Source organism: Pollicipes pollicipes, unplaced genomic scaffold (genome assembly GCF_011947565.3).
Source record: "Pollicipes pollicipes isolate AB1234 unplaced genomic scaffold, Ppol_2.1 Scaffold_1600;HRSCAF=1878_pilon_pilon_pilon, whole genome shotgun sequence".
Taxonomy (NCBI): Eukaryota; Metazoa; Arthropoda; class Thecostraca; order Pollicipedomorpha; family Pollicipedidae; genus Pollicipes; species Pollicipes pollicipes.
The window spans coordinates 26,045,821-26,114,481 of NW_023595962.1; the positions used below are offsets into that span (position 1 = coordinate 26,045,821).

General features: G+C 57.2%; 3 protein-coding genes and 1 long non-coding RNA gene across 4 annotated transcripts; 2 read left to right on the plus strand and 2 right to left on the minus strand.

Moving 5' to 3' along the window:
• Positions 1 to 20,694: 20,694 nt before the first annotated feature.
• On the plus strand, positions 20,695 to 23,323 carry LOC119092158 (uncharacterized). The gene is made up of 4 exons (XM_037215137.1): positions 20,695 to 20,731; positions 21,028 to 21,200; positions 21,750 to 21,858; positions 22,496 to 23,323. Exons 1-4 carry the CDS (start codon positions 20,720 to 20,722, stop codon positions 22,658 to 22,660), a joined length of 459 nt encoding a protein of 152 aa, XP_037071032.1. The 5' UTR covers positions 20,695 to 20,719; the 3' UTR covers positions 22,661 to 23,323.
• Positions 23,324 to 24,303: 980 nt separating this feature from the next.
• Positions 24,304 to 25,823, minus strand: LOC119089354 (zinc finger protein 69-like). The gene is made up of 4 exons (XM_037212027.1): positions 25,804 to 25,823; positions 25,198 to 25,496; positions 24,728 to 24,950; positions 24,304 to 24,319 (listed from the first exon to the last, which is right to left on the minus strand). Exons 1-4 carry the CDS (start codon positions 25,821 to 25,823, stop codon positions 24,304 to 24,306), a joined length of 558 nt encoding a protein of 185 aa, XP_037067922.1.
• Positions 25,824 to 31,957: 6,134 nt separating this feature from the next.
• LOC119100329 (uncharacterized) lies at positions 31,958 to 33,261 on the plus strand. Its single transcript, XR_005094451.1, has 3 exons — positions 31,958 to 32,020; positions 32,599 to 32,738; positions 33,129 to 33,261. It is a non-coding gene; the product is annotated as an uncharacterized LOC119100329 (long non-coding RNA).
• Positions 33,262 to 35,118: 1,857 nt separating this feature from the next.
• On the minus strand, positions 35,119 to 39,278 carry LOC119089363 (phospholipid scramblase 2). Its single transcript, XM_037212037.1, has 5 exons — positions 39,230 to 39,278; positions 37,816 to 38,066; positions 37,369 to 37,506; positions 36,355 to 36,483; positions 35,119 to 35,679 (listed from the first exon to the last, which is right to left on the minus strand). The coding sequence occupies exons 1-5, from the start codon at positions 39,276 to 39,278 to the stop codon at positions 35,326 to 35,328; spliced, it is 921 nt and encodes a 306-aa protein (XP_037067932.1). The 3' UTR covers positions 35,119 to 35,325.
• Between the last annotated feature and the right edge of the window lie 29,383 nt (positions 39,279 to 68,661).

A 68,661-nucleotide genomic window follows, 5' to 3' on the forward strand; every position in this document is an offset into this window, starting at 1 on the left:
TAAAACACCAACCCCAACAGGAGGGTGGGCATAGACACGCTGAACGTTTGCCGTTGTTTCTCAGTCCGATTCCGGTGGTTTGGTTTCACCTGTTAGCGTTCTGGCTGCCCGTGATTCGTGTGTTGACGTGCTGGCAGTTCCCGTTCGACCTGTTGACGCCGGGATGTTTTCCGTTCCTCCTGTTGATGTCTCTGTGATCCCTGTTCCCTCCTTTGGCGTCGCGATGCGCCCTGTACCCAGTCTGCTGATATTCCGATGTTGCCAGTGCCGTGTCTGACCTCCCGTGCTCCCCGTGACTCCCCGTGACTCTCCGTGACTCCCCGTGACTCTCCGCGCTGACCTCCCCGTGTCCGCTGTTTCATCTGTTGCCGCCCCGTGCGGCAGAGGCGGCCTCAGCGCGTGCTGGGCTGCAGCTCCAGCGCCGGCCGGGTGCTGGAGCTGTGCCACCAGCCGGCCCGGCGGGCGGGGCCGGCCGGCGGGGGACCCGCCACCTCTGCCGCCGCCGCCGCCAGTGCCAGCCGGCAGCTGCCAACACCTGCCGACGCCGCTGCCCGGCGGACTGCGGACCGGGCGCTGCGCGCTGCGAGCTGAACTGGTGCCGAGCTGGGACGGAGCTGAGCTCGTGACGCGGTGCGGTGTGACGCGGCGGTGTCGTGGAGGGGAGTGGGGTTTGCCGAGAAGTTGCTCGGAGCGGGTCAGCGACATGTTCTCGCGTCAGGTGAGTGGGTTTGTCCGTGATGAATCACTAGTGATGCTTGTGCGGCAGCTCGGTGCCTGGGCTGTGTTGGATTCCACTGGTCTGGTAGCTTCTACCTCGCCGTTTAGAAGCGCTCGCTCTGGAAGAATGCGGAAGAGGTCAACGATCAAAGCCGCGAGTGGCCGGCTCCTGCGCGCGCCCTTCCTTTTGCATCACATGTATCATGCCCCCGAGTGAGCCACACCCAAGATAATATCGACCCTGCAAATACCTGCGCCCACTTTGCAAAAAGCAGCCGGCCAAAGCCGTCCATAAACCCCTCGGCTGATGTTATACATTCAGCCCTGCGCCCACTTCGCAAAAAGCAGCGGTTGAAGCCGTCCTTAAGCTCGCTGCCTGACGTTATCCATTCAGCCCCAAATCATGCGTGCGCTCGTGTCACAGAGCAGGCCCGAGCCCATCGCCCGTCAGTATGCGCAGACCGGAATAAACGGAGGCCTGGTGTCCTGCCCTGGGAACCACTGAGTCTTGCCCGTATTTTTAACTCAAAGGCAACGTGGTGTTGTGGTATCAGAACAGTCAACTAAGCCATTTATTACGCTTCTACAGCTTTCAACCCGGAACAGTTTACTTACTTGAGACTAATAGCTGCCAGAATAACGATTCACCAATGTTGAGTCTAGGTTGTGCAACCTTCGTGAAGACGGCCAGGTGTGTGCTCAGATCCAGGTATGCGCTCAGATCCAGGCATGCGCTCAGATCCAGGTATGGATCAGATCCAGGTATGCGCTCAGATCCAGGTATGGGATCAGATCCAGGTATGGGATCAGATCCAGGTATGCGCTCAGATCCAGGCATGCGCTCAGATCCAGGTATGGGATCAGATCCAGGTATGCGCTCAGATCCAGGCATGCGCTCAGATCCAGGTATGGATCAGATCCAGGTATGGGATCAGATCCAGGTATGCGCTCAGATCCAGGCATGCGCTCAGATCCAGGCATGCGCTCAGATCCAGGTATGGGATCAGATCCAGGTATGCGCTCAGATCCAGGCATGCGCTCAGATCCAGGTATGGGATCAGATCCAGGTATGCGCTCAGATCCAGGCATGTGCTCAGATCGTGATTGCTCATAGCGTTGGGTTTCCCCTATCAAGTCTGCAAAAGACTGAAGGCCTATGTAAGGCCTACATGCCTACAAATGCTGTGATGGTTTTCTGGGCGCGTCTAAAAAAGCAGTTGTGCTTCAAACGAACCAAATGCTTAAGTGGTTTATAGTTGACGTGGTAATGAACTCAATAAAGGTAAGAAAAGTACAACACCAGGTTGAATATAACCAGCACAGATGCTTGCTGTTTGGTCTATCAAGTAATCAAACGTTAATACAGTGGGGCGATTCCAACAGCTTACGCTGTGTCGATCGCCGGAGCCCCGCTGCATAGTGCATTTACATGCACTAAATTACCCGTTATTGTGGACCAGTGACAAAGAGCTGCCAAATGCCGTGGTGGAGTGAGGATCACGCAGAGCTCTGAGTCCGGTTAGACGCGGACTCGAGTCGAACCTCATAATGAAGTCCGCCTGGACTCGGACTCGAGTCCAAACTCATAACTTTTGGAACTGACCCGAAGGTATTGATGTTTTCCTCAGACGAAGCAAACTTTGATTGATTACCATATTAGAGCAGTTTTCTTGCCTCCAGCTCATATATTCGAAAAGAGTAATCTCATACCCCACTCATTCATTTTACAAATACTGAACCCGGATCCAAGCGCAAGCGCAGGTCTGTCAATGAAAGCTGGGGACATGCTGAGACGCAGACAGTCAGGAGAGGTCAGTTAGAGGTCAGAATAGGTCATTGACCTAAAATAACCTCGGTCAACGTTTAGTTTTAGGAACATATTGCCTAGCGTAATCTTTGTCGCTTGGTCAAATGCAAAACTCATAGCAGTCTTGTATGATTTTGGTCACCTTAACGTTCAAAATGGTAAGCAAGGTCACTGATCTTGAATGAGCATGTAACCTTTTGCTTAAAAACGGTTGTCTAGGCTGTGGGGGCACTTTGGAGACCAACCTGGAACTTGACTTTGTTTGACCTTTTTGGACTCAAAGGTTATAACTAGACACCTGATACTTTGACCTAAGTGAGTTCATGTACAGGTCAACACACCCTGTAATTTTGGCGGTCTCTAGCTTTCTTAGTACCGAGATCTCAGGGGGTCAATTGACACCCCCGCCCCCCTCCCCCACCCGAGCAAAGGGTATCTAGCCGGCCACCCGGGAGCGTGTTAACCTTTGCTACACGCGTATAACCCGGATCCGAATAAGCTTGATTGTTATTCAAGCTTAATCACTGTGATTCTGGATATCTTTTAAGTCATCAGCCAGTGCAATGTTGATTGCTATAACGCTGACTTAACAAGTTAAGAGAAATAGGGCAACGCCAGCTGATCCGTAATTTCGGCCAGGCTGGGCTAGGATTACAAATTTCAACGATTGATCCAATGCAAGTGTATCTCTGACGATACTCATTGACGTCAATGGAATGTGGAAATTGGGTGGCTCATAAGGATCCTATGCGATCCCATAAGGAATTAATGGATTCAGATTCAATTATTTCGGACTCCAGCCAAACACGGGCTCAATCTACTACGACTCGGCTTCCAGCTGATATTAATGCACCGTAAAATCAAGCCAACTCGAATTTTGACTCAAGACCGTAGGACTCGGAATCGGATACCTGTTGCGAACGGAAAATAAGCTCGGCCCTGGATCCAGGACCCAAGGACCTAAGCTTTGCCTTACTTACGGCGTAGGCTCCAGTACTCAGATCTGTGCCTGGGGGAGGGGAGCATGTGGGGGGGGGGGGACATGTAAGGCTGCGGTCATGTGAAGGGGTGCTTCCTCGCGGCCGTGTGATTTCTGCGGTCATCAGGTCATCAGGTCATCAGGTCATCAGGTCATCAGGTCATCTTCCATTCTTGTCCTGTCCTGTCCTGGCATGTCCTGAGAACCGTGGAGTCAGCCTCAGCTGTTAGGTATTGGCTGTCACGCCCAAGAAACGAGCGTTCGTTTATGACCAATGCACAGAACACACACATAGAAAATGTTCGAGCGGATAGGCCAAGACAACTTCCTCAGAGTCCACATACGCCGCAATGACTTGGCTGTTGAGATCAAAGGATTGACACCACGCGACCGTTTCCTGATGGCGTGCTCTCCTGTTGGTCGATACGAGAGATCGATAGAGTATGAAGTTGTATGTAACATCTGTGGGTGGCTTCGATCAGCACTGTCGCTCCTTCTCCTGGGCGCCGCTGATCTCTCACCCGAGCGCTGCTGATCTCTCTCTCCTGAGCGCTGCTGATCTCTCTCCTGGGCACTGCCGATCTCTCACCCGAGCGCTGCTGATCTCTCTCTCCTGAGCGCTGCTGATCTCTCTCCTGAGCGTTGCTGATCTCTCTCCTGAGCGCTGCTGATCTCTCTCCTGAGCGCTGCTGATCTCCCTCCTGAGCGCTGCAGATCTCTCTCCTGAGCGCTGCTGATCTCCCTCCTGAGCGCTGCAGATCTCTCTCCCGAGCGCTGCTGTTCTCCGTGCTTAGCGCTGCTGAGATCCCTGCTGGACATCCCTGATCTCTGCTTGGCGCCGGTCAAAGGCTAAGAGATTGTTTGGCGCTGACTAGAGATTGCTTGAGGCGAAGGCAGAAGTGATGCTGACATAGCGCCGGTCCAGTAGGTGCCCTGCTGTCGTTCAGTGCCGTGATTTTACTCGAGCACGTGTGTCAGCCGGCTTGCGATGGAGCTGTGTACTTCATTGGAAGTTCCTACCCTCAATGCTTGTTTCTCCGCCATCTTTAAAGTTAAGTTCGCTCCGCTCAGCCGATCACCTAGAGTCATGACCTGACAACAGCAAATGCCCGTCTGACGTCACCGGTTCAGCTCCTTTCCCACGCGCAGACGGCGTTCAGTCCCCCGGCGTGGCGTGAGGCATGCGGGGTCCATCAGCTCCGCAGCCCCACCGCTTGCGGTCTGCATCACTGGACCGCGTGTTTGTTCTTCGCTCAAGCGGTCACGAGGAAGAGTCCAGCTCTGCATCCGGACGGCAAACTGACGCGTAATGACAGCCTTTGCCGCAAGTAAATTTACGTAATGCTTGATAGTTATGACTATAAGTGAGCCATTACTGATTTATCGTGATTTAATGAGTCTCATTTGCATGATTTTCACTTATAAATGGATTATGACACCTAAATATATTCATGAGTGTCGGCAAGCCACCTCCGACGAGATAGCGGATGTTTCGTGCTAAAGGAACTAGCTTTGATGGTACTGCCTGCATCATGAACTGTGGCCGGAGTGGTTTGCACAACTCACACTGCTTCAACGGCTCACGTCCAGCCTACTCGACCCGAAGTCGCAGCAGCGAGCCGGTGAGACCGTTGGCAAAATCTCAGCAATGCAGCCGCGCCTTCGCTTCCGAGCGGTCTGACCTCCACTGGACCCTGCAAGCGCCGTTCTCACAAACCGCAGAGCTTAGCCAGGTGTCCCTGCAGCCCCGCACGGGCCAGCGGCCACGTGACGTCACGCCGCGCGGCATGCGCGACGTGACCTCCAGCGGCCGGCGGTGACGTCAGTGTGTGACGTCACACACCTGCGGCGGGGCGGGTGGCCCCCGGCGAGCGCTGATGGATGCCGGCGTCAGCCGTCACGGCTGGTGCGGCCCCGCCGCGACACGCCGGCCGCCCGGTATAAACAGCGGCCCACGCGGCCCGGCCCGGTCACGCGCTCACGTGGGACGCGCCGACAGCTGATCTGTCACCACCCCAGGCGGGGGAGGAGGGGGGTAGGAGGAAAGGAGGGAGGCAGAGAGGCAGAGAGGCAGGGAGGCAGGGAGGCAGGGAGGCAGAGGGGCAGGGAGGCAGAGAGGTAGGAGGGAGGAAAGAGGGAGGGAGGGATGGAGGTAGAAGGGCAAGGAGGCAGGGAGGAGAGAGGGAGGGAGGAGGGGGAAGAGGGAGGGACAGGGGAGGGAGGATGGAGGAGAGAGGATAAGGGTAGAAAGATGTGGGGTAAACGCTGAAGGAAGGGGGAATGACCGATATAGTTAGGATGGAAACCGGAGGGAGGGGCTGATAGCCGAATGCACTGGGCATGGATTCTGCATATTCTGAACACCAACACAAGCCAAACAAACAGTTGACCCAATAATGACCGCTGCTAGTCGGAAACTGCCAGTCGCTCTGCGACCATCGGAGGCAGGAGCGGACGACATTGGCATGCGCTCACCCTTCGCTAAGAACCAACCCCATGACGACATCGCCATAGCTCCAGCTGAGGGCCGTCCGAGCGTACCTGACGAGGGCGTAATGTGGCGACCCCGTCAGCACGCGGTCCGGGTGACCTCCAGCCAGCCTGCTCCCCGGCCGAGATGGCCCCGGGGCTCCAGCTAGGTCAGCGCCGGCGATCCACAGCACAGCCGTCTAAAGGTAGCCAGGATGTCGGTGCAGAGATGGCCGGACAGATCGCCGCGCGGCACACTGTCCCACACTGTCCCGCACTGTCCCGCACCGTCCCGCACTGTCCAGCACTGTCCCGCACTGCCCCACACTGTCCCGCACTGTCCCGCACTGCCCCACACTGTACCGCACGGTCCCGCACCCTCCCACACTGTCCCGCACTGTCCCGTTTCGTTCCGCACTGTCTCGTAGTGTCCTCAATGTCCTGCGCTGCCCTGCACTGCTTGTATGAGTCGTCAGCGGCTCGTGCTCGCCGCGAGCAGTCCGGACCGGGCGGTGCGTGGGATGGGGGCTGGGCCGGGCCGTGACTGAGGGCTGCGGTACTCTTGCCAAGCGGCAGGCGGCCTACGGCAGGCAGGGCCTGATGCAGACACAGATATATAGTAGATAGGCCACGCCAGCATGTCGGTCAGGAATGGCCGGACAGTGTCGCCTCTTCAGCCTGCGTCGGCATATGTGAGCACATCACCCTCGGCCGGCCCCACCCCTGCGCCGCGTGCACTACACTTGCGTAGTGCGTAGTAGATGCGATATGCACTGCGCTTCGTGCGCGGCGTTAGGCGTGGTGCACGTCGGGCTGGCGGTCTGCTGGCGCGCGCGGGACACAGCTCGAGCGCGTGAGCTGGCGGTGGGAGGGTCCGTCCCGCCCCGGCGCCGCGCCGTCCCCGCGAGCTGAGCTGACGACGCTGGCGGCCGGCGGCGGCCTCAGTCGTGACCGGCCGGCGCACCTGAGCAGCCCCCGGAGTGGCCAGCCGGCCCCGCCCGTCCGTCCTCCCTGACGCCTCTCCTGACCGGCCGCGCTGCCGCCTCTGATTGTATCAATTAGACGACGGCGGCCGCCGCCCGCCGCCCCGTGGACGGCCTCACGTAGCTGCGGGCCGTTCGGCAGGCGACGCCCTGTGCGGCGCCGGAGACGCCCCTGGCGACGGGCTCCGCTCTCATACCTCCCCCCCCCCCCCCCCACACACACATTACCACCACCAGACCGTGCTGGAGGAGAGGCTGGGAGGGATGGAGGGCAGGGGGAAGGGGCAGCGTCGCTCACAAGCCCAGGTCCGGAGCCAGGTCAGCACGTGCGGGGGAGGGGGTGTCATACCGGACGTGAGTGTCCGCCGGTCGGCGGGGCCTCTGCACCACCACACGTCCGCCTGGGCGTGCTGCGGTCGGCGGGGCCTCTGCACCACCACACGTCCGCCTGGGAGCGCCGCGGTCGGCGGGGCCTCTGCACCACCACACGTCCGCCTGGGAGCGCCGCGGTCGGCGGGGCCTCTGCACCACCACACGTCCGCCTGGGCGTGCTGCGGTCGGCGGGGCCTCTGCACCACCACACGTCCGCCTGGGAGCGCCGCGGTCGGCTGCGCTGTTAAGGCGTCGGTCCCCGACCGATGTCTCACTGGACTCCTCGATCATCAAACGTAGGGCTTGGGGCGCGACCTGCAGCGCCTGGACGGGACTTCCGGGGAGCGAGGCGTGCGCGAGACTCGTGGGCAGGCTGGCGAGTCGAGCGTATTGTCATGGTGGCTGCGCGCCCTGGCTGCACCCGTTCCACCGCTCGTGGACCATCCGCCGGATATTTGGTCTCAGTGGCAGTAGTCCGGTAGCGTTGGAACACGTCTCACGCGTCACGTGGCAGCGGCTCGGAACACTGCAGAAACACGTTTTCAGTTCTCGCCTCGTCGCAAGCTCGCTGCACAATTGTGGGGATGGCGCTTGTCCACAGAGCGACTGGCGATGGACCCAGAGAATGGCGCGATGCGAAGGTGTGCTTGCGAGCCTAAACAGCCGGTCATGACCGTAGCTAGACAGCCAACCATGACCGTAGCCAAACAGCCAGCCATGACCGTAGCTAAACAGCCAGCCATGACCGCCAATGAAGCGGCAGCGCTAACGGGCTGCCAAAGGCAACGTCCCTGTCCTGGCGCTCGCGCGAGGACTCCGACAGAACGCTTCAAGGTGTGCGGACGTGCGCGACTGCTGTCGAGGACGTGCGCGGCCGTTAGCGTGGACGTGCGCGACACGGTGCCAGCGTGCGCGGTCGCGACCAACCGTGCGCCTTGTCGTGCGAGGCCGCTATCGAGGCCTCCCTGCTGAGTATTCTGTATTAACGAATTGTGCATTAGCATACAATGACGCCCCCGAGCCATCAACGGTGCACCAGGGTGTGCAAAACACGCCGCCGTTAAAACGACGGGCGCGAAGGCTTGCCAGGGACAAAGAACGGCGCCTTCGTACACCCAACGTACCGAACGGTAAACAGCCAATTATAATTTGCTTGGGCTGCTTAGCAAGAGCAACTGAGTAATAGGCAACATAAAGGGTTGGTTATTCGCCGCAGGCTGTCTCGAACAAACAGAAAATCACATGACCTTTCATTAGTCTTGCGCTCGAAGCTGAGATTATGTTGCGTGAGAAGTACATGTGAAGCTGCCATAAAGCTCATTTGTGTTACTTGTGAACCAATTTTTTCATTTCAACTGTTAATCTTCCGACCCGAAGCCCACAAACCTGCAGCGGGGGACCGTTAAGGCCGCCGCTAGAGTCTACCAGCTTTTGATCAGCCGTACAGGTGCCCATAAGCAGGGCAGGCATAATCCGGGGCGCACGTAAGCAACCAACAGCTTCATGGCCCGACTCTGGAGCGCGGGCCTCTTCAGGGGCCTGACTGTGGAGCGCGGGGCCTCTTCAGGGCCTGTCTCTGGAGCGCGGGACCTCTTTATGGGCCTGATTCTGGAGCGCAGGACCTCTCCAGTGCCTGACTCTGGAGCGCGAGGGCCTCTTCAGCGCCTGTCTCTGGAGCGTGGGGTTCCTTCAGATCTTGTCTCTGGAGCGCGGGACCTCTTCAAGGCGTGTCCCTGGAGTGCGGGACTATTCAAAGCCTCCTTCAGAGCCAATCTCTGGAGCGAGGGACCTCTTGTCCTTCTTCAGGGTCTGTTTCAGGAGTGTGGGACCTCTTCAGGGTCTGTCTCTGGAGCGCGGGACCTCTTCAGGGCCTCCTTCAGTGTCTGTCTCAGGAGTGCGGGACCTCTTCAGGGTCTGTCTCAGGAGTGCGGGACCCCTTCAGGGTCTGTCTCTGGAGCGCGGGACCTCTTGAGGGCGTCCGTCAGGGCCTGACTGTGGAGCGCGGAGGCCTCTACAGGGCCTGTTTTTGGAGCGCGGGCTCCGGGTTTCACTTGTAGCCGCTGGAGAACTCATCCAGCCTCATTTCCATCCATCGCAGGTAGCAGCATGACAATGGGCACGGTATTTGTCGGCAACAATTAGTGGACAGCGGCTGCTACCGTGCGCAGGGAAAATTCTAGAATCGTTTTGGTACTTAGATGGAGAGAAAGTGCTAGCAGGACATTTGAACGTTTGATTTGGATTGTCTGATTTGGCTCGAAACGCAACAGAATGGAAAGCGAAAGGGAAACGAAAAGGAAATAAAAACAACGGAAATGTTAAATGAAGGTCACTGCGTTAGCACGTCAGCCGGTAGCAGTGCTTTCCCAGTTTTACGTTGGATGCGGAAAAATGGCAGTAATAATAATAGGGTCCTTATTAACCGGTCACCAAAGCTGAATTAAAAGTAACTAAGATGGCCACTTGTACCATATTGGATGAATCGCAACCAAATTGAGGACGTCACCACTGATTGGATTATTGTCATCAAATATGGATCTTTTCACCAATGGTTTAACGAGCTTGTTGACCATAATGCCTACTTAAGTCACCAAAACCAGACTGACTGGGGTTCCACCAAATGGGTGAAAGAAATCACCAATATATAGTATTAAATCAATCATTTGTATCAAAATCTAGTACATTCAACCCACCAGCAAAAAACGGCCATATTTTAAACCAAACTGGCATCAGCTTCAAAATGTTTTGGGACGCAGACGTCCTTATTAACCTTGGGGTTGCGTCGTGAGAGCAAGCCACTGACTAGCACTGAGTTTCATATATACCTACACATCCAGAGGCGTAGCCAGCTGGTGGGAGGGGGGAGGCCACAAGAGACATATCTTCTCGCTAGGCCCTGAGTGACTTTCGGGATCATCGGCACAAACTATCAAGGGCCCGAGTGGAGGGTCCGATGGGCTGGCCAGGGTGGGACCCCGGGGCAAGAACTGGCCTTCAAAGGTCAAAGAGACTCGTCGCGCCTTCGGGGGTTCTCGGACGACAAAGGTGTTTATGTAGGTCCGAGACTACCAACGCTGACCAGCTGACTCCGAGTCGGCTTGGACTCTGGGGTCCCAATTACGAAGCACGGACAAGGCCAGAGTCCGCAATTGTTACTGAAGGCCTCCTGCGCTGACCGGGGCCCCTGAAGCAAGGTGGCTTTCTGTATCAAGGCACAGAGTGATTTACAGGGATTATGTGCTGGCAACGGGCCCCTAGTCGACCAGAGGCACATTTTGCTGGAAAAGGGAAAGGGCCGGAATCAGAACGTCAGAGAGATACTGGCGTTGGTCGAGTTCCCTGTTGCCTGACATGGTATGGAAATACGAGAAATTTCAATGAGTTGGTCCACAATAAGACAATAGAAGGGTCTGGCCAGACACGAGATCTAGGACCAAAAAAGGCTCTTCGGGACTCCTTAATTTAATTAATTATGGTGACTGTTGCCTCGCCTATGTCCTTGCCCTTGCCCTTGACCTCGCCCTTGTCTTTGTTAAAGCCCTTCCACCCGTGGTCGGTGGTTATAGCCGTGATATTTGGTCGGATTACTAAAACAGATTTTAACTGGCACCACTGGCGACGACTCAGCCTTCAGGACATAAACTGGCCGTCTGGGCTTGCTACTTCAGTTGGTGATAAAGGTGTGTATTTTGGCGATGGAATTGGCCATTCTGGTTGTCCAGTTAATAATACACACAACCATAATGAAACACGTAACTGCAGTACATGGTAAACTGCGTGCAGTCAAATTGTACCCCGGTAAGGATTCTTGTGAGGCCGTGGTTCATGATATTACACTATATGTATGTATATGCATATATATATATATATATATATATATATATATATATATATATTTATATATATACATATATATATATATATATATATATATATATATATATATATATATATGTATATATGTATGTATATACAGCTACATAAATACAGAACATGGTTTACTGCCTACGGTCAAGAGCGCCCTGATAAGCTTTATGATGGGGCCGTGGCTCATAATATTTCCTTACGCGGTCCTGGCATGCGTGCCACGTCACTGCAGTACGGCGCAGCTCTGCGCAGCCTGGTCCTGCCGATGTAGCACGGCCACGGTCGAGCTATTGTGTGGCCGTTGGGAGTTGGCGGTCATTTGTCTCAGCTGCGCACCATGAAGGCCGAGCGGAGGCTGCAGAGGCGCAGCCAGAGGGACGCACAGGCGCTGGGGTCGATCCAGTCGCCGCTCGGTCCCTGATGTTACGCGCGTGTCACCGGGAGCACCAGGCGCTACAGCTTACCCGACTCCCTCAGCGCCTCACGCCGTATGTCCCTGCGCGGACAGCGCAGCTTATCCGACTCCCTCAGCGCCTCACGCCGTATGTCCCTGCGCGGACATCGCAGCTTTCGCTAGACGCTGCGGTAAGATGCACACCCGTGTGTCGCACGAGCTGACCTCGCGCTGTATTCGGCGCGACGAACATGGGTCTTGAGAATTCCACAAAGCTCTCGTGAAAGTCGTGAGGGGGCTGGCGCTCCGGCCAGAGGTCGTGGGCGGCGGTTATTCCGTGGCTGATCCATTCCGGCCGGAACGGTCAGGTATTCAGAGGCCGCCGCAGGATTTCTCCAATCATTGAAATCAGCTAGGTCGAGAAGCAGCGCATTCCCGTGGGCGGCGGGCATTGGTGAACCGAGGACAACGCTGCATGCCTAAGTGAATTTACCGTCGGATGCAAATGAATGTCACGGATCAATGAATACACACCATCGCCGAATACCGGCAGCTAGTAAATCACAGAAATGCATGAACACCAGATACATAGCGATCAGCGGAGAGCCACAAGCAGAGAACAGCAAGCCCCAGTGCCCGGCAGACTGAAAGGACGAGGATAGCCTACAGCGGTCTGGACCCTCTGTTAGTCCCACCATCCGACAGCGGTCTGGACCTTCCGTTAGCCCCACCTGCCTACAGCAGTCTAGACCTTCCGTTAGCCCCACCAGCCGACAGCCATCTGGACCTTCCGTTAGTCCCACCTGCCGACAGCCATCTGGACCTTCTGTTAACCCCACCTGACGCGGGAGGCAGATCGTTGCTGCGGCGGCTGATCTGCGGATGTGTTCGCGCGCGGCGATCCAAGCCAAACAAACGGCCTGCCGCCTGCCACCCAAACGGCCGGCGGGGCTTATTTACGGCGGCGTCTGATGCTCAGAGTCTCGCCAAGACTTCTGCGCTCGATTGATGCCAGATTGATGCCAGAGATACCAGGGATGCCAGGGATGCCGGACGGGGTGGAGGGAGAGATGAGAAGCCAGCGGAGTGGGGGGGGGGGGGGGAGAGGAGATCGGGGGACACGAGCACGTCTTTCGTAGAAGGGAAATGAATGTGAACCCGAGCACTTTTAACCTCGGAGCGAGTTAACACTCTGACAGAACCAACCGTTGGCCCGGAGAAATGCAGCGCGTGTCAGGCGCCTGGCTTGGTGCCTGGTTTGGCGCTTGACTTGATGCTTTGCCCGTCGTTTGGTTGATTAAATTTACACGACCAGCAAGTGTAAATTTACTCCACCGGGACATACAAATTCGATCTCCCTTTGCGACCGCGTGAGCTGGGGCACTAACCACTCGTTTGCTTGTGGACTTGCTGCTTGCATACGACCATGTGCTTTTTACGACACGAAAAAAGTTTGGCGTGGTCCTATGGCCATTGACGTGGCATGTCGTGACGTTAATGAACACGATGAATGATAGCCGCCAAAGCTGCCGAGCGGAGCCATCAAGGCTCCTTCGGGCCGCCGAAGTTGATCCATCGATAATTGCTCCATTGATAAATGATCGAGCGAACACGTGGCTGTCGGTGGTGCACGACTAATTAACTTGCCCATGCTTGTGAATTTAGTGAAGCGAAATCTTCAGTGGGGGTGACCTGCTCCTGAGCGGTTGGCATCGACGAACGGCACATCGGCGGAAATTGCCAACCGTATTATCCAGGGCGTTATGAACGTTATGAACGCGCTCGCTGGTTGAACCCTTGCGCAGGTAAGTCAAGATTGACTGATTAGTGCACTTGTCCTCCACCTTAGGGGGTTAGGGGTCGAATCCCGGTTACGTCATGGTCTCTTGGGGCTGATATAGCCACTGCGATCGATACCGAGCCGTCAAAAGATGCACGACGATGTCCAACGAGTTCGCCTCTTAAACAGAAAAAGACGAAGTCTGCTCTAAAGAGAAAGAGATGGGAGATGATATGTAAGATCACGAAATTGATACTCATATATAATATATATTATATAATACGCACGTAATAAAGGAAGTAATGGCTGGTTTCCCCTGGCGTTTCAGCGGGGCATGGCTGCGAAGAGTCTCTCTGTGGCCTCGCAGCGCTACAAAGCAGACACCCTGTGTCACGTCACCCACCCTAAAAAACAGCCACCCTGTACCATGTCACCCACTCTACAAAGCAGACACCCTGTGTCACGTCACCCACTCTAAAAAACAGCCACCCTGTACCATGTCACCCACTCTACAAAGCAGACACCCTGTGTCACGTCACCCACTCTACAAAGCAGCCACCCTGTGTCACGTCACCCACTCTACAAAACAGCCACTCTGTACCACGTCACCCATTCTACAAAACAGTCACCTTGTACTGCGTCACCCATTCTGCGAAACAGATACCTTGTACCACGTCACCCATTCTACAAAACAGTCACCTTGTGCTGCGTCACCCATTCTGCGAAACAGATACCTTGTACCACGTCACCCATTCTACAAAACAGTCACCTTGTGCTGCGTCACCCATTCTGCGAAACAGATACCCTGTACCACGTCACCCGTTCTACAAAACAGACATCCTGTACCACATCACCCACTCTACAAAACAGCCACCCTGTACCACGCCACCCATTCTATTCGATTGTCAAAGAAGCTCCCCCAGCACCAGCCGCTGTCAGCCAAGCGTCTTCTGGTGCACAAAGTCCTGCCGTTTGATCGCGGCACAAGGCGACCAGCACAGCCTGTCGTGTGCTGACCGCTTCCGTGCACAACACAGGGCTGGCGGCGCTCGACAGCAGTCGTGCGGCTGGCGACGGCCGCGGTGCATGCCTCCAGTGTGGCCGATCACCGGACCGGAACTGGTCTCGTTCTGACATTCGCCGAAGTCTTTTGACTCCTGCGATTGGTGCTGGGACGACTGTCCATTCCTTCACCAGGTTCAGTGACGGTCGTCCCCTCCTGTGACAGGTACCGACGATGGTGATGCTGGTGACGGTGCTGCTGCGCCCCGCGGTCTGCCCCCGGCCTGAGGTCAGCCTGTCAGTGGTGGCAGCTGACCTGACCTCACCAGATCACGTGCTGCTGGAGGAGGGTGGGGACGGCCGCTTCAGGAGGGCGGCACCGCCGGAGGACACTGATGGTCAGCCTCGCCATGTGCTGCCCACCAACAAACAGGTGTCAGCCTTCCTGCCCGGCGGCCAATACAAACGGTGGGTGGACGGTTGGTTATGATTTGGTGTTGTTTGGACTCGGGGTGACCTCGTGCTCCGGTCTTAGGCCATTCTTAACTCGGGAAAGCTAAAACAGTGTGTGCTTTGAGTTGTTTTGGTACGGCCCAGCGTTTACCTAAATTTGTTAAGTATAATGCTGCTCTTGCCTAAAAGGCAAATTCTGGGTAACTTCGGCTTTAGTTTAGTTAGTGCTCTGCGCTGATATTCTTTGATATTTGCCCGGTCTGATTTTTTTTTTGGGGGGGCGGGGGGAGGAAACGTTCAGAAACTTGCATCACATCCCCCATGAAGAAGTGCGTTCCGTCTTTATCACAGCACCTCGCAGTGGTGGAGATAGCCACCAGACGAAGAGAGTTCAGAAGACTCCAAAATGACTCACGAGGCCTCTGAAATGATGGCTGATCCTGGCTTGTGACCCATGTCCGACAGGTTCCTGTATCGTCAGAGCCAGGAGCGGTCTCCGATCTCCCTGGTGGTGACACCGTGCTCATCAGCGCTCCGGGGCTCCATCAGCTTCTACCCGGACACGGTCAGAGGTCTGTGCTCCGTGTCGCGAGAGACCTGTGTGTCGTCGGAGGCCGGTGTTCCGTGCCACGGAATGCCTGTGGTCCGTGCCGTCATAGGTCTGTGTTCTGTGCCGTCGAAGGTTTGTGTTTCATGCCATCAAGGGTCTGTGTTCCGTGCCATCAAAGGTTTGTGTTCCATGCTTTCAGTAGGTATATGTTCCGTATCATCAAGGGTCTGTGCTCCGGGCCGCCAGCGGTCTGTGTCCCGTGCCGCCTGAGATCCTCGTTCGAGAGACCATCCCACCTGGTCAGATACTCCCCCGAGCCGCCCGGCCACGACAGGCCGGTCAGCGGACGACCCCGCGTATGCACAATGGTTAGACCACTTAACGCCGCTTGCGACGCGGCCCGCAAAGATCAGCAGCCAATCACAAGCGTGCTCCGCAGACCAGCAGCCAATCACATCGCCCGTCAGTTTTAGCACCGCAGCGTGTTCTTCGGTGTGGTCCACACCACCGCTGCTGTATGTCCGGCATCCCGCATCCAGCACAGACACACGTCTCCTCCGCGGCGAGCGCACCGGCGGCGGCATATCTCACCCCTGCCTGCCATCCCCTACGGCTCCTCCATCCCGCCCATGTCCACGCGAGCCGACAAACCAGCAGGACCCCGGCAAATGTCCGGTAATCCGCCACCGGCGTCGAAGGTCGGCTCGCGGCGGCGATAAAGTCGGTCTTGAGTGTCGCCCCGGCGCCGGCGGCGGCCGGGGCGGCCCGTGCCCATCCGAGCGCTCGGTACCGCTCAGCCCTGACCTCGCTGACCGCTGGCCCGGCGCGACCTATCCCACGCCCCCGCACCATCCATCAGCGTCGCACGTGACAGCCGGGCGTGATCAGCTGTCCCCTGTGACAGGTGGGTGGGCTCCGACGTCTTGTGCTGCGGGTGGGAGCACCGCCACAGCCCGATGACTGGGTGCTCACCGCGGCGGCCGGCGGAGTGATCCGCGCCTGGGTCGTTGGGGTCGCCAGGGTCACCGGGCGGACCTGGACGGGGCCGGGTCGCCCTCGTCACCGGGGCTGGATGCTGTGACGGGGTGTGTAAGGCCACCGGCATGTCCACGTTTGCTCGAGGCGGAAGCCTGGCACGGCAGCATTGGGACACGACTCACCCTGGCATCGTCACATAGAATGACTGCGCACCTACAGTTTGTCAGCTCATATTTCAGGGACTCCTAGACCACAAACAACTTTTGCCCACAAACGTGCCATATTTATCAATCACTAAAACATCGAAAGACTCCGTCACACTGGCTTGATTCCCGCTTGTGTGCTCACACGACGCACCTTCTTTAGAAATGTACGAGTTCTTAGCTCCACCTCACGAGACCAGGCCCAGAACACCGAGCTGAGCTGAGCTGAGCTGAGCTGAGCTGAGCTGGGCTGAGCTGGGCTGAGCTGAGCTGAGCTGGGCCGAGCGTGAGAGCAGTGCAGAGCAGGCAGGCAGCCGGGACTCACACCAGCCATGTGGAGCCCCCCCCCCCCCCATGTCCAGCCGGGAGGGGGAGGGGAGACCGTCGCGGTACGTGGTCCGCCGGGCAGCGGTGGCACGACAGCGTGCTCAGGGAAGGAGCTCTGAGGGCTAGCTGTATAGATACTTGTGCGCTTTGCGAACAGTATCTGGGGCCCCTGCAATAGCGTGTCAATGGCTGTTCCACGTGTTGGAATCCGCCTGTCAGATGCGAGTTCGGGTCCCAGTGAGGGCGAGGATTCCAACAAAACCCTGGGACGTAGACGATGCAACGGGATTCTTAAACGCCCACAAGCTGCGAGCTGAAACAACATTCAAAAATCCCTGCCTAGACTCCATGTGAACGTTAATTCCTGTTATCTTGTGCGTGCCAATCGTCCCGGCTGTTGTGTGACGAGTGTTCCGCCGGCCGCCGACAGAGGGCGGTAAGAGCCGGCTGACCGTGCAGCGGCTGGCCGGGCCTGACCAGGCCATCTACTCGGAGCGACGCGGCCAGCCCGGCGCATACGACATCAACATCACCGCCCTGCGCGACACTTACGTGCACTTCCTGGCGGCCGACCAAGATCTGGCTGGACTCAGTACGTGTGCTGGCTGGCCGCTGGTCGACCAGGATCTGGCTGGTCTCAGTGCGTGTGCTGGCTGGCCGCTGGCCGACCAGGATCGGGCTGGTCTCAGTGCGTGTGCGGGCTGGCTGCTGGCCGACCAGGACCTGGCTGGTCTCAGTACGTGTGCTGGTTGGCCGCCCGTCGGCTCGGGCGCCTCTGGGCGCGCGCCCTCCGCTGCGGCAGGTGCTTTCCGTCTCGGGAGGGGTGGCGACTCGAGAGGTCACGTGCAGTGAAGTCAGAGTCGTCAGTGTTAAGTTAGAATTTGTCCGGTTGAGTTGGCAGTTGTCGCTGATGCTCAATCAAGCCTCGATATAAGGCGTGGTTGCAATTACCTATCAACTCAACTGTGTTGACTTGAGTGCTCTATCAAACCTCTAGTGCACGTCGACTCTCCATCTGAGCGGTCTCACTATCTTGCCGTACGTCAGCCCGTGACTCCTTCCGCACTCTCCACCTGAGCGGTCACACTATCTTGCTGTCCGTCAGCCCGTTACTCCTTCTACACTGTCCACCTGAGCGGTCTCACCATCTTGCTGTTCGTCAGCCCGCAGCTCCTTCCACACCCTCTTAATGCGCACAGTGCGCCTCGGGCCCCGCTTGACGTTCCTCTCCCGATGTTTCCCCGTGCCCCAGGTGCCCTTCAGACGGCGGTCAAGGTCAAGAGTAAGACCCGGCACCGGGCGGAGATCCGCTGGGCACCGGCCTCGTTCGGCGGTCAGGCGCTGCACTACTGCCTCATCACCTCGCCCGGTGGTCACTTCAGGTAAGGACACTGCAGACTGGACACTGCGGACTGCACACTGTAGACTGCCCCTGTGGACTGCACACTGCGGACTGCCCCTGCGGACTGCACACTGCAGACTGCCCCTGTGGACTGCACACTGCGGACTGTCCCTGTGGACTGGACACTGCAGACTGCAAACAGCGGATTGCACACTGCAGTCTGTCCCTGTGGACTGCACACTGCGAACTGCACACTGCGGACTGCCCTTCTGGACTGCACACTGCAGACTGCACACTGCGAACTGCACACTGCGAACTGCACACTGCAAACTGCACACTGCGGACTGTACACCGCGGACTGCACACTGCAGGCTGAACACTGCGGACTGCACACTGCGGACTGCACACTGCTGACTACGCACTGCACACTGCCTCTGTGGACTGCACACTGCAGACTGCACACTGCGGACTGCACACTGCGGACTGGACACTGCCGACTGCCCCTGTGGACTGCACACCGCGAGCTGTACATTGCGAACTGCACACTGCGAACCGGACACTGTGGATTGGACGATGCGGACCGGGCACTGCGGAATGCAAACTCAGGCGGACACTGTGCTCTGTGGACTCGAGTCATCGCCGTAGACAGCCGTGAGGAGGCACACTGGGGGGCCACCGGTGGAGCCAGCCTGACGTCGACTTCACCACGTGCTCGATCTGTCTTTCTCCGCGGTGGCGACGTGCCAGTGCCAGCGTCATGCAAGTGTTATCCGGCGCCTTCTGTCGCCTCCCGACGTCTGGCAGATAGAATAGGGTGAGCATTGCCGTTATCATGGGCTACGTGGTCAATTTTGCATCTCTGCTGCGGGATATGACGAAAGTCTATCGATGCCAGGAGGCGAACACTAAAGAATGAAGGGTAACTATAACCACCGGCTCAATGCGCTGCTGATGAGTTCGCTTGGTCGAGGCTCTCGCCGTAAGCTGCTGAGACAGCTGACTGCGCCCGGCCGTGTCGCCGGCCAGCGGAAGGCCGACCGTTCTCCGCTGTGAGAACCTTATCGTTCTCCGCGCCTCCCTCAGCACGGTCTGCGGCGCCCTGAGCGCCAAGTTCGGCCAACAGGCGCCAGATGCCACTGGGGAGCGGCGGCGTCGCCAGCAGGCGGCGCCACCGTCGCGCCGCCGGCGGAACCAGGCGGCGCAGAACCGGACCATCACCGTCGGCTGCGTGGGCAGAGACACGGCCTACACGCTGTATGACCTGGTGCCCGGGCCGCGCTACCACGTGACCGTGTTCGGGCAGTACATCAACAGCAGCGTCAGCTTCCAGTACGGCGTCGGCGAGTTCAGGTGCGCGTCGGCGAGTTCTACTGCGGGCCTTACGCGTGATGGCGTAAGGCCCGCAGTAGTGTGCAGCGGGCAGATCTGGCGATCGGGGTCGAGGCTGACACAGGCACGCGGCCCAAGTCCTCCTCGTGAGGAGGGCATCTCACATCTTATCCCGAATCCTGCTAATCCGACCAGACTCTTGAGAAATCTGCTTTCGTAAAGCCGCCCAGTATCTAGTGTAAGCTTCTTGGCTCATGGGTGGAGGAGACCTTGACCCTCTCCTCTGACCTTGACCCTCTTGACCCTCTCTTCGGCTGCCTTACTGAGCTCAAGTCAGGCTCGAGCTCAGGCCGCCGTTTGCTTTCCATGACCAACCTTGGCCAACTTCACCTCAACCAGCTTTGAGGCGAGGGTAAGCTCAAGCTGGCGAACCAAGGGCAGCTACATTGACGCCGCTAGTGGAGGTTAGCGTTCGTAGCGCGCGTCTGACCGCTTTCAGCTCGGTGAGCTACGCTCCGCATTCCAATACACGCCCTGGCCACAAGTGAAGAAAACCAATGATTACAGCCAGAGCACATCGTGCGAAAATCAACACATCACAGCGGCAGCGACGCCCCCGCCCCTCCCCGGGCGGCGTGCGAGCACCGGCGACCCTCTGACCCGTCGCTGCCGGTCGCTGGCAGGTACTCGGACCTCTCCGACGGGTCTCTGACGGTGCGCCGTGGAGCCGTGACGCGGTTGCGCCTGACGCCGTCGCGCCCGCTGCGGCGGCTGACGCTGCGCGCCGGCGGCAGAGGCGCCAGCGCGCTCCACTACTACGTCGTCTCGTGCGGGGGCCCGCTGCGGCTGCGGGTGCTGCGCGGCGGCGGCGGCGGCGGCGGCGGCGGCGGCGGCGGCGGCGGCGGCGGCGGCGGCGGCGGCGGCGGCGGCCCTGTCCAGCTCCTGGCAGCGGACGTCAGCGGCGTCGGCCTCCTTGCCGGCAAGCTCAACAGCACCGGCCGCGCACGCTATCAGTTCGAGCTGCGCGCGACAGGCGGCGCCACCAGCGCCGAGTTCCAGGCCACCCGGAGCCCGCGCCGCCTGCGGCTGGCCGCCCTGCCCGACCGCGTGGCAGTGCGGCCGGCTGGCCGCCGCCGCCGCGCCAGGCTCGGCCTCAGCTGCGGGCAGATGGTGATCACGGTACGTGCCGCGCTGCCGGGGTGGGGGGGGGGGGGAGACACACTGAGTGAGTGGGTGGGGGAGGGGGGAGACACACTGTGTGAGGAGGGGGGGGGGGGGAGCTGTCCGTTATGCTGAGGTTGGTGCGGAGATCTTCATTCCGGAGTAATACGCAGGCCTGGACCACGAACATACCGTAGCGATGTGGGTAGCGTGAGGTTCAGAGCAGCAGTTTTGTGCGTGGTTTTCACAGTCTCATGAGGCCCACTCCCTCGAGCAGCGCGCGTTCCTGTTTCTGACAGCAACTCCGGCTCCAGATGGCGCGCTCGCAGGGCCGCCGCCTGGAGTACTGCGTGCTCCTGGAGGAAGACAGGAGCAGCCAGGACGGCCGACGCTTCAAGCCGCCCTCGGTGTGCGGCCTGGAGGCGCGCCAGAAGCGGAGCCCTGCCAACCTGACCCGCTGCGGCTCCAGCCGGGAGCTGAGGAGAGGGTGCGCTCGCGGCGGCGGCGGCGGCGGCTCCCACCGCCGGCAGACCCGCGGAGGGGGGCGGGGCCTGCGCCAAATTGCTCCTCACCCTGTCAAGGTTGCGATGAACAGCTGTTTGTACCCATGGTCAGGGGCGGAGTTCCACAAAATCAGCTGAGGGGTCTACGCAGGGAAAATGGTAAAGCTGGACCCCCGAAATATGACAAAAATTGTTTTTTCTTCCAATGCCAGGCAGTTTCCTCTAAAATACGGGGAGTGTAGTGTCCTCCAACTGACACCCACCATCCTCCTACAAGCCTTGGATGTTCTTCCGAACCTTGTTACAGCGAGGCGCGGCGGCAGTATTGGCGCCGGCCCATCGCCGATGCCGATGCTATGCTGGACCGACCGCCAGCCATGTGAGCCCCGAGCTGGCCTGCTGCCGCCACCCATGTGCCATGTGCCAACCATGTGTACATGCGTACACAGCTGGCCTGCTGCCGCTGTCCATGTGTCATGTACCACCATATGTACATGCGTACGTTTGCCGACCACCGCCTCCGTCTGTTTCAGGAAACGGGTGGAGGTCATGTTCAGTGACCTGCCCCCGGGCCAGAGGTACATTGTTCGCGCCATGGTACGGCCCGAGGGCGGCCGGTTCCTCCCCTACAAGCTCAGACAGGTCAGTCCCCCCCCCCCCGTGCAGGCTGGCCCTGCAGACTGAGTCATTCTGTGCTCGTTGCTGGTGGCTGGGACGTCAAGAGAGCATAGGCCGTTTTCGTTGGTATTAGGCACGAAAAATGTTGGCACAAAACGCTTGGTTTTAGTCGTCTGCTCGCAGAAGCTATTCGTCGCGTAAATCTCACCCGAGTGCCAGCTTTTATGGAAATTAAAACCGCTAAGAGCCTTTAGTTCTTCGTTACCCGGCATCGGTGAGCAACTAGTCTGATAACCGGTGGTAGCCGTGTGCTCTACCTTGCTAGACGACAACGGTCGGATGACATACGTTGCCAGGCGACGGTAGCGCACATCTTACGTTGCCAGGTGGCGATGAAGGTATGTGCTATGTTCGCCAGAGGCGGTGACGGTGCTGTGTTGCTAGGAGACGGTGGCGGTGCTTACTGTGTTGCTAAGCGACAGTGACAGTGCGTTCTGCGTTGCTAGGCGACAGTGACGGTGCGTTCTGTGTTGCTAGACGACAGTGACAGTGCGTTCCGCGCTGCTAGGCGACAGTGACGGTGCGTACTGTGTTGGTAGGTGATAGTGACGGTGCGTACCGTGCTGCTAGGCGACAGTGACGGTGCGTTCTGTATTGCCAGGTGAAGGTACCCGCCTGTCGGGACCAATCACAGCTATCCAACGAGCTGACGGAGACGAATGCGCTGCGGCCGGGACCGGTCCCAGAGCAGCTGTACGGGGACACGGCCGCGTCCGCCGACGAGCAGGCCGAGGAGGCCGACAACAGGCTGACGGACCAGCCCTGACCCGAGCTCGTGACGCCCACGGACCCGGACCAGCCGTCACGGACCAGCGGCGACCTGAAGCTGTGGAGCCCCGCGGCGCTGAGCCACCTCCAGCGCGCTGCTGACCCCCGCGGTGCGCATGCGCGGTGACCCGGGACAATCCGTCACGATCGCGCGTAGGCCGCGTCGCTGATCGCCGTCACGAGCGGTCTCGACGCCGCCGCGACAGCTTGTGTGAGCGGCGCGTGAGCCGTGTGTATGCGCCGAGGGGAGGGGAAGTGTGTGGGGAGGGGGCGGATGGCGGCTCTCGAGGCCTGTCTGCACGTGCCAGACTCCCGGGGTGGAGCCGGCGGGATGACTCCGACCGGCCGACGCGCCACTACGGCAGCGGGAGGCGCCGGTTCACGCCGAGCCGGCTGACGTCAGTGCCAACAATCGCGAGCGTTCTGAAGAGCATTGAACAACTAACAGCTCTGCGGCAGCATCAGCGTCAGGAGCAGAAGCAGGGGACCTGGCCGACCAGCCGCCGGTCCCGTGGTCTCGCGCGCACCGAGGGCCGCGGCAAGGCAGGACATCTGGCTCATCACCGATCATTAATTACGACGATCAGTTGTCTGGTCTGTGCGAAGGCGGATGTCATTTGTTTGGTAAAAAAAGCGTAACGGCTGGGTTGGTCATCCTGAACGGCGTAAATTTATCCCGCAAACTTCGGAAAGCTTCCGAAAACTTAGTGGAAGGACCTCATCAGAAAACACCCAAAGCTACCTGTCTCGGACATGCTATCTGGACATCATATGCGCGCGCGTACCCCGAGCACATCGCAACGTCAGGATCTGTTTCATTATCACACGCGCAGTCATCTTCCACGATGGACGTGGTGACAATTCTGCCGGCATTCTCCATGCCCCGCACGGAACAACGTACACCTCCGGCCCTCCAGCGGTGGGGACAGGCAACCGCATGTCAGCTCTCCGGTCGTCCGCCCCCCCCCCCCCTCCCCTCGCACAGCCGCCATTCGATGGTCGCCGCCCACCTCTCTCGATGCTGGTCTTTAAGCACCCGTCCCGTTCCGGTCGCATTGTTAGCATCGGGTTCACAGTGCGAGAGGTTGCTCGTCTCTGTCCGCGAATCTCTCTATGGCGAAAGACGACAGAGACGCCCCTCCGCCTTCGTCTGAATGTGACCACACCACCGGATGCGCGCTCGTGATCCGCCTTCGGAGGACATGGCCCGCTGCAATTGCATTGTTGCACACGTGCTGGGTTTGTTACCGTTCAGCCGCAGGCCTCCCACAAAAGCTATACCGTTCAGCTGCAGGCCTCCCACAAAAGCTATACCGTTCAGCCGCAGGCCTCCCACAAAAGCTAAACCGTTCAGCTGCAGACCTTCCACAAAAGCTAGAGCTTCAGCAGACACTCGCCGCGAGCATGGACCGGACTGAGCATCAGAGGTCTGCTGCCCTGGTCGAGACAGCTGTCGGGGCCGGCAGTCTAGCAGCTGTTCTGTCCTGAGGCCGCCGGCAGCCTCGTAGGGCCGCCCGTCCGAAGGAGGGCGCGAGGACGAACGGCACAGTCAAACTTGAGCACCGGCAAGGCGTCCGTCGCACAATGTATTCACCCTCCCTTCGTCGCGCAGTGTTCCTCCCTTCGTAAACGAAATGAGGCTCACACTAGCACGGCACTGAAAGCAGAAACACAGCCCAGCGACACAGCAGCCCACCGAAATCCGCGGCCTTTTCAACAAAACTCATCGACACACGCGCGACGAAGCTGCAGCTACCCGCGCACATTACCAACAACGCGACTCAGAGGCCGCTACCGCACCTGCTGGGAGCCCCCTCCGCCCAGCGCGCGAGGGCATGAGCCCGCCGCGGCCGCCCTCGCGAGAACGCCCTCTCGCACGCCGCACATCAGAACGGCTTGGCGCCGGCGCACGGCGCACGCCGGCGCTCGCGCAGAGACCTGCTGTGCGCCAACGTCCTGCCGCACGGCTCTACGGCTCGTATCGGAACGGTTTCTCGCTGGGTGCGCGCGCACGTGGGCGGTGATCGCCGAGTTCTGCACGAACGATCGGCCGCACGCACCGTACGCAGTGGGCTTCTCGCCGGAGTGCGTCCAGCCGTGCAGCTGCAGGCGGACCTTGCGGCGGAGCGACCCACCGCACACCTCACAGCCGTACGGCCTCCCGCCCTTGTGGACGCGCGCTGCCGCTCGGAGCGAGGAGTTGAGCGCGAGCGCCTGGCCACAGACGCGGCAGCTGAACGGCCGCTCGCCCGTGTGGACGCGCGCGGCCGCTCGGAGCGAGCGAGCGCCTGGCCACAGACGCGGCAGCTGAGCGGCCGCTCGCCCGTGTGGACGCGCGCGGGCGCTCGGAGCGAGGAGTTGAGCGCGAGCGCCTGGCCACAGGCGCGGCAGCTGAAAGGTCGCTCGCCCGTGTGAACGCGCGCTGGTGCCGCCTGAGCTGGTACATCCTCCTGGACGCCCTGTCGCACGCCCCACAGCTGATCGACCTGTCCTCGGCGTGCGACTGCGCGTGGTCTGTCAGCTCCGAGGACCGACCGAACGCATCCCCGAACACGTCGCACTTGAACACCTCCGGCTCTGTGTGAGCACGCGCGTGAACGTCCAAGAACGCCTCCCTGAACGCCTGCCCGCACGCGTCACAGCGGAACGACCTCTGGCTGGCGCGCGCGGCGAGGTGTCGGCGCAGCGTCGCCGACACACGGAACACATGCCCCAGAGGCGGCACGTCAGCCCCCGGTCGGCGACGCTCCTCCGGCCGCGCTGCGCCGAACACGCGGTCCCGGCGGCATCGCAGCACGTGCTGTACCTGGCGCACGCACGCCGTGCACTGGGAGCTGGCGTGCAACGGGTTCACAGCGCGGATCTAGGGGAGCATGGCACAGCCAGGATTTGAGCCCAGAATGCCCAAACATGTACCCTGAAGGACCTGATCGACCAGGTTTGAGTCCAGATTGTTCAGATTTGAGCCCAGATTGCCAGATGTGAGCCCAGGTCGCCCAGATTTGAGCACAGATCAGGATGTGGTAGTAGGAGGCACTGAACTATCAACCCTTTCCTGTGTACTGAGAGGATGCAGCTGGTTGTGTTGAGAAGAAAACAGGTAACCCACGAAATGTGTAAGGAGATATACTCGCTTCTAACCTCTCTTCCTTCAGCACCATTGCTTTGGGATTGGGTTTGACATTGGGTGGATATGGTGGCTTGTCTGTAATAACAAACAATCCCTGGCTAAAACAGTGTTCATGGCAAATCACTGAGCAATCAGACAATGCACACCTGTGACACAAGCACTGCATCTGGTACAGACACAGCTGACTTTTGCATAGCAAACATTTGTCTGGAAATGAGAGGACTGTTATTCCTTCCTTTCCTCATCAACCAAAGGAAGGCTTACAAACAGCATGCAGACATGACCCAAACACTTCAAGGAGATACAAAAACTACTTTTGGCCTTGATCAATCAGACAATAAACTTGAAATTCCACTGTTCTTGGCTGCAGTGTTGCAACATGTCTTGTATCTCTGCTAAGCTATTGACATGACACATGGCCTCTCCAGTCCTGCAGACACATCAGGTTTGGCTGCTGAATATCCCTGTGGATCACCACCACCTTCAGTCCTTCATGCCTTCATCATCATCTACATCATCTTCGCACCAGGAGCCTGTGCTTTGGAACCCCATCTCCTGAGCAAGAAATAAGCATGATGGCTCAGATTTTTTTATATTTCTCCATACTTCATTGTGAAAGACAACATGCTGTAAAACATGATACCTAAATTTTCATTATCATGCTCTTCACACCTAACCTTTTTATTTCCCACACTGTCAGCATGCTATCAAAGTTGGTGGGATCTGTTGCAACTGCACATGATATGCTACAGCTTTATCACATGATCTGCTGCAACACCACATGATCCACACATGATCATACACTGTATGACCTGTCACCTGATCAGCTCCACAGCATGCTTTATGAATATGGTTTACAGCACAGATGTCAAGGCAGGTCAACTTCCACCACCATTGGAGTTCCACATCTCTAAAGATGTGTTGCAGTCATGTGGTGACAACAGCTACTTCAATGACAGAACAGTCTTGTTGACAGCTTATAAACATTAACATTGCTTACATGCAATTAGCATGTCACAATATCAAGGTATCAAATGGTCAGGGTTTATATCAGTACCTTAAACTACAACACTAAGCTGTTCAATAAATTTTTAGGACATAACACACCAAATGTATTGAAAGGTATTAATATGTAAGTCAATTGTGATCAAATGATAAATCTTCAAATGCATGCCTACCATTTCAATGTGCTCTGACTGCTGATCCTCCCTCACATGGTTATTCCAATTTGGACGCTGAGAAGCACAGCAATATTTGAATGAGTGGTGCTGAATCACATGTGCATGTGTCACATTGCAACCTAGTGTTTTACACAGTCCATTCAAATGTGTCACTACTACCCAATTCAGGTCCTTTGATAGAATCCATTCAGGTGATTGATAGTGACAAATGTTCAAATAAATTTATCTACCAACTTGATTTATTCAGAGATAGCAATGGCCTTCAAAAAATATTCCCGTGAGCCCACTCTTTCCGCTGAATCAACATTGTCGTTTTCATGAAAATTTATATTCCAAATCAATTCAGGTATCTAGCCTATGCACAGAGACCATAAGGACGACATCTGAATAATGTTTGCCCTCCGTTCCACAACCCACCAGTCAATAAATGGAAGATGCATCCTGACATGATTAACACCAAGGCCATATACCACAACAATAGCGTGTTGAGCGGCGTGCGCACTTATCGCCGCAGAACATCAGTTTACAAATACTGCATTCGGGGCCACCAGCTTTGCAAACGGTGAGTTAAAAACTTGTTTTTGATTGGTCACAGTTTCGCCTTTATACGTGTGACTGGCTTACACAAAATTAGCCTTCGCTAACCACTGGTCACGAACGTGCCCTGAAATAGTTTTAAGATCACTGAACGCCACAAACGATCGGGTTCGCGGAGGGAAGCCGACGGTCGAGAGTTGCTATCGTGATATGTGGGAGCACGGGACGTCAGGGAAATACTAGAAGAGGACCATCCGGGGTCCGCCGCGTTGAGCTGTAAGTGCGGAAGGTGATTGTGAGCTTAGTGTCTTGATTTTGTGTCGTGTCACAATAGTTGTTTTAGGCTTGCTTGGAATGTTTGCAGGTTATGATTACGAATGTTTCTAGGGTTGCGACTTACGAATGCCCTACTGTGTGGTGTTCTACTTTATTGTGTGATCTCCGGTAAACGTCGCATGGTTTGGCGTCAGGCCGTTGGGTAGGACGGGTTTATGGTACATGATGTTGGTACAGTGTGCACTGCAGAGTGTATGACTCAGTATTACAGCAGATTACCAGAAACAACTGCTTCATTTCCAACTTTACTGCTATTTTCACCCTGTTATCTGGCAGTGTTCATTTTCTATCCATATTCCCAATCCCTAACTCCTCCCATTATCCTACCCCCTAGTTAAACACACTGTAATAGTGGGCATGCAGACATTTTGGCAATGAGGTAGCAGTGTTGTGTTGATGATGACAGTGTTTACAAGACCACATACAAGAACCTGATAGCATTTCTTATGGCAGGCAGAAACCATGTGCCCTTACAATTTTCATGTTGTATTTATCTCAAGCTCCATACGCTTTTGTGATGGGGAGTGTAAAATTGGGCAACTTTTCACAGCCCCCTGAATGGCTCGAGGTCATATTTGCTATAATATGGGCACAGGCCAGTGAGCTATTCTCTTAAGCGCATGTGTATCTAACCCTGCATCCCAGATGTGGTCAGTTTAAAGTAAATGATTGTGGCATAGAAAGATGTTGATAGCCAGGCTCTAGGTTAGGTGGGTGTTTTGGGCCAGGGTTGAGCTTTATTTGTCTATGGTGCACATAGCCTATGTCCAGTGACATTTATTGCCCCAAAGGCAGATACAGGGGATCATTGAGTGATTATTTTTCCACCTTTGTGATGTACAGTCAATGTCATGTGGAAGCCTTAGGTGCCAAAAGTGGGAACAAAAAGCAGCATGAATGTTTGCATTTTGAGGTTGCTAGGTCACCTTCATCACAGTCAGTTTGTAAATGTGCTGCCATTCATACTCCATGTTCATCCCCAGCATGGCTCACTGTTTCACACATCTGCATCAGCAGTGTGCCAAGCTGGTGTCGGCCGACCCGACCAACCGGAGCTGACACAGTGGTCTATCCCACAGGAGGCGCCATGAGCCAGCCGCGGCGGGGCGACCGGGCGCCGCCGCCGCCGCTGGCCTCGCTGCTCGGCGACGCCACCTGCCGGCCGTTCCGCGTGCGCCCTGAGGCGCGCCAGATCTGGCAGCAGCACACGGGCGGCTCGGTGGGCGCGCTGCTCGGCCAGCCATTGCCGGGCGCGGCCTCGGCCTCGGCCGTCGCCGGCGCCACCGCCGCGCTACCGGCTGTTGTGTCCGGTGAGAGGACACCCCCTCCCCCCTCCCCTCAGGCCCCGGGCATAGGTGTGGTGTGTGCCAGGTGCGGTCACGCGGAGACGCTAGAGAGATGGCGGTGGGCGCTAGGGAGAGCAGGAGATAGCAGGGGCACCGGGGAGAGCAGGAGATGGCAGGGGCGCCCAGGAGAGCATTGGGGATGCCAGGGAGAGCAGGAGATAGCAGGGGTGCCAGGTAGAGCAGGAGATAGCAGGGGCTCCTGGGAGAGTGGGAGATAGCAGGGGTGCCTGGGGGAGCAGGAGATAGCAGGGGTGCTAGGGACAGCAGGAGAGAGCAAGGAGTGCAAGAGAGAATGGGGAACTGGCTTTGTTTTGACAGCCCGGAGCCCTGCCGGACGAGTTTCGGACTAGGCCTGATTCGATGCGAAGCATGCCTAGTCGCAGCTCTCTGGAATGTGTTATCCAGCATCAGCAGTGCAGATTTTTAGGCCTCTAGTGATTGGTGGGTATAGTTGCATCTGTGAGCTGTGGATGAGGCTCTCACGTCACTGGGACGCCTGGTTGCACGCTGAAACTGCTTTGGCCAGGACCATTCGCTGATTACCCCATCTCTTCCTAGCAGGCTCGGATGGGGTCAACGCCCGCGAGAAGCTGCGGACCAATCGCAGCCTAGGACGTCAGAACGGCGGTCATCGGCAGCCAATGAGAGCGTTGCCCATTAATGGCGTCACAGAGGTGAGCGCCAACGGGCTGCACATATATCCGGAAAATCGGGAAAGCATAGTTTCGAGTGATACCGTAGGTCCACGAGCTTTCGAGACTGGCGAGCTCAGCATCTAAGAGCGCCGCGTAACTCAGCAGTCGGGATTCAGCTGTCGGCGTAACTTGTGACCGCTTGATTACGCTGTGGTCATTAAGATCGGTACAATGTTATCACTATTCTAGATAGCTTCCAAATCAGCAGTAGCAATGATGGTTGCGTGAAACAAGCAGTGCCCAGCTGTGCCGCCGCTGACCGCCGCGCGCGCGCCGCCGCCAGGAGGCGCTGGGCTGCTCGCGCTCCTGCTCGTCGGCTGCCTCCCTGTCGGTCAGCCCGCGCTCGCCGCGGCGGCAGCTGGACCTGAGCCGGCCAGACGGCGCGCCCGCCGCTGTGGAGGGCCTGCACGGCGTGCGGCTCCTCTCGCCGCCTTCCCCCGACCGCCGGCGCGCGTCCGCCGAGAACGGCCGCCGCTCGCCAGACCGCGACGGCGTGCCGGCGTGCGGCCAGAACGGCGGAGGGATGCCTGCGCTCAGTGAAGGGATGCCTTTATCGGATGACGGAATCCCGGTACTCGATGGAGGAATTTCGTTATCTGGTGACAGTGGTAGGGGGATTTCTTCACCGGTCGAACTGCCGACGCGGGGCGTCGGCAACGGCCGCAGCTCGTCCCCCTCAGACGCCGGCCCCCGACTGCCTCCCTGCGTGGGCTTCGACATGCGGCCAACGCTGCGCGGACCGGACAGAGCCAACTGGCCCGCGTGCGCCGCGCATGGTGACTCGCCCTCCCCGCGCTCCGACGGCGGGCCGATGACCTCGCTGGGCAACGGCAGCGTCGCCGAATCAGACCGCTCCGACGCCGCCGAGCGGCGCCGGCGGCTGCGCGCCCTGGTGGACGGCCTGCGGCGGACGCCTGATCACGTGACCGCGCCCGTGACGTCAGGCCGGGGGGCCGCGCGGCGACGGGCGGCCGGTCCGCCGCCGCTCGCCGCGACCTCAGATTCGGTGATGACGCGCTTCAGCGACGAGACGCGCCTCAGCTTCCGCGAGCTGGCCATCGAGCGGGCGGCGGCGCCCTACCGCGCAGCGCCATCGATCGCCTCCAGTCGCAACTTCAAGTCGTCCGAGTCGCTTCGAGGTGGCGCGGCGGTGGCGCCTGGCGCTGGCCGGCTGCTCAGCAAGCGCAAGTCGCAGAGCGTGACGCGGCTGGCACCGGCGGCGCCGGCGCGGCTGGACAAGGCGCGCAGCGTGACGACCCTGGCCGACCGGAGCGGGCCGGACACGGCGATGCCGGGTCAGGGTCAGGGTCAGGGTCAAGGTGAAGGCCCTCAGCGGGAGGACCCGGCCGAGCGACTGCAGGCCTCGCCCAAACCGTCACCAGCCTCGTCGGAGACCAAGGTCAGTGACGCGGAATGCCAGGACTGATGCATAGGTGGGCCTGGGTCTCCCGCACCTGGTCTGCGCATGGGTGCTCTTGTTATTCGGCCCGAGATGGGTCACTGCCAAATGATAATGTCATTGCAGTTTGGTATTTCTGGTTCAAACAGGGGTTCGCTTTAACCTGAAATCTTAAATTTCCGTGGCTTGCATGGTTCCTGGTTGGCACATGATACACTTTTGACATTATTTGTCTTATGTCACGTCACTTGCATGCATGCATAGTCAGGCATTTAATGCTCTGCTGTGAAGCTTCTCCACAAGTGAGGTGCCGTTGTCGCGGGCTCAGATTTGGCTGTTGTCGGTGAAGCGCTCTGGGGCTCTGGTGATCCGGAACACTGGCGCTCTGGTGGTCCGGAGCGCTCTGGCGCTGGTGATCCGGAGCGCTCTGGCGCTGGTGATCCGGAGCGCTCTGGGGCTCTGGTGGTCCGGAGCGCTCTGACCCTCCTGTGGTCCGGGGCGCTCTGGCGCTCTGGTGGTTCGGAGCGCCCTGGCTGGTACCTCACCGCCGCGCAGCTCAGCTGCGGCAGGCAGATCCCACCGATTGTAACGACGCGTCCGCTCGCGCGGCAGCCGACGGTGGACTTCGTGCGGCGGAATCGGCAGCTGGCGGCAAGCCAGCGGAATCGGAGGAGCCGCAGCCAGCCGCCACCGCCCGAGGCCCGGCCGCAGCCGCAGCCCGGCCAGGTGCCCAGGTATGGAACAGGAGGCGGCCTCTGACGGCCGGCAGCGGGCGAGCGCCGTCCGCGGGGGTCGCTGCCGATGTACAATGCCAGCGGCGAGACGGCGGGCTGCATTGTCAGTTGCCAGTTTGGATGCTGGTTTCCTCGACCGTTCCATGTTGAACGCGGGCCCTGCCGCCCGATGTTGGCGTAGGAGGTGCTCTGAACAGCATGACTAGCGTTTGGAGATCGGAAATCGACTGTCAGCTGGGCATGCTGCTGAGCGGCGAGCGGTCCCAAGTGTGTGTGTGCGTGCGTGCGTGCGTGCGTGCGTGCGTGCGTGCGTGCGTGCGTGCGTGCGTGCGTGCGTGCGTGCGTGCGTGCGTGCGTGCGTGCGTGCGTGCGTGCGTGCGTGCGTGCGTGCGTGCGTGCGTGTGTGTGTGTGTGTGTGTGTGTGTGTGTGTGTGTGTGTGTGTGTGTGTGTGTGTGCGCATGTGTGTGTGTGTGTGCGTGTGTGTGTCCTCGCGTGCTTGTCTTCGTGTGTTTGTGCTCATGTGGGTGTCCTCACGCATGTCTCCTCACGCGTGTCCTGACATGTGTACGCGCTGCAGGTACCTGCGTCGGCGGCAGGAGGAGTGGCGCGAGGCCCGGGAGGAGGAGCGCCGCCGCCGTCCTGATCCCGCCTGCCCGCCCGACCACAGCCGCATGCCCGACGAGGAGCGGCTCCAGACGCTCGCCGTCCTCAGAGAGAGTAAGGAGGCGGGGCTGCACGTACTCAGGGGGGACGGGTGAGAGGCCGTCAGAGAGGCGGAGACGAGCGGGACCGGAGGCCGGCCACGTGGTGCGTGCTGAGGGAGAGCAAGGAGACAAGGGGAGACGCGAGACGGTCGTCAGATGAGGGAAAAAGACGCGAGATGAAAACTAATGGCGGCGTAGGCACCGTGCTGGGCGCCGTGCAGTGGCAGAAGCCCGCTGCCTGTCTGCTGTGTCTGTGCGTGTGTGACAGCCGTGGCCCATGTCTCTCCAGACCAGGAGAGCCTGCTGTGTGTGTGTTTGTGTGACAGCCGTGCCCCATGTCTCTCCAGACCAGGAGAGCGTGCTGTGTTTGCGTGTGTGACAGCCGTGCCCCATGTCTCTCCAGACCAGGAGAGCCTGCTGTCGGAGCTGCGCTCACTGCCGATCGCCCACTCCAGCGTCCGGCTGTTGGCGCAGCGCACCTCGCTGGAGCGCCAGCTGGAGAAGGTGGAGCAGGGCATCCGCATCTTCTCCCGGCCCAAGGTCTTCATCAAGAACGAGCCCTGACGCGGCGGGCGGCGGCGGCCGGGCTGGCGCGGAGCCGAGCCGCGCCGCGCCGAGCCCGGCCGGTGGGGCGGTCAGCGGTGGCGCAGACGGACTCCTCTGCCCCTGCTGAGGCCGGCCTGGCGTCGGACGGGACGCGGTGCTACCTCTGATGGGACACGGTTTGGCCTCTAAGCCTCGGCGCTCTTTCCCCAACGCCCGTGAAAGGCCGAGTGGACGGATGCGTCGGAGCATGCGGTGCGTTAAAATTGCACGTGCAGTGTTTTGTCGGTGTGGGGTGGAATGCGTTGCCAGGGAGCCGCACCCGTTCCGTTCAGTTCAGACAGGAATTGCGCGGACCGAGCTGAGCACTGTCCCCGGCGTAGGGTCGTCACGGGGTGGGGACACCGCCCCGCACCTTCCCGATCTCCCAGTGCGGCGGTGTCGGCCATAGCGCCTGCAGCGCTGCATTCTACGGGTGGACGGCGCGGGGCGTTGTCGAGCTGGTGCGATGTTGTGCGCGTCAGCGCGCCACCATGCCAACGGTGCGTCGTGTTGCGTGTGACTTCCGTCGAGCCCGGTCTCGTTCGGAGCGGCTCGGCGCCGGAGATGGTAACGCCCGTGACCTGTGGCGGGAGCCTCCAGGCCGGTGGATGGCTCGCCCCGCTCGGAGGCGTGCCAGGCCGGTGGGTGGCTCGCCTCGCTCGGAGGCCAGCCGTCGTCAGGCGCGGCTGTCGACTGTCACCCGGTCGTGCGCGTGAGGCCGGGGCGGGCGCGGCGCGTGCGGCGCCGCTCGCCTGGCGTCCGTCCGGCGGCGTCTGGCGACGCTCCCGGTCCGCCGACGGCCGAGCTGTCCCGGCGCCCGCGCCCGCTGCAACTGAGCCCACACGGAGCCTCGTGACCAGGCGGCGGGGTGCACCGGCCGGCCCAGAGGCACCGGCTGGGGGCGTCTCCGCCGCGCGGTGCAGGATGGAGGGAGGGGGGGACCTGCTGCGGAGCTGCCGCTGTTCACCTGGAATGGAGGGGGGGGGGGCGTCAGCGGAGGGCCGCCTCGGCCGCCCCATGCAACGCGCGTCGTGCCTTGGTGCTTGACGTGCATTGAAGTGTCGTTCCGTCCGCGAAACCAAACAGGAGGGTCCAATATTGAGCTTGGTTTTCGTGCTCTCTTCCACGCTGGAGAAATTGCAGGATGTGTTACGTGGAGTGGAGTCGCGTACTATTCCGTATGCGTTACAGTACCGTGTGTTTGTAGGGGCCTGAGAGCCGACCCTTGCGAATCCGCTGTGATATTGAGGGCCCGACTAGATGATCTCTCTCCAAAGTCATAGAAGTTCCGCCGCCTCCGCTGATGGGGCGCGGCGAGCGCGGACGCCCTCCGCACCATCCGAAGAGTAGATTAGATCCGCACTGTTTAGTTTGCTCCAGGAATGCCTGCCTAGTCACGTGTTTTTCGTGTGTGGGTGTGCGCCGCTGGAGAGTTCGCCGGCGGTGCGAGCGTGTTGCTCCGGCGGCGCCGCGTTGGTTCGGCGGCGCTGTCCGGCCCTTGCCGCGCGCCGGTGGGCCGACCCACGGCTGCGCGTCCGTGAAATACACACCACTGTGTTGGCATCGGTGTGGTGAGGTGAGAGAGTGAGAGTGAGGCAGCAAGATGGCCGAATTCTGGAGCCAGAAGTCCCAAAAGTGCCTGTCCTACAACGGCGCTCGTGTGCTTTCATGAATGCATCCGCGCCTATAATCTGCATTTTCTGTTCGTAAAAAGATGAACGGGAACATTACCCGCCTGGGGTGTTCGCAAGTGGGCGGCTAGAGCGCTCTCGGTGAAAATCCGCCGGTTTCGTGCGTTTATTGCTTGCTCGCTGAAATCCGAGGACATAAAAAACATTGTACGAAGACGAGTACGTCGCAAACGGCCTGATGTGCCATGACGCTAGCGGCTAGTGGGCTACCCCCGTTCCACCGGCTCCACGGCCCGGCCAGCCGGTCCAATAACGCCGTTCGAAGACAGCCTCCCGGTGAGGTGCTGTTGGACAGCCCCGCCGACAGTCAGCCCCACCCGTCGGCTACACGTTAAAGTACAGAAAATCCAGCAGCATGGCGGCGCCCAGAAGCGTGATCTTGGCGCGCGACGGCAGGCCGCGGTCGAACTGCACGCCGTAGTTGTCGCTGCGGCGGAACACGTCGACGTTGAGCGGCCTCCAGCGGGCCCCGACGCTGCCCAGGCGCGCGCGCCCGTACATGCTGAGGATGTGGAAGCTGCTGGTGGCGTTTGTGGCGCAGCAGCCGCGGCGCGGGCCGCGCACGCGCAGCACCACGCCACCGCGGATGCCGCTGCAGACGAACTCGGCGCGGGTCGGGTGCCAGCGCTGCCGGATGACACCGTAGAACAGCTCCGACGGGGCGGCGTCTGTCGCGTCCTGCCGGCGTGCGGGGCAGAGGTCAGGGGAGGGGGCGCTGAGGCGGTCATCAGTGTGTGCAAGGTCATCGACGTGCGCTCTCCGCCAGCGCTCTGGCGGATACCGAATGGCAGTATTGCCGAGTTATTGCTTGCCAACACACGGCCTGTGATTTGTTTGTTTGGATTCACTGCATAACTCCGTTAGGAGTATAGGGTTGTAGATTGTGACGCAAAACAGCAATTTTTTTCGCGTCATTTGACATCGTTTCCACATTTCATTCATATCCAGTAGCATTAGATGTTAGAGGCGCAGGTCTTCGCCCTGCGGAGTACATGATGAAGTCATTGTTGGCGGCCCCTGTCACTGCTCTTCCCACCTGGTGCCCTCCTGTGTACGGATCATGTCCCTGAGGTAGGCCTGCTGCAGACAGCAGGGGCTCCAGCAGGGGTCCCATCTGGTGCTCCTCCTGTGTACGGATCATGTCCCTGAGGTAGGCCTGCTGCAGACAGCAGGGGCTCCAGCAGGGGTCCCACCTGGTGCTCCTCCTGTGTACGGATCACGTCCCTGAGGTAGGCCCTCTGCAGACAGCGGGGGCTCCAGCAGGTGGTCCCACCTGGTGCTCCCCCTGTGCACAGATCAGGTCCCTGAGGGAGGCCCGCTGCAGACAGCAGGGGCTCCAGCAGGTGGTCCCACCTGGTGCTCCTCCTGTGTACGGATCACGTCCCTGAGGTAGGCCCGCTGCAGACAGCAGGGGCTCCAGCAGGTGGCGCATGCCAGGCGGCGGCGGAACAGCGCCACCGGACGCTCTTCCAGGTCGTAGAGCTGAACCCGATGTCACATAGAAGTCATAAGACACGAGGGCAAACGTGATGAACGGGTCATAAAGGTCACACGGCTAAATGGCAGACGCAATGCGACTGAGGCACACAGGCCTCAGACATTGGTGGTGGTCTGATGCAGCTGATTAGCAGAGGGCATGCATGTACCGCAGCGCCCTCCATTGTGAAGACTCGGAGCTCCTCTCTTTCACGCTTCTGGGCAATTTAAAACACCCTGAACCACCAACTAAATCAAGATAACATGGTTCTTGCAAACTTCTCCGGAGTAATGGCACAGCGAAGCGCATCATTTATACAAAAAAGAACCAGCTTTCTCTGCCTGGGGGTGGGGACCAGGACGGGGATGGGTGGGGGACTACAGAGTCGGTGGTGGGAGGCTGGTCTAACTTAATCCCTACGACGTGCCCTGCCTCGGGAAGCCCTGAAGCCCTGCACGCTGCCGCTCTAGGGCAGAAAGCTGCATGTTTAGTGTCGGGCACTGGAACAGACGGCTGATCGCCTGCGGGCATGTGAGCGAGCCGACCCTCCAGGGGCGGATCTAGCCTGGAGTTGGGGGGGGGGGGGGGGCAACCGTTCGTCACCAGCTGGTTGGTGTGGAATCCGAGGTCCAGTGCATGGTGCCTCTCGCGAGTAGCTAGTAGGGACACCATTCAAGCACCGAAATGCTTTTGAAGCTAAATCAGAGGGTAAAACAAAGCAGTTAAAACAGCTAAAGTTAAAACAGACGGCAAGTAGACGAAACTTTTATGAAGTTCTGGGAATGTTTTCTTTTGGGGGGGGGGCAAAACATGCTCTCAGAGTTTTTGGGGGTCATGGCCCCGTGCCCCCCCCCCCCCTCCCCCCCAGGATCCGCCTATGCGCTCCTCACCATCATCTGGAGAGGCCGGCGGTGGGCGGCACAGCAGCAACAGCAGCCGCGGCGCACAGCAGAGCGGTTCGTCTCCACGGCAAACAGCAGCGGGTTGCCGTGCTGGTCCATCACCATCAGCTTCTCGCCGCTGTATTCCTGTCGGCACGACGGCGGCCGGTCTGCCGTCGCCGCCTCCTCGCTTTGCACGCGTGTTGCGCGGTGGGGAAGCTGGGCGGTCAGCCGATAGCAGGGGGGACGTAGGAGACCGAGGAGGGGGAATCCCCTTCCAGAGCAGTGGGTGCCTGCAGCCGCTACATCACCTGGGACCGGTGGCTGAGGTAGAAAACGCTGCCTACCCTGGCACCGGCGGCTGGAGAAGGGAGGCTTTCTCACCTGGAACCGGTGGCTGAGGTAGAAACGCTGCCTACCCTGGCACCGGCGGCTGAAGAAGGGAGGCTTTCTCACCTGGAACCGGTGGCTGAGGTAGATGGGCTGCATGACGAACAGCTCCACGTCCAGCAGCCTCGTCACCAGGCTCTCGCGGATCTCCGGCTGCTCGGCAATCCTGCCGATCAGCGTGTCGGCCAGCTGGAAGCGGCGCATCAGCGACTCGTGCGAGCCGAGCGCCGGCGCCGTCGGCTCCGTCAGCGAGAGGCAGGAGGCCAGCTCGGCCGGCGCCGACGTCACCGACGAGGCGTCTGGGTCGCCGGCCGACCCTGGCCGCGGCAGGAACGGCGCCGGGCCGTCGTTGAGAGGCGTCAGCGGCCGCGAGGAGGAGGAGCGGGACGAGGGCAGCTCCCGTGTCACCGCACCACCTGAGGTCACATGACAATGTGCGTCGCGGGGGGTCAGCACCCAAACACGCACTGTGGCAGCCACCTGCGCCAGACATGGGAGGGGGCCTGGGACGCAGATGAGTTGCTTGGCTAAGCACGCGGCAAACAATGTTTCTCCGTCGAGGGACGTGCAGAGACAACACGGTGTCGCACATTCACAAACCACTGCCAGCCTGGCGTTATTCCACGTGGAGACCAGTTTACCCGCTGCCCAATTAGCTGACCATTTCACCCGCTGCCCTGTTAGCTGAGCAGGTGACTCGCTGCTCATCTTATGCATATTTTGTCTTGTTTCACTAGAAAAATGTTAGCTTTGCTATCCTTCGATTTTTGCTTGCAATTTCCCATTACTTTTGGTTCAATAGTCCAATTTTGGGCTTTAAGTCTCATGTTTTTGCTGCTTGTTTTTTGCCGCTATATTTCATTTGAATTGTTATCAACTGAAAGAAGCATTTCAGCTTTTGTGTTTTATTCACAGCTATCTGATATGGGGACAGATAAAGGTAAGTACAAGTGCGCATTAATTACCAGCTTCAGTGATGCCTGCTAACTTGCCTAATCATCCTAAATGTTTCAAAATGCTGCACTTTTTCAGATTAGCATCGCGCTAATTTTGGTTATTCAAATTCTACATTTGAAACATTCAAAGCAAGCCAGTTTTTCATAGCAACATCTACGAGGAGGGATAGAAATGACGTCCGTTGGTCTTTTGCAGGCATTTTTATCATATTTGTTGGTGACCCTAGGGAGAACAGCAGACATGTGGAGAGGATTACCTGAGCCGCCGTCCGCCGCCGACACGCGTGACCTGCCGAGTCGACCTGACAGCACCTCTCGCCTCCTCACCGACGACGGCGTCCAGGCGTCACGGGCGCCGCTCCTGCCAAGTGACCTTGACCTCTCGTGTGACCTGACCTCGACAATGCGGGTCGGCGTGACTATCCTCACGGCCTGGCAGCCCTCGCCGCAGTCCTCGGCTGACCCGGGCAGGGCGGGGTCACCAGGGGTCAGCAGCCTCCCGTTGGAGGCCAGGTCAGGGTCACCATGCACGACCACGCTAACGGTGATCTTGCTGTCGTCGGTGCAAGACATGGCGTCTCTGCCGAGTGTTCGCTCACTTCGTTCCCAACTTCCTTACAGTGACATCAATGCATTTCTTGCTAGCTTTCACCTACAGAAATGTTATAACAAGTGCTAAGATTATTTTAAGGTGACTTCCATAGATGTTGAGGAAGAAGGCTCATGGCAGGCACCAGTGGTGTGAACAAAGACTTGCAAAAAAGACGCTTAGGGGAGAATCACAGTATATCACTTGGGAGGTGTCCGGCCTCTTACATCGAAGAAAAGGTATAACAAAAGTCTGCAGAGGTCTGCATGGTACATGAAGCTGTGACAAAAAGAGAGCGGAACAGTGTTTTTATGCACTGAGAGCAGCCGATTTTTAAAGCTTATTTTCAGTGATGTCAAGCTCGTGCAATTGAAATGTGTGCCACTGCCAACAATGCTTGATATGAGGATAAGGTCAGGAAAACTATGAGGCTGTTCAGCGCATTTGTGAGGAACATTATTCACCTGGATAAGACGGTAGTATTGACATTATTCCTCCGAGAAAGGCCAGGAGAATGGAGTTATGGTTGGGTCTATATTCCTGCAGCATTCTTTTATCGAAACAAGAGCAGAGAAAGGCCTTAAAACTATATTGTTATCTACATTTCTGAGCAATGATGCGCCATCCGCGCAATGCTTCATCCAGGCACCGCATGGGCACATGCCGCACAGTTTAGGTGTGTGTGGGGGGGGGGGGGGCGGAAGCATTGTTCTTTGGAAAATGCGCAAGGTTTATTTATTGCAAAGTTTGTCCTACACCTTGAGATGAACGTGTGTGTAGTGGCACGCCCATGTGAGAAGCTTGGGCACGGACACTTCGTCGCCAAATTAAGCTCCGTTTCCGGCGTGGCGCCATTCCACAGTACCGCGCTGCTACAGTCGGTGCACCTAATTTTGAACAAAGATTGCACCTACAGCACGTAGTTTTGGAGTTACGTGGCGTGTTTTGCAGTTCCTAGTCACGTTGTGTAACTTCATAGTTTTTATCCACGAAGACACTTAGATTGCTGTTGACTTTGACCGCTCATATCAGCATCGCTAAAGAGCTGTGCTCTCAGTTATGTAAGTTGTTTCTTGTAAGCCATCTCATGAAACGACAGATGAAAAATACGAAGCAGTCTAACAGAAGGTATAGTGCCTTTCGTACGTGACAAATTCCGTTTGAAGTCGGCTATTGTCTATACAAAGTGTGAAACCTTTCGTCCTGATAAGCGCATGCGCATATTCGTGAACGAGACTAGCTAAACGAATTTTGCCTGCTCCAATTCACAATCAGTGTTTTCGCTATACTGTACACGTATTTGCACGCATTTGTGGTCATTTTAAGGGAGCGTCGTTGCGTTTAACTTGCGTTGTTTCAGCGTCCCAGCAATAGCATTTTTAAGCTTTCAGGTCAACTTCACTGCGGAAGTTGCCTTTTTCATACGCCAGGGGAATTGGTCTCCAGTTCTCTTGACAGGCTGCCGACCCAGGTCGTAGGTTTTGATCTCAGAGACATTCAAAAGGGGAGCGGCGTGATCGGCAATTCATGTTCCACACCGTACATGAGGACACCCCTGCGTGGGACAAATGTCCAGGACACCTAATCTTCTGTTGAAATTATTAGAGAGGTGCACAAGCGTTCTACGGTATGCAGGCTTGCTTTTAAAAAGGAAACGTAGTGTACGCTGTCGCGCGCCCTTGTGTGCAGCGCCAACGACCGCAGTGGCCGTACTAGCGCCTAATGACCCTGGTGCTGTCGGGATTCGAACCCGGACTCCTCACGCTGGAGTCGAAGTAGTTTTTTATCAGTAATCAATTCTGACTGAATCTTGAACATTTTAAGACGAACATTGATAACCCACGTTAATGCAAGTTTAGGACCCCATTTCATCAACAATCTATGTTCAGGGACTCCTCAATATCTCTGAAGAAAACAGAAAAACACGGAACTGGAGCCTTTGTGACAATTATTGGACCACCTTTGGCGGCCAGGGATGTTGTTGCGTCAATGAGGGTTCCTATGCTGACGCAGAGCTGCGCGGATCAGAAGGCCTCCCGTGGCAGGGAGGGGAACAATGTGATATTATATATCCTTCCAATGGCCCCTGGATCGACCAGAAGATCCCGCCCCGTGTCGCCAGAATGACAGCCAGAAGACGCTTCGCGATGGGACGGAGTGGCCCTTCAGCTCTTGACCGGAACCGGTGATGTGCCCCTGGCGTTCTACTCAAGGGCCTGTTGCCCGGAAGGAAATAAGGGGCCTCATTGTTATTGAGTAGAGTTGGCGGTCTCATTATTTTTCAATAGAGTGGGTCGAAATATATTTTTTTTTAACGAGCAAGGCCATCTCATGTTTGCCCAAGAACGTTCATTTTTCAGAACGGACTAGTGAAAAGTGCATCAAAAGGTTTGAACATGCCCGCCCGCAACCTCGAGAGCAAGGACAGCGATGGTCTGGGTTGCAGATTCTGTAAAACCGAACGGCGTCGGTCACTGCAAGTGCCGCCAGATGGCGGGCACCGTGTTAATCTGTCTTCTGGACAGATTCATAGTTACAGAAACACGAAAAATGGAGCATCTACCTTTTCTATTCCAATTCCACCACCAGATTCCAGTACCACTTCGCTGTGCCTTAAGGGCCAATCTATTCTTTTTATCAGTCTAAAAATCGCACACGTAAAATATGCGTCCAGACTGCCTTGTAGATGTAAGAGTTGATGTCCTGAAGTATTCAAAAGTACTTTTTCAGGAGCGTCATCATTTTCTTCCACCCGTTGGCCACGACTCGGTATTAGACGCTGCGTGGCCTACGGAGACTGCAACGCCTGACATCGAGGTTTTTTAAACTAAGATTTGCGAGTACGCATGCTCAAAATTATGTTACATAAGTTGTATTACTAAGCGATCTAAGTGTTTAATTGTAATCATTTCAGAACCGCTATCATTTTTGTTCATCGGTGGGCCGTGATGAAAAGATAACCGCTAAGCTGGCGCTCTGCGGACTATGGAGACTGCAGCACCTGGTGTCGAGGTTTTTGTTGCCAAGATTTGCGATCGCGCACGTTAAAAACCACGTTATATAAATTGCATCACTAACCGATTCTGACTGACTGTCAAACGTTTCCAGACCAACATGGCTTGGCGATGTTAATACACATTGTTAACCACTCGTTCTACAATCAAAATTTTCGCCTTCAAATTTCGATTAAACATATCGATCTACAATTTACCCTCGCGATGTCCTTAATGTCTGTAGAACGCAGATAAAACATTATGAAAAAGCTAGCTTCTGAGTTCTATCGGTTAGAAAAATTTCACTAAGCCATGGCAAATTAAGAACACTGGTGATTTATTTCATGCGGTCGTTAAACGTTTGATTTCTGCAGTTTATTGACATTAACACGCACTCGGGTGGGGGTCAAATTGACCCCCCCCCCCCCGAAGGTCTTACCACAATGGTGTCCCAATGGTGAGGCGTAGCTGCGCCAAACTTTCCATAGCTGTAGACAATTCAATGGCCGATCGTTTGGCATCAAAATTTAAATGTACCTTGTGAGCTTGCTGACCTATGGCAGGTTAAAGTCAGGCCATGGTTTCAGCGAAGTTAACTTCTAGGGAATCGTTCAATCTGATGCAACAATAGAGTGTTAGACGAAGTCATACATCTCTGAGATGCTTTCTTAGGCAACACGAATAGTGCATGAGCAAATTACGTTGACCTAAGGGCAGGTATAGGGGTCAGACCAAGGTCAAAACCAACCTGTTTTATTACTCTAGGGCTTACTGTATGAGATTGCTTCTGGTGCTCATTTCAAATTTATTGATTGCAAAAACTGCATTATACATCTTCGATGGATTTCTTAGAGGGCAGAATAGGTCATTGATCGAAAATGACCTAAATCAACATTTTTTTTAGAAACATACTGACTAGCATAATCTTTGTCGCTTATTCAAATGCAAAACCCAGAGCAGTCTTGTATGCTTTTGGTCACCATGACCTTCAAAAGGTCAAAAAAGTTCACTGACCTTAAATGGACAAGTGACCTTTTGCTTACAAACAGTTCTCTAGGTTCTGGTTGCACTTAAGAGACCAATCTAAAATTAGACCTTGTTTGACTTTATTTTACCCAAAAGTCATGAACCAGGAACCTCAAACTTTGACCTAAATGAGTTCACGTGCAGGTCAACACACCCTGTGAATTTGGTGTCTTTAGCTTTCTTAGTTCCCGAGATCTCAGGGGGTCAAATTGACCCCCAGCCGAGCGAAGGGAATCTAGCCGGCCACACGGGCGCGTGTTAAAAATGTAAACAAAATTGATTTCACGGTAGCTGCTGGTTTCTGTTCTGGTTACACCGTAAAAAACAATGAAACGAAGAAAACGGTATCCTTGTTAACAAGCAAACTATATCACGGGATATCGTTTGGTGGGGGGATCACCATAAAGGGGTATTTGTCAACCCTGTGTTCCTCTTAACAAGGCTCGGCATACCCCCTGCATACACACAAATACAGATCAAGTCATCTACGTTAAATGATGGGCAATGAAATGTCCGCTGGTCCAATTCATACCTAAAGTAGACAGCTTCCCGGTGGCATTTTTCTGGGGTGGGGTGGTGTTAGGGAAGATAATTCGGAAAAAGGTAGTGTTGCAGATGTCCAACACATGTTTTACATCACAGTTAGTAGCATTGCTGATCCAGAAATGTGCAACAAAGCAGCCGTACCGTCAGTTCGCTGTCAGTCATTCGGAGACAGCCTGGCCAGGACAGTGGTCACCGACGGCGGACGGGAGCAGAGCTCGGACAAGGAATGTAGGACAGAATGGTCTTCATTCTTTGGCTTGGTTTTCAAAGGAGAATCTCCAGTTGCATGGCTTTTGTCACCCTGTTGTACCAGCCATCGGTTCACTTTCAAAATTCTCACCAACCTATGCTTCGGCCATATTTTAGCATCTACCATGTAGAGACAGAAGCCTCCTCAATGACCCAAAATGCCTACCCGCTGGTGGAATTTCGGCTGCCCAGGAAAGACAAGGTTGAAATGGACGAATTACCTTGGGAAGCTGTAAAGCCTTATTTCTCAAATGACATGGATGAGTCGGATGGGCAAGAGTGTGCAGAACTAGCTCTAGATGCATATGTAGAATAGCAGTCATTATAATAAAGAGCGATAGCCTCCATTTCATCCCACCCCCTCCCCGGTTGTTGGGCTGGTTTTCCAGAAAAAGTTCCTGAGGTACGCCCTGAGCTTGGTCCCTCCCCCCACCCACACTTTTTGAAACGTTCCTACGCCTCTGATCGTGACTTTTTATTCCACTAAGCATGCCTCACATCAAACGTCTGCTGACAACACGTCTCTAAACAATGGCTGCATACGCTGTCACTTGGTGACGTAGCGCGACCACTTATCTGATCTACAGGCTCAACAGCGCAGACTACAAACGATGTCAATAATCGCGCCACAAGGTGCCGGTCAATGCCCTGCAAAGAGACAGTTTTCCAGTCCTCTGCGCTCGAGTCCAACGCCGACAACCAGCCCCCAGGACAGTCGGGCATACGGCAGAACATCCGCCGTCAGTAACCACGCCACACAACATCAGCCATCAGTAATCACACCACACAACATCCGCCATCAGTGATCACACCACACAACATCCCACATCAGTGATCACACCACACAACATCCCACATCAGTAATCACACCACACAACATCCCACATCAGTAATCACACCACACAACATCCCACATCAGTAACCACGCCACACAACATCCCACATCAGTGATCACACCACACAACATCCCACATCAGTAATCACACCACACAACATCCCACATCAGTAATCACACCACACAACATCCCACATCAGAGATCACACCACACAACATCCCACATCAGTAACCACGCCACACAACATCCCACATCAGTGATCACACCACACAACATCCCACATCAGTAATCACACCACACAACATCACACATCAGTAATCACACCACACAACATCCCACATCAGTAATCACACCACACAACATCCCACATCAGTAATCACACCACACAACATCCCACATCAGTAATCACACCACACAACATCCCACATCAGTAATCACACCACACAACATCCCACATCAGTAATCACACCACACAACATCCCACATCAGTAGTCATATCACACAACATCGTACATCAGTAATCACATCGCGCAACATCTGCCGCACATCGCATTGCACAACAATCACCATCAGTAACCAGAGCACACAGCATCTGCCATCAGTAACTATAGCACACAGCATCTGCCATCAGTAACTATAGCACACAGTATCCGCCATCAGTAACCACGTCACCAGAATCCAGTTCAAAGAGAGGCCGGTCGCCCCAGCCATTCGGGATGTTCTCACATCCGCAGATGTAAGCACTGCCGCCTCAATTGCGTGGGGCTAACCTGAAAATGGTAGCCCTAATCCCTAAGGCTTGAACAACCCAGATAAACAGCACGCCTTAGCAGCTATACGCAGGGTTCTGCGGTTAGACTAGCTATGACAGCCAGCCCATCTTCAGTCGAGCTGCCTGGCTGGTGTCAGTCTCGGCATCCCCTGTGTCGAGCCGCCTGGCTGGTGTCAGCCAAGGCACCTTCTGTGTCGAGCCGCCTGGTTGTCGTCAGTCTCGGCATCCCCTGTATCGAGTCGCCTGGCTGCCGTTAGCCTCGGCAGCCTCTGTGTCGGGCCGTCTGGCTGTTGTCAGCCTCGGCAGCCCCTGTGTCGAGCCGCCCGGCTGGTGTCAGTCTCGGCAGCCTCTGTACCGTCGGCGACATTGTCCCTCCTGTCTGGACCAGGTGATGCTGTCGCAGAACTCCGGCAGCCCGGCGCCAAAAGACCGCCACGCCAGGAACCAGGAGAGCGGCAGGCTGAAACACGAAACACGGCCCAGTTTCAGGAGACTGCGGACGTTAGGAGAGCAGGAACCAGGAGAGCAGGAACCAGGAGAGCGACAGGCTGAAACACGACCTGGTGTCATGAGACGGTGGACGTCAGGAGAGCAGGAACCAAGGGAGTGGCGCATGAAACAGTTTCAGTGGCCATCAGACAAAAGTCACAGATTCTCCACTGACACCAGTAGAGGACCAAAATCACAACGAGTACACTTATGCAATAATCTAACATACCACGGCAAAAGCACGGGCTCACTCCGCGGAGCCAAGGAAGCTTCTTAGCGCTTCCAAGCTCCTTGGAATTTTCGGTAGAATATCAGCTCACCGCAAGCGATGATGTGGCCACGCAGACGCGCGTGTATTTGAAAGAATAGCTTTTCTCTGAGATACATCTCTGGAAACAGCGGGAGACACGTTCGTGCTTTTACACCGGTCCCAACCGAATCACACCTATACGTTCGTGCGGCCTGTGAAAATATGCATGGTGATGTCCGTGATGATGATACTGGTGATCGTGGTGTTGTTGTCGTTGTTGAGGGTGGTGGTGGTGGTGGTGATGGTGATGCTGATGCTGATAAGGGTGGTGGTGGTGATTGTGGTGGTGGTGTTGGGGGTGGTGGTGATACCGATGCTGATCATGGTGGTGGTGGTGGTGGTGGTGGTGGTGGTGGTGGTGGTGGCGCAGCTCACACCCAGGCTACCGTGCAGCCCTCACCTGGCCAGCTGGATCAGCGTACTGTACGGCTCGCCCTCTCCCCGGGCGTCCTCGTTGAGCCAGCAGACTTGGGCCGGAAGGCAGTGGGGCTCAGGCTCGAGCAGCAACTGCAGCAGCCGGTGCAGGAAGACGACGCCGCGCTGCTGCAGCAGCAGCTGCCAGTCTTTGGCCACGCACGGCCAAAGAAGCATCACAGTCATGACCAGGCGCGCATGATAACCATGGCGCAGCCGCACGCGGTGACACACAGGCACGAGGACGTAATGAACACGTGGTTAGCGCGTTTGGCCCTCCCCTGTGGGCCCGGGATCGAACCCCGGGTACGCTGCGACCGCTCGGCGCTGATGCGACCTCCGCGGTGGCTGTTGCGCCATAGAAGGGGTCACGACGAAATGTGCCGCGTTCCCTAACACCAGATGAACGTTCACATCTGGCGTGGAGGCGCCGTGTGTGTGCGATGCCGCATAACAGCAGAGGCAGCGAAACCGCAGCCAGGGTTAGCTTCGGTACTGCCCTGCGCCGCCCAGGGCTTCTCCCGCCTGCCGGCCCGCCGCTAGCAGACGCTCACCATAGTCAGCCTCGGGCGTGGTACCGTCGGCAGGCGCTCACCATAGTCAGCCTCGGGCGTGGTACCGTCGGCAGGCGCTCACCATAGTCAGCCTCGGGCGTGGTACCGTCGGCACACGCTCACCATAGTCAGCCTCGGGCGTGGTACCGTCGGCAGGCGCTCACCATAGTCAGCCTCGGGCGTGGTACCGTCGGCAGGCGCTCACCGTAGTCAGCCTCGGGCGTGGTGCCGTCGGCAGGCGCTCACCATAGTCAGCCTCGGGCGTGGTACCGTCGGCAGGCGCTCACCATAGTCAGCCTCGGGCGTGGTGCCGTCGGCAGGCGCTCACCATAGTCAGCCTCGGGCGTGGTACCGTCAGCAGGCGCTCACCATAGTCAGCCCCGAGTATGGTGCCGTCGGCCAGCCGGCGGCGCCGCTTGCGCGGGGTGGTGGTGGTCGTCGTCGTCGTCGGAGTAGAGGCGTTGTTCTGCGCCTGGATGATGGCATAGGCCAGCAGGGCTCCGAGGGCGGCGAAGCCGGCCAGTGCGCCCAGTATGCCCGACAGGCAGTCACACACCTTACCCCCGCCGTAGCCTGGGGAAGGCGACCAGTCAGATCACACACTCCTGCCGTACACTGGCGATGGCGGCCAGTCAGAGCACACACTCCTGCTGTACACTGGGGACGGCGGCCAGTCAGAGCACACACTCCTGCTGTACACTGGGGACGGCGGCCAGTCAGAGCACACACTCCTGCTGTACACTGGGGACGGCGGCCAGTCAGAGCACACACTCCTGCTGTACACTGGCGATGGCGGCCAGTCAGAGCACACACTCCTGCTGTACACTGGGGACGGCGGCCAGTCAGAGCACACACTCCTGCTGTACACTGGGGACGGCGGCCAGTCAGAGCACACACTCCTGCTGTACACTGGCGATGGCGGCCAGTCAGATCACACACTCCTGCCGTACACTGGCGATGGCGGCCAGTCAGAGCACACACTCCTGCTGTACACTGGGGACGGCGGCCAGTCAGAGCACACACTCCTGCTGTACACTGGGGACGGCGGCCAGTCAGAGCACACACTCCTGCTGTACACTGGGGACGGCGGCCAGTCAGAGCACACACTCCTGCTGTACACTGGCGATGGCGGCCAGTCAGATCACACACTCCTGCCGTACACTGGCGATGGCGGCCAGTCAGAGCACACACTCCTGCTGTACACTGGGGACGGCGGCCAGTCAGAGCACACGCTCCAACCGTGGCATTACAACCGAGGCTTTGCTCAGGGCCCTGCGCGGGGCCCTGCTCGAGGCCCTGCTCAGGGCCCATCACCAGCCCCTGCTCATCAGGGGCTGGTGATGGCCTGCTGATCGGCGCAGTTTCCAGATTTGATTGGGCTTTTGTGTCTGAGCCATGGTCGCGGCCAGAGCAGCCTTTGGAATGTAGCCTCCTCGACACATTGTGAGAGCTCCCGGCACCTAGTGACCCAATACCGGCGGCTGGTATTCACGGGGCGGTTTGGGAGGCTCAGAAGGGTCCCAGCCCATCTGGCCGACAGCGGGCTGTTCCACTTGTACAGCTGCGGCAGCTTGCGCATGCCCTGGTCCGGCCATCAGCCTTCTGGCGGCCACCGGCGTCAGGGCAGACAGCCACTCCGTCCGTGTGCCTGTGGCTGTGTGTGTGTATGTGACGCCATCTGTCGCCGCCCTGTCTGTCGCGCTGTCCAACGTCGCCAGATGCCGCCGGTCGGTGGCCTGTGCGGGGCCGCTGGGCGCCGCGACCCCGGCCGGCGCGCCGGGGTGTCAAGCCGCACCGTTTGACGGGCCACGCGCTAACGAGCCTTGTGCAAACGATCCGACCGGCCTCATACCTTCGCAGCTGCGTCCCAGATCCCCGTGACGCTGCCGCCGTCACGGGACGTGCTGCGGCCGTCAGCCACGGGTCGGCATCACGGCTGTCCTGGTCGGAGCCGTGAGCTCGGGGGTCCGCGCGGGCCCCAGGGAGGGCCCCGATGCAGAGGGAGGCCCGAAGGTGCAGGCCTGCCTCGATGGCGGCTGTACCGCCTCACTGCTCAACTCTTTCCTCCCCCTCATAATCCTGAAGTGTTGATGACTTTATGACCCTGAAATGCTGATGACTCCATAATCCTAAAATATTGGTAACTTTATGGTCCTAAAGTGTCGATAACCTCATGATTCTGAAGTGCTGACAGCCTCATGATTCTCAAGCGTTGATAACCTCACAATACTGAAGTGTTGATCATCTCATAATCCCGAAATATTGAAAACTTCGCTATCTTGTATTGTTGATAAGCTTTTAATACGGAAGTGTTGATAACCTCATAATCCTTAAGTTTTCATAACCTCACAATCTTGAAGGGTTCATAACCTCACAATCCTGAAGCGTTCATAACGTCACAATCATGAGGTGATCGTTACTTCATAATCCTGAAGTGTTCATCACCCCATAGCCCTGAAGTGCTCATAACGTCATAATCCTGAAGTGATCATTACTGACCAAAGGGGTCTAAAGTCCACACTAACAAAAGCGAAAACCAGAGCGGAAGCGGTCCGAGTGGTGCAGACAGAGGCACGCTCCGAAGGGCTGGGCGGACTTGTGAGCGCCGGTTCACGTGAGCGAACAGACTCAGAGGTCCACGGCAGCGGACAAGCTCAGAGGTCCACGTCAGCGGACAAGCTCAGAGGTCCACGTCAAACGCGAGAAGGCGCGGTGCAGGGTCAAGTGAGAACAGAAACTGGGCGTGTTTTTTTAGAAGTCCTGATTATGTGCGACCGCCATCGTGGCAATGGCACACTTGTATGACTTAAAGCGGATTTCATAGCATTTCGTTTCAGCAACGTTGCAAATGCATGCAATTGTTTTCGCATATCGCAAAATACAGCGTCAAAATACAGTGTAGGTGTCGTGAGCGTCCCAACGACGTTCGGTTGGGCGTCAGGGTAGAGATGCATGTTTTTCTTTGATGGCTGTCGGCAGCATGGCATAGTTCGCTACGACGGTCCTTAAGCGTGACCGAGGTCAGTCAAACCAAATGTGCGCACGATTCGACCCCAGGTCGCGGTTCTGAGCTAAAACACTGCCCCCTCCCCCCCCCCCCCTCTCATGGATCCTGATGTTCGGTTTGAATGTGTCATCTATCGGCAACGACAGAACTCAAACGCCGTCATTGACAGGACGAGTACGGCTGCTACATTCCGGGTAAATTGTTAGCAAGCTTGCAACGCATGTCAAGAAGCAGGCGCACATTGTTCGCACAATTTGACGGAACGGAATGACCGAGGGCGCAGCCACGTGCTTATTTTGCACGAGAGTAGTCGGCTTCGCGCAGTTTTGGCTGGCGTGCACCACAGGCTTGGGCGGTCAATGTGTGTACTGTCGACTGGGCGCAATACCATACAGCGCAAGGTCGGGCGACTCACCGCCGCTGGAGGGGCCGCTGCCCATAAGGTCGGGCGACTCACCGCCGCTAGAGGAGCCGCTGTCCATAAGGTCGGGCGACTCACCGCCGCTGGAAGAGCCGCTGCCCATAAGGTCGGGCGACTCACCGCCGCTGGAGGTGCCGCTGTCCATAAGGTCGGACGACTCACCGCCGCTGGAGGAGCCGCTGCCCAGTCTGTCGACGCCGAACTGCCTCCCCTCAGGCTCCAGGTCCGCCGCTGGTGCGGGCGAGGTCAGGTCCGCCGAGTCCGGGGTCAGATGACGCGCCTGCAGGCCGACCCCTCTGACCCTGCTGCCGACTCCACTGACCCCGCCGCCGACCCCTCTGATCCCGCCGCCTCTGTCGACCTCAGCACTAACCCCGCTGATCCCAGTGACCCCGCCAGTGACCAGGCTGACCCGGGCGTCGTGCTCCGCCAGCAGCCGTGCGGAGGCGCCGCACACGGCGTCCACCGTCGCCTCCCCGAGCCGGTCCGAGCCGGCAGTCTCGTTCAGCGCGGCGCTCAGGACGGGCGGCATGAGCTCGGCCAGCAGGCCGGTCACGTAGCCCGCCGCGTGCAACAGGTTGGGCTCAGCTTCTATGGCGCGCCCGTTCCCAGTGTTGTTGCCAATCAGCTGAGCCAACAGCGCCAGACCCAGCGCCGACAGCGCCGAGCCGCCAGACAGCAGCGCCAGCATGTTGAACTGCGAGCAGTCGCATCCGCTGTCGTGGCCGCCGCCGTAACCGCCACCGCCTCCGTGGCCGCCGCCGCCGTAGCCGCCACCACCGTAGCCGCCGCCACCGTAGCCACCACCACCGTGGCCGCCGCCTCCATAGCCGCCACCCCCGCCGCCGTAGCCGCCACCCCCGCCGCCGTAGCCGCCGCCTCCGTAGCTGCTGCCGCCAGACGAAGCCCCGTAGTCCCCGTAACCACCCCCTCCATAGCCGCTTCCTCCACCTCCGTACCCTCCACCGCCGTACCCTCCAGAATCTCCGTAGCCTCCTCCACCGTACCCTCCAGAATCTCCGTAACCTCCTCCACCCCCTCCGTACCCGCCACCTCCACTGTAGCCTCCTCCGCCCCCTCCATACCCGCCACCTCCACTGTAGCCTCCTCCGCCCCCTCCGTAGCCTCCCCCGCCGCCGCTGTAGCCGCTGGCTCCGTAGCCACCACCGTCCCTGCTGTACAGGCGGGAACGCCGTGGCAGGCCGTCATCGGCACGCTGCACCCGGCGCGAGTCGGAGGTCACCAGGTCAGCGGTCAGCAGGTCAGAGGTCAGCAGGTCGGAGGTCAGCAGGTCGGGCCGGGCAGAGGTCTGCAGATCTGCGGAGGGCGGACTAGCCGACCAGGCGGGCGTCACAGCCCACAGCAGCATCATCAGCAGCGGCGGCATCGCGAGGCGACGATGGCGGACGGCCGGTGACGCGGCCGGCCTTACGGCGGCGTCTGCGGCGCGGTGCGGGGCCTCTCGACCGCGGAGATCGTCCGTCTCGCCCGCGCCCGGCCACACGCCGAGTAGACAGAACGCAGCGCTTGAAGATCTCGGATCACGAATCTCGGATCGCGGATCACGTGGGGGGAGGGGCTCCTCCTGAGCTTGCAATGTTCGGCTCAGCCGCCGCGCCCGCCGGAGTTGACCCTGGTAGGTGTCGCGTTGGTGATGCTTACGCAGTTGGTGAGGCGTCCGAAGGTCCAGGCTCCTAGCGGTCCAGCGGTTCAAAGGTCCAGAGGTGCAGAGGTCTAGATGTCCAGAGGTCCAGAGGTCCAGAAGTTCCGGGGTCTGGGGGTCCACAGATCCAGAGCTCCAGAGCTCTTTCGTCTTCAGGAGGTGCAGCGGCCCAGAGGATCCTCCGCCCGGCGCGTAGCTCGGCGCCCGGCCGGCAGTCTGACCGTCGCCCTCGCACCTGCCTGCCGCCGCCGCCCGCGCCGCAGCTCGCCCGTTCCTCAGCACGGTGGAGCTGCACTGGCGCCGCCCGGCACCGAACGTCGCCGCGTCCGACTGCAGTGCGGAGTCGAGCACCAATTACTCCGGCAAGGGGCCGTATCACCGCTGCCAACTGTGCATCAGCTCCGCTGCGGTGAGCACGCTCCGCCGCCGCCGCCGCTAACGACTGCCCCGGGGCTGCGATCCGTGGAGGGCGGCCCGAGGGCGGGAGGGCGGCCCGCATCGACGGGAGCGTCGCCCCGGGCGATGGGCCGACGGGCGGCAGGCAGGCGGAGGACGGCCGCCCGCTCAGCCGCGCTCAGAGTCCTTCCGGTCAGCGATGGCCATTCCAGGGCAATGGTGTGAAGGAGGGTGGAGGGTGGTGGGCGGGGGTGACGGGCATCTGAGAGTCCTCCGCTACCGATACTTACCCCGCCCCGGGACCCCTCTCAGCGGTTTGTGCCGGTGCCCGGCGGGACTTCCTGCCAGGGGCCGGCCGTCAGGGGTTCCGCCCGCCCGCTTGCTCGGCAGCAGCTCACCATCGCTGTATGACTTCTGGCCGTCAGGGGCTCCGCCCGCACGCCTGCTCGGCAGCAGCTCACTATCGCTGTATGACCGTTGGATGTCCAACTTGCCTGGGCTACTCGGGGCGTCGCGAGGATCCAGAGTGAAGCAGTGAATGAGGACAGAGGGGCGGATGGGAGGACAGCGACATGGCAGGCTCGCTGAGGCGCATGCGTTACCGCGCAGCCGACAGTCAGCTGACTTTGCTCGAGTAACCCATCGACAGTCAGCTGACTGTGTGTAAGGAACCCCTCGACAGTCAGCTGACTACGCGTGAGGAACCCCTCGGCAGTCAGCTGGCTATGCGTGAGGAACCCCTCGACGCGCACCTCCTCACAAGTGATCGTGTTCTTTCCTTGAGTTTACGTGAGTTAATCAGGTGCTTTTCTGTTAGCGTCCATTAATGTGCTACATTCAGCAACTGACTGGATGGTGCGTCAACATAAGAACAATCTGTTGGCACATCACGTTGTTCAACTTTTGAAGGGCAACTTTTCCCTTGTTACTATTGACTGTCCGTGTAAGCACTATTCCACATTTCTCGTCCTAGCTTTCACATCCCCAATGCACGTATTCTTCGTTTCTTCGTTTTTTAGCAAACCTTCGTCGTTGTGAAACCGTTCCACCAAACCTTGAGCACTACCCCGTTTCCGGCTGTTACTCTGGCAGCCTGTTGCGTACTGTAGCCGGCACGATTCCAGCGGCACAGCTTGCGTGTTCTTACATGGAGGTGGCGCCTCACTGCCTGGCCTGCGCGGACGGCCGCCCCACCCCGCCTTTCTTGATGACGTCACTGGATGAATGATTGATGACCATGAGGCGTCACTAAGCCGTTCCGCCCGTAACAACACTGCGATAGCTTTGGATGCGATGGATCAACTTTGGATGGATGCATGGATGCGATGGATCAACTTTGTACGCGGCCAGCGACGCGTCAGTCATACCTCGGCTGTTTGATTACACTGAGCGATCTCTGCACTGCCAGTTCTTTTTTGCGTTGTCAACAGCCTTACTGACTGCTTCACCACGCCTTCCCTCCTTTCGCACACATGATCTCGATAACGCTAGTTGTGTTGAAGTGTGTGATTTGGTTAGCTCGGCTCAGGCGGCACCAGAACCTCTGCGACACATCACGTGACCGGAATCGATGTGTTACGCCTTCTAGTAATGAGGGACAATAATGACACTTGTCCGACAATGATACTTCGAGCCTCTGCAGGCGTTCATTTGAAGCAGGTGTCCGATGCGCTGCTCTGAATTGCAACCACCGCATAGAAATGGCGGTAGCTGTCGCGTACAAACTCTTAATAGACGGAGCTCCAAGACATGTTGATCGGCAAGTTGAGGTCGTTTTCACAATTTTTTCCTCCTTCCTGGTGGAATAAATACTGGATCAATGTACAACATGCCCATCTACAGTGGAAGTGCCAAAGTGGAGTGTAGGCCTTGTGTGGAATACAATTCAGACGGCTAAAGATGCAGCCTATTGAACTGCGTTGGTCTCGGTGGCATTTACTGTTTACTGTTCACGTGCAGTGTCCTGGAATATATCTTGAACATAGTGTATAATAGACATTGTGAGCGGATATAGACGTATTAAATGAAAAGTGCATTCACTGTTGGCGACACCTCACGTAACATGCTAAAAATGCTAACGACATGCGTTATATATGTACATATATAACGTATATATATATATATATATATATATATATATATATATATATATACATATATATGTATATATATATATATATATATATATATATATATATATATATATATATATATATGTGTATATATATATATATATATGTGTGCGTGTGTGTGTGTGTGTGTGTGTGTGTGTGTGTGTGTGTGTGTGTGTGTGTCCTTTGTATTTAACTACCTACGATGAAAGACAACAAAGTTTTCCAGATTGAGATGCCTATTCAGCCATAGTAGCCGACTAATGATTGTGTTTCCCGGCAATGACTGTGGTACTGGCTCATTTATGTCTTATGCATGTAGCGCTGCTCTCCCAACTTTGCTGCTCATATTTTTGGTGACATTTTTTGATACTCTCATTTGGAGATGCTTATTTTGTGCGAGAGACATGCACATGGCATCATTATAGCCTCAACTTGTGCAGCCATCACAAGAACCTCCGAGTGTGTCGCCGAATCTAAGTACTTTTTTATCTCAGATGCCCTTAATCAAGGACGGTCGCAAACAATCGTTGGACTATGTTTTGAACATTCGCCATGATTCCAGGAGTGATTATGGTCAAGAATAACCAGGGTTAAGCAGAAACCAATTAAAAACCCCAAGGTGAGGTCCAGTTAGAAACTACCTCGACACCGCGCTGACGATTCAAATAAAAAACCCTTGCAGCTAACCACTCAGGTTTTCGTGCTCCAGAACCCAATTTTCAGTACCGTGCTACGAGCAGTTAGGTAGCTAAACACAGGTAGCTAGGCCAAGCAATTTATGATACTTCTTCGAGTGGGCAGCAGGTTATGTCATGCGCATGGCGTTTTACGAGTAGATGTCATATCGTGTCTGTCATATGCCACGAGTAGGGTGTCATATCATGTCTGTCATATGTCACGAGTAGCGCGGCATGGCACGTGCGGAATGTGTCACGGATGCTGTATAATATAACCTTACAACACGCGTGCATGCGAATCTTCGTACCGATCTGTATACAGACGTATGTGCTCGCGGACCGTTCTGTAGCAGATTAGAAGGTCCTGTCGTATAATATAACTTTACAACACGCGTGCATGCGAATCTTCGTACCGATCTGTATACAGACGTATGTGCTCGTGGAGCGTTCTGTAGCAGATTGGAAGGTCCTGTCGTATAATATAACCTTACAACACGCGTGCATGCGAATCTTCGTACCGATCTGTATACAGACGTAGGTGCTCGTGGACCGTTCTGTAGCAGATTAGAAGGTCCTGTCGTATAATATAACCCTACAACACGCGTGCATGCGAATCTTCATACCGATCTGTATACAGACGTAGGTGCTCGTGGACCGTTCTGTAGCAGATTAGAAGGTCCTGTCGTATAATATAACCTTACAACACGCGTGCATGCGAATCTTCGTACCGATCTGTATACAGACGTATGTGCTCGCGGACCGTTCTGTAGCAGATTAGAAGGTCCTGTCGTGTCAGTCCAGTGTCATGAGCACCGGGTCAGGTCACGTGCGTCGAGTGTCACCAGCCGGAGGTCACATGTCTGACACATGTGACGGGCGGCAGGCCGGGTCACGAGCCCCCTCCCCTCCCCGCCGCTGAGGGGGGGGATGAACGGCGCCGCCTCACGCGCGGTCACGGGCGTCGCTCATCGCGTGCTGCGGGTCAGCCGGGTCACGGCGGCGCTGACGGCACGCGGCGCACGCGTCAACGGTACCGCCGCCCGGGGCGGGCGCCGCGGCCGCCATCAGCCAACAACTAGTGCATGCAGATCCACGCCGTCGGCGCTGAATCATATGGCGCGGCGCGCTGACGTGCTGACCTCATTACGGCGATCCTGTGCAGGGAGAGTGAGATAACTACCTGGGAGATGCGTCGACGGCTTTTATTGATAACGGTTGACTTTTCAGGTGATGATAGCCGATTTTCTTCATGCACTGCTAATAGGCCACGCTTTGTATATATACCTGCACGCACGCACGCACGCACGCACGCACATCTGCTTATTTTTCTCTCCCTCTCTCTCCCTCTTTCTATTTCTTTCTCTCTCTCACTCTCACTATCTCCTCTCTCTCTCTCTCTCTCTCTCTCTCTCTCTCTCTCTCTCTCTCTCTCTCTCTCTCTCTCTCTCTCTCTCTCTCTCTCTCTCTCTCTCTCTCTCTCTCTCTCTCTCTCTCTCTCTCTCTCTCTCTCTCTCTCTCTCTCTCTCTCTCTCTCTCTCTCTCTCTCTCTCTCTCTCTCTCTCTCTCTCTTTCTCTCTCTCTCTTTCCCGCCACACATCAGTCGAACTTAGAAGTCAGCAACCCTCACTCTATTACTTTTACGCATACCACAATCTAAGAGCACCAGAGACACCAAGATCGTCCGGATGCAGCGTTTGATGCTACAGTTGAGCGAATGCGTCCTGTGAACAGTATGACGGTGTGGCGTAATCACGCACTCTCTGCCTTAATGAGACATGGGCGGTGAGGACTTGTTTCAAAGCTCGCTCATCTGTCGGAACAGCATGACGGTGAGGCGTAATCACGTACTCTCTGCCTTACTGAGACATGGGCGGTGAGGACCTTGGTTCATGGCTGTCATTGCTGTCATGGCATGGCTCATCTGTCGCTTAGAGGAAATATTGCTCGGGTGAATTTGCGCGTTTGCCTCTGCCTTTGCCTTTTGCAGCCGTCACGTGTGTGGACGATAAATGGCGCAGGCCTGCGTCATTTGTCATTCACGTCATTGGGTGTTATGTCATCATGTGTCAGTTCATGTCATTGCTGTGTACGGGAGCTATTCCCGAACTCATGAAAATATGTTGAAAGAGGCATCCTGATTTGTTGGCTGTTGAAATAGCTAGTTAAATTGGTGTACTGAAAGAAAAGGCAAACAAAATAAGTCGGTAGCTGCACCACCTGATGTTGATGACACAAATGGCATTCTTTGACATTACTTCTGCTAGGCAGTCGCCCTTCGCGCTACAGTGACTATGCTGAGGGTAAGCCTCAACACGGTTCTACGGTAAATCCAAATATGGCGGCACTTTAAGTGATACTCTCAAATATGGTAGCATTTCCCGCTGCAGTATTGCGGCTAGGTCGGCTTGATAAGTAAGTGCGAAAGTAATCAGTTTTCCAGTGCCCTTGCATCTGGCCAGTCTGTCAGCGTGTTTGTGTAGTGCAAGGAATTTTCTCTTTCTTTTAGAGGGCGTAAATCTGGGGATCTTTATGGCAGGTTCAGTCACGCAAATAAAGATGTTTATTTACCTTGATTTCCCGTGTACAGGTCACTCCCGCAGCACGGAATCACTGCGGATGTGGACATGATTAATGGCTTATTATCATGATCAATCGATGTGGCAAATTGGCCACTCCTTCGCCAAAATGCCTGCCGTGTGTGGCGTCTGCTTTTCCGCTGTTGATCAATGACGCTACGTAGCTCACCCATGTTAAGGTAGTGTGGCTGATGATCTTCCCTCGCCCGCACACGTAAACACCAGTCCCGCTGGATTAAACAGCGTGTATTGTAAGGCCGTCTGGTCCACACAGCACGGGGTGTAGTCCGGCATGAGGTTCACAGGTCCAGCGTGCAGTCCGGCATGCCTGAGTACACCAATAGCCGAGCACTTCCCGCTTCCCTGTTCCCCAGCTGCCCAGCTACCCAGCTGCCCATCTGCCCATCTGCCCAGTTTCTCAGTTACCCGGAGCGCTAACTCGGCGAACAAACCAAATACACCCACCCATAGCATGGAAACAAAGCCGCCTTCCCAAAGCTGTCTGCGAATAAATGCCACCTGGTAAGCAATGCCCGTCCATTCGCCCAATCGAACATTCCACGGGCGACAGCGGTGACCAATCAGCCGACAACAGCGCTCGCACGCCACGCTGATTGGCCACAATCAGTGACGTCACCGAAAGCACGCCAGCGCGTCAGGCGAGTGTTGAACCGGAACATCGCGCCCTGCACAGACGCACACGCGCGGCGGTGCTGCCCAGCTCCCCCGGCCAGCGCGGCAGCGTCGGCTGGGAGGACCATCTCACCGGCTGACCCGGACGTGCCCCCAGGCGCGGCGTCATGACCCCGGGGTATCCGGCCGCACCGGGTCACAGCCCATCCAGCCCGGCTTCGACGCGGTCTGTCCGTCCGGGCCAGGGTCGCCTGGTGACAGACCAGCTCCCCGCTGTCATTAGCCGCCAGGCCAGCCACACGCTGCACCTGGTGCTGCACCATCACCACGCAGCACCACCGCCCGCCGCGTGCGGCGTGGCGGCTGACGACACGTCATCAGTCCGAGAGACGGACTCAGCCACGCGGCACAAGGGTCAGCTGTGCTGCTGCCCCGGGCAGCCGGCCCGCTCAGGGGCAGGAGTCATGCCCGCGCAAGGAGCAGCTGTCCTCGTGCTGCGCCGCGTCCAGTCCTGAGCAGTAGTCGACGAAACTGGCCTCCAGAGGTGTGGGTCAGCATCCCAGGACACCGGCAGACTGGGAACACGGGTCACCGGGGTCAGGGTCACAGGGACCGGGGTCACATGGGTCTGGGTCACAGAGGTCAGGGTCACAGAGGGCAGAGCCACAGGGGTCAGGGTCGAAGGGGTCAAGGTCAGACAGACCTAAAACGAGTCATAAGGGTCAGGGTCACAGGAACCAGGGTCACAAACATCAAGATCACAGAGGTCAGTGTCACAGGGTTCAGCAGGATCTCGGTGTCCTGAGGATCTCACCTGGCCAGCGGGATCAGTGTCCTGAGGATCTCACCTGGCCAGCGGGATCAGTGTCCTGAGGATCTCACCTGGCCAGCGGGATCAGTGTCTTGAGGATCTCACCTGGCCAGCGGGATCAGTGTCCTGAGGATCTCACCTGGCCAGCGGGATCCTGAGGATCTCACCTGACCACCAGGATCAGTGTCCTGAGGATCTCACCTGGCCAGCGGGATCCGTGTCCTGAGGATCTCACCTGGCCAGCGGGGTCAGTGTCCTGAGAATCTCACCTGGCCAGCGGGATCAGTGTCCTGAAGGGATGCCCCTCGAGGATGGCTCGCCGATTGACCAGGCAGAGTCGGTGGGAGAGACAGCGCTCGTCTCCCTCGCCGGTCAGCAGCTCCAGCAGGGCGTGCGTCATCTGGAGACCCCCGGAGCTCACGCCCCAGCCGCTGTCTGGGGACGGCGAGGACGGCGGGTCATCGCCGGACGCAGCACGTGATTAACCGGGAGAGATATCGTTATGGCTTGTAGCCGCTACTTGGAGAGATATCGTTATGGCTTGTAGCCGCTATCCACAGGCTATCTGTTGTGAGTTTGTCGTTTAGGAGACTGTGGCCGGGCAACAGACAGCACACTTCATCATGAGTTCCAATGTCATGTGTCTTATTGGATCTCGTTACAGCTCGATTTCACATAATATCGTTTAACTGGCCATGCGAGGCCATACTAGATTTATGACGGCACGCTCCAGTGAAGGCGTGGTTTGCGTTCTTGACGTTTTTCTTTGCATGCTATGACCGCCTCTTTATATTGTATCCTGTCATCCAGACCAGGTTCGAGGTAAACGTGGGCTTAGGTCCGGGCAGCGTCATGGGAAGCTGCCAGCTAGTTGGAGCAGAATACATCTGTATCATGCGTGCGCACTGTGTGAATACTATTTATGCGTGGGACATAATGCACAGCAACCTGGGCGGAGCTTCGCACAACGACTTGGGTTTTCCTTCACAATTTTGGCCTCAGCACCATCGATTAGGGACCCAAATCAACAAGCATCCGCCAAAAAAACTATCAAAAGGTCAAAAGGATATCATGTTTTGGGGAACTCCGGCTGTCCCCGTAACTTAATCCGCACTTAATTCTATCAGCTTTCGCTCGTGCTCAGCAAGCGGACCCACCTTCTGCCGCCGAGTTTGTGAGCGGGTCAGCGAGGCTCCGACGCGACAGTGACCTGCCTCCTCCACCGGCGGCGGCCGCCGCCTGCGCGATGGCGAAGGCCACCAGTCCTGCCAGCGCCGCGAAACCGGCCAGTGCGCCGACGATGCCGGCGAAACAGTCACAGCTGCTGCTGCTCCCGTACCCTACCGGCGACCGCACGCGTCATGGACAAGCAAAGCTGCTGCTGTTGCTGCCGTACCCTACCGGCGACCGCACGCGTCATGGACAGGCAAAGCTGCTGCTGCTGCTGTCCTGTCCTACCGGCGACAGCACGCGTCATGGGCAGGCAAAGCTGCTGCTGCTGCTGTCCTGTCCTGCCGGCGACTGCACGCGTCATGGGCAGGCAAAGCTGCTGCTGCTGCCGTACCTTGCCGGCGGCCGCACGCGTCATGGGCAGACAGGGCTGCTGCTGCTGCTGCTGCTGATGTCGTGTCCTGGGGACGGAGCTCGTGACGTGGTTAAATACAAGGCGTGACCTAACGTGCAGGAGCCGCGGGTCCTGGGGGTCAAGACCTCGACCTCTGGACGGCCTCGGACCATCGCCGCCCGGCCAACAGCTCTGGACCAGAGCGGGTCGCGCACAGCTGCTGTCAGTGCAGCATCAGCTGGACTTCTGATCAGCGCGGCTGGAACGATCCGGACCCGGCTCCACGACGGTCTGAGTCAGGTCATCCAGGGCAGGGCGCTGGTGTTCGCGATGGGTCAGAGCCGTTCGCGACGGACGCCACGGCGGTCCTCTCTGGCCAGTCCCCGCACCCCGGCGGTCCTCTCCGGCCAGTCTCGGCACCCCGGCGGTCCTCTCCGGCCAGTCCCCGCACCCCGGCGGTCCTCTCCGGCCAGTCTCGGCACCCCGGCGGTCCTCTCCGGCCAGTCTCGGCACCCCGGCGGTCCTCTCCGGCCAGTCCCCGCACCCCGGCGATCCTCTCCGGCCAGTCTCGGCACCCCGGCCGTCCTCTCCGGCCAGTCCCCGCACCCCGGTGGTCCTCTCCGGCCAGTCTCGGCACCCCGGCGGTCCTCTCCGGCCAGTCCCCGCACCCCGGCGGTCCTCTCCGGCCAGTCCCCGCACCCCGGCCGTCCTCTCCGGCCAGTCCCCGCACCCCGGCCGTCCCCTCCGGCCAGTCTCCGCAGCCGCGGCCGTCACGGCTGCCCAGACGTCGCCCAGCCCAGGCCGGGGCCGGGCGAGGGCCGGCTCCGCCAGCACAGTCTCATGGTAACGCCTGTCTCATGGTAACGCCTGTCGCTCGCCGGTCTGAACGGGGGAGAGGTCGGGCCGGAGGTCGGGTCTGGACGGGGAGAGGTCGGGTCGGAGGGTCGGGTCTGGACGGGGAGAGGTCGGGTCGGAGGGTCGGGTCTGGACGGAGAGAGGTCGGGCCGGAGGGTCGGCCTGGACGGGGAGAGGTCCGGGTCGGAGGGTCGGGTCTGGACGGGGGAGAGGTCGGGTCGGAGGGTCGGGTCTGGACGGGGAGAGGTCGGGTCGGAGGGTCGGGTCTGGACGGAGAGAGTCGGGCCTGGACGGGGAGAGGTCGGGTCGGAGGGTCGGGTCTGGACGGGGAGAGGTTCGGGTCGGAGGGTCGGGTCTGGACGGGGAGAGGTCGGGTCGGAGGGTCGGGTCTGGACGGGGAGAGGTCGGGTCGGAGGGTCGGGTCTGGACGGGGAGAGGTCGGGACGGAGGGTCGGGTCTGGACGGGGAGAGGTCGGGTCGGAGGGTCGGGTCTGGACGGGGAGAGGTCGGGTCCGGAGGGTCGGGTCTGGACGGAGAGAGGTCGGGTCGGAGGGTCGGGTCTGGACGGAGAGAGGTCGGGGTCGGAGGGTCGGGTCTGGACGGAGAGAGGTCGGGCCGGAGGGTCGGGTCTGGACGGAGAGAGGTCGGGTCGGAGGGTCGGGTCTGGACTGGGAGAGGTCTGTAGGACACTGGTCGGGTGCGCCTTTTTCCAGTTGTAATTTTCGGCTCCATAATTTCCACATAATGTGGACCTTTGACAGCTTTCTATGCGAGTGACTGTGAGCTGAAATACTCGCAACCGAGTATGCTCACTGAAGAGCAAAGGAATGTTTAGCAAGAAAATAACTGACCCGACCTCCGCGTTGTTGTCTTGGTCGAGCAGCTGGTGAAACAGACACTGCTTCATCAGACTTCGAGACGCACGCGTCAGTAATGAAGCGGTGCTGACAGTCACAGAGTTCGGCTAGGAACACACGATTTCTGACCAAAGGGGCGACGCACCAAGTCAGAAGCTTCTCTTATGGACATATGCTGCTGTCCACAAGAATGTGACGCATCTGCCTGTGACGCACCGTGTACACGACAATGTGACCGAAGCCATTTCCTGTCTTCAAATTAGAGTTGTTCATCACCAGAAGATGAGCTGGTGAAGGGGCATCTCCCCCCTCTCCCGCCAAAAAACGGTCACCGCCTATAGGTCACGTCATTTCGAAGGCGAAATTTTTCTCTTTTTTTTGTTTTAACCTCCTTTAAAGGGAATGATTCACCTTTGAGGATATCGAAGCAAGCATCATATATGATGTAACAAGCCCACTTATAACTATCGGTATACTTTAGAAGTGGGAAAGACTGCTCCAGACAACACAATTCTCTGTTTAGTAGATGTGCTCCTCAATGTGTCGTGGTTTGATTACGTCATCTACCCTGCGCAACATTGAGAGCCAGTTGAAGGTTGTTATATCTGGAAATCGTGCTCACGAACGCCAGATATGAATGCCTTTTTAGTTCAGTTACATTTTTATTGGTCTTGATCACCGCATGGGCTATGGAATGGCCGTCATTTGTGCGGGAGTGTGGCTCAGAAACTGGAGCAACTAGGGTATTAAGATGGGCAGGATCGTGAACAGCACAGGAAGGTCTTCAAGATGGCTATTTCAGCTCAAAACCAACATGAATGTGCATCACTCTCACTAATTGGAGAAGAGGCCGGAGCCTACGGAAATCGCGAGTTTTGTTTTTCGGGCAATTAACGGAAGCAGCCAGGTGTTAAGTGACCGCACGTAATAAACTACCGGCGCTTTACCTTTTACAAGGGTTCGGTGGACCATTTCTAAGCCGATGATAGTCAGGGGCTTCGCCAGCATTTTTCTGGGTTCTGTAGAGATGTCGAGGAATTCGTGAATGGGGATTGTAAATCGAAATGAGATTTGAAAAGGTGTATTTAGGGGGCTAGTCATGATTATCTGAGCATGTTCAATATTCATCTAAAATCGATCCATGAAAACTATGCAAAATAGTTTTGAACATACAAGTTCGCGAGTCTTGGAACAAACCCCATGCCCGACATTACAGTCCCCGTGGGTCGCGCGGGCCTCGACCTCTCTAACACTAGGCGGTGGTCAACGGACGAACACAAATGCTGACGTGTCTGAAAATTATCGTTGAAAGCTTAAGAACATCAGAATGCGTGCTTAGAAGGAGGTACGGGCGTGCATTCACCGATGCGATTCTTAATTACGTAATTTGTTCAGTGCATTAGCGAGGAACATTATTCACATAGATAAGACAGCAATATAAGCCCTATTCCTCGGAAAACCCAGGAAATGGGTGTTGAGTTTTTTGGGTTCTATAGAGATATCGAGGACTTTGTGAATGAAGATTGTAAATCGAAATGGGATTTGAAAAAGTGTTAAGATTGGCAATAATGTTTTGTGTGAGAATGTGAACATTCACTCGAAATCGACCGATGTGTCTCCATTCTCCCGGCTTTTCCGAGGAATAAGGCTAATGCTTCTTTCTTATCGATGCGATGCTTATATTGATAATGAAACAGATGAACATTTACAACAACACAAACTGGTGCCGCAGTCTGGTGCTATGACTGGAACAGCACACGTAGCAACTTTATGTCTCGTTATTGTCAACTTTCTTATTGTCAACTTTTTATGTCTTTATGTCAACTTTCTTGTTACCTGTTCAGGGGACATCCTCAAAGCTATAAATGTGAAACACACGTCCCAGTCAGGCCTCTGAGCAGCTTGCCTTGATTTTGAGAGACTTTCGGAAGCACGTCCTGGCCGGTTGTTCTCGCGCGCCCGACGCCCACCGCCTGGTGTTACCTGCAGCTGCCAAACCTTTCGATTTTATGGCAATTGCAACCCCAGCCATCGGTATTCTTGCCCCTAAGATTGCGAACGCGCAACTTCAAAGCCGTCTTATGTAATTTGTTTCACTGGTCGGCTCTAAAAAAAAAAGATGGGCGTTCCCAGGCAAACAGTGCCTGGCCTCTTCTTCTCACCTTACTTCGATTCGCTCTGGTAGACACTTATGGGGCCCCTTACCTTCCCGGGCAAGGGACACCATGGGAAGAATACTAAAGGGCGCTTTATCGTTCCCGGTCAGGGACTAAACGGGGCCATTTTATCACAGCGCGGGCGTCTACCGGCTATCGGCTGCCGTTCTGCTGTTGTTGATTAGGTTAAGGCTTTTTTTTTGATGATATATAATATTTTGATGATATCAGCCATGACTGTCATTCTGACGACGCGGGGTCAGGACCCACTGGTCGATCTGAGAGCCGCTTCAACGGATGCATCATACATTGGCCATCTCCGTGATGCGGGAGGCCCCTCGACCCGGGAAACTGGTCTGGATCGACGCAGAAGCCCTTACGGACGCAAAACGATTCCTTGCAGACGCAAAACGATTCCTTACGGACGCAAAACGATCTCTTATCGTCGCGGGGGGTTCAATAATTGGCACATACACTTCAGTTCGCCCTAACAGACCTCCGGCTGAAATGGGTATGAAGGGTCTCCTGTTCGGTACCGGGCCTCTGACTGACACATTGTGGTCTCCTGTTCGTTACCGGGCCCTGGCTGACACATTGTGAATTATATCATTACAAGTCCTCATATCTCTTTCACGGTCAGAGGGCACCGTTCAACGCAAGAGACCCTTCGGCATTTGGGGTTCCGTCTGTGCCTTGTTCAACGCATGGTTCCCTGGTCAATTCTCGAACGTTGCAAACACAGAACATCAGAACACGGAACGCAGAACACAGAACACAGAACCCCGTTAGGTGTTGTGGTTCTGGCAGACACGGGCCCTCATTGTTTCAGGGTTCCGATGATTTAGATCGCGGGCCCTGTCTTGCCCCTGCTTGGTAAAATGGGACCCCAGGGCTTAGACCGATACGGCCGTGTTCGGTGTTGGTGATCTCTGTCCGAAATAGAGAACCGCATTGTCCAAGGGGCCGCATTGTCCAAGGGGCCGCATTGTCCAAGGGGGCTTGCAGTGTCCTCTGAGGTCCTCTGACTAACATCCAAAGACCCGTTTCTACTGGATGGGTGCACCTAATACATACATACACTTTACCTAAGTAGCATTAGCCGGGTCTTTTATATTGCCCACGTCAGTCATTTGTGCCCATAGGCACTTAAATCGGGCCCTTAATAGTCGGTCCCCAGGGGCCTTCCGCGCCGATCTTCGGCCCCATCAAACAGTTCCCCTGGCCACGTCGGGGCCCTTGCCAACGCAGGACCCCTGTTGGACACTGTGCCCTCTGAAAGACACAGGGGCTCCGACCAATGTAAATCACTAGCCCCGGCTTTGTCCCAGTTTGGAAATGGCCCAAGCCCATTTCAACACGGATGCACACTAAATATGGCCTTTGGCCAGTCTTTCTGGCCTCGGGGAGGGGGGGGGGGCGTGCCCGTGTGCACACACCTTGTTGGCATCACTGGTTTGTTTAAGTATTTTACTGCTTTGAACGTTCAAGACATAATGCTGTCATCCTCCACAAAGCGTTACACAGTTCTAAAGCAGTACGGCTCTTGCGAGTTTGCAAAATCCCGAAGCTTTTCTGATAGACACGCAAAGTAAAGTGGCACCGCTAGCAGGCCACACCATTCCAGTCATGCCTGCCGCTGTCAACATCACGCAAAGCAGTGCACCAGGTTAAGTCGTCTCGTTTCAAGATCACTGTAAGCTTTCTTTAGCAAACGACTCGACCTCCCTGGCCTGCTAGGTCCAGGCGTAGCGCGTGCAGAGATGGGGAGCACGGCAGGGGAAACGTCAATCGATAGACTCGGCATGAATGCCAGAGTGGGCGCAGCGGGCCCACCACGCGGTATGGGTGCAGCCTCCGCCGCCCCTCCCAGGGTCCACGTGGGTGCAGGGCGCCCCACCCCCAGGGGCCACGTGAGCGCAGACGGGTCCACCCTGCCGTGTGGGTGCAGCCCCCCCTCCCGTGGTCATGTGGGTGCAGGGCGCCCCATCCTGCCGAACCCTGTTGGCCTCGACAGAGCACCTGAACTGTCGAAGAGCGCGGCAAAATAGACGACGGCTCTACATGCTCGCAAAAGATCCTGGCGAACTTCACGCGGCGACGATCGACCAGATGCATGGAGGTCAGCCAGCCGGATCACCCAGATGCATGGAGGCGAACCAGCCGGATCACCCAGATGCATGGAGGTGAACCAGCTGGATCACCCACATGCATGGAGGTCAGCCAGCCGGATCACCCAGATGCATGGAGGTGAGTCAGCCGGATCACCCAGATGCATGGAGGTGAGCCAGCCGGATCATCCAGATGCATGGAGGCGAGCCAGCCGGATCACCCACATGCATGGAGGCGAATCAGCTGGATCACCCAGATGCATGGAGGTGAGCCAGCCGGATCACCCAGATGCATGGATGTGAGCCAGCTGGATCCCCAGATGCATGGAGGTCAGCCAGCCGGATCACCCAGATGCATGGAGGCGAACCAGCCGGATCACCCAGATGCATGGAGGTGAGCCAGCTGGATCATCCAGATGCATGGAGGCGAGCCAGCCGGATCACCCAGATGCATGGAGGCGAACCAGCTGGATCACCCAGATGCATGGAGGTGAGCCAGCTGGATCACCCAGATGCATGGAGGTGAGCCAGCTGGATCATCCAGATGCATGGAGGTGAGCCAGCCGGATCACCCAGATGCATGGAGGCGAGCCTGCCGGATCACCCAGATGCATGGAGGCGAACTAGCTGAATCACCCAGATGCATGGAGGCGAACCAGCTGAATCACCCAAATGCATGGAGGTGAGTCAGCTGGATCACCCAGATACATGGAGGTGAGCCAGCCGGATCACCCAGATGAGCACCAGGCTCGTCCCCCAGACATCAAGATGGGGGCTTGGAGCGAGTGGCATGCGCACGGTGTACGTTGGGCAGCACCGATCATGACAATGTCACACTCGAAGAACACGTCGTAAATTGACAGAGGCGGACGCGCCTCCCGCATGACACACATTGCATGACTACAGGGACGTTCTTTGGATCAGAGCGAATTTGCCAGATCGCTGGCTGGGGGTTGGGAGTAGGGGTGGAGAGGGGGGACACCTGCAGTGGGTGGGAAGCCAGGATGAGGGTCAGACCTCTGTTGCGTATCGTCACATGGCGCCAGTGCAGGCCACATCCTCACCTTACTTGCAAACGAGTGGTGAAGAGATACATGCTCGAGAGCTTCTGGCAGGGGCGAGGGAACCGGAGGAGGGAGAGGGAGAGCGGCACAGGGGCCTGGGCTCCCAGCTTTTCAAAATATTGCATTGGCCTAATGGGTGCTGATTGGATAGAAAACAAACGATTGCTTTTGGCCCTCAGCTTTGGAGGAATGCTGTCGGCTATGCCTGTTAGTGTGTTGGAAGCAATAGCCCATAAAGCACGCTATTTTCCATTAGCACAGATGCACTTTGACCAA

Excerpts from the sequence above, each read along its gene's own strand:
- LOC119089354 (XM_037212027.1), bottom strand. The coding sequence starts at position 25,823 with ATGGTGCTGAAGGAAGAGAG. Across the intron at positions 25,497-25,803 it reads ATGGTGCTGAAGGAAGAGAG|CTCCCAGTGCACGGCGTGCG; the intron begins GTTAGAAGCGAG and ends GTTGCACGCCAG. Across the intron at positions 24,951-25,197 it reads CGTGTTCGGGGATGCGTTCG|GCGCTCGCTCGCTCCGAGCG; the intron begins GTCGGTCCTCGG and ends GTCTGTGGCCAG.
- LOC119092158 (XM_037215137.1), top strand. Across the intron at positions 21,201-21,749 it reads AGCCGGGAGCTGAGGAGAGG|GAAACGGGTGGAGGTCATGT; the intron begins GTGCGCTCGCGG and ends CGTCTGTTTCAG. Across the intron at positions 21,859-22,495 it reads TCCCCTACAAGCTCAGACAG|GTGAAGGTACCCGCCTGTCG; the intron begins GTCAGTCCCCCC and ends CTGTATTGCCAG.
- LOC119089363 (XM_037212037.1), bottom strand. The coding sequence starts at position 39,278 with ATGTCTTGCACCGACGACAGCAAGATCACCGTTAGCGTGGTCGTGCAT. Across the intron at positions 36,484-37,368 it reads GCCGGCCTCTCCAGATGATG|CTCTACGACCTGGAAGAGCG; the intron begins GTGAGGAGCGCA and ends CATCGGGTTCAG. Across the intron at positions 35,680-36,354 it reads GTACACAGGAGGAGCACCAG|GACGCGACAGACGCCGCCCC; the intron begins GTGGGACCACCT and ends GCACGCCGGCAG.